The sequence below is a fragment of the Callospermophilus lateralis genome, chromosome 5 (genome assembly GCF_048772815.1).
Source record: "Callospermophilus lateralis isolate mCalLat2 chromosome 5, mCalLat2.hap1, whole genome shotgun sequence".
Taxonomy (NCBI): Eukaryota; Metazoa; Chordata; class Mammalia; order Rodentia; family Sciuridae; genus Callospermophilus; species Callospermophilus lateralis.
This window is the reverse complement of record NC_135309.1, coordinates 59,068,856-59,126,241: the sequence shown is the minus strand read 5'-3', so window position 1 is coordinate 59,126,241 and position 57,386 is coordinate 59,068,856. Positions and strand designations below refer to the sequence as shown.

The following is a 57,386-nucleotide window of genomic DNA, read 5'->3' as shown; positions in this document are numbered from 1 at the left end:
CTCCCTTCCTCCCTTCCTCCCTTCCTCCCTTCCTCCCTTCCTCCCTTCCTCCCTTCCTCCCTTCCTCCCTTCCTCCCTTCCTCCCTTCCTCCCTTCCTCCCTTCCTTTTCTAAGAATCTGATTTATATGAGTTTACCTAGAACAACCGTGTCACTTAGTAATGCATGGACAAATCAGATTCTGAGTTTTTGAAATCCATAAGGTATCCCGAGTGGTGGTAATTCACCAATTTAATGCCATCAGGGAGCCAGCAGATCTTTTCAGGTCATAATCTGCCTCCTGCCCAGCTATCTTTGAAAAACAAAGACAGCTAGCACTCACTGAGGATATCCTAAGTAGAAGTCATTTGTACCTATGCTTAATTACAACCCTATGACATATTTGATAAGTTGTTTAGAAAAGTAGAATTGGCCATGTGCAAACTTTGTTATTTTCAATAGAGGTGGTTAAAGTGTGTCCAGTTCAGTCAGTACATTTAGAAGGCAGAAGATACATAGGGCTGGTGGAAATGTAGCTCAGTGATAGTCGCTTTCCTAACATGCCAACAAAGCCATGGGTTGAACCCCCAATATTGCAAAAGAAAAAGAAAAAAAGAAGACACAATATAAAGGTAGTTGATCAAAACTCATCTGTGTTTCTCAAACGTAAGAGTATACCGAGGTAGGATATTTAGAAGGAAATGCAATAATTTGATATTTTTCATTTATTATGACACTTAATTTGTAATTTACCCTCCCCCCACCAATTTCCCAGGCTACTTCAGGGACCAGGGACATCACCATGACTTGAGAAGTGGTTAGAAATACCAATCTTCAGACCCCAGCCCAGACCTAGATTCAGAATGGGTACTGAACACCATGGTCAGAGTGACGAAATGCATAATGCAGTTGTCAAAGCTCTGCTCTAACCTAGTATATATACTTCAGAGGCAGCATTTTGCTGAACAGAATTCCTAGCACCTGTCCGGTCCCTGAAGTCTTTCACCGGGTGGCAACCCGCCAACCCCCCACCCCCCGCCCTTCCCTCAGCTGCAGAGTGTCGTTCCAAGCTGGGGTTAAACTCCGAGCTCCGCAGGAATAAGGTCCTGAGCTTGCAGGCCGCTGTGGGGGCCGTGCTGGGAGGCAGGGCCCAGGCCTGCCCAATGGACTCTCCCGGAGGCTGGGCGGGACTCTTATTTCAGCCGCCTTCCAGACTGCAGGCGCGTCACGCGTCCGGGACTCAGGATGTGGTATTTTGCTCGCGCGCTTTGTGTGAACGCTGCAAAGAACAGAAAGCTTCTAGGACTTTGGAACAGGCCTGCTGCCTTCATGTCCACTCTGCTGATCAATCAGCCCCAGTATACTTGGCTGAAGGAGCTGGGGCTCCGCGAGGAAAACGAGGGCGTGTATAATGGAAGCTGGGGCGGCCAGGGAGAGGTATGCGTCCCCTGGAGAAATCTCAGCCGCTGGGGTTTGCTGGGGAGGCTGGGCAGGCTCTGCCTTACCCGACTCCCGCTGGCCCTGGCGGCGGTTGCACTGGATGGGACGTTTTGAAGCTACACAGAGTGCCTTTACAAGTAAAACCAAGCCAAAAATAGAACAATCCTTAGATTTTTAGGTCTTTGTGTGCCATGAAGATTCGAAGCCATTTTGGAGCTGGTAGGGGGCTAGATCCTCTCATACTTAAAACCGTATGGCAGCGTCCTGCTTGGGATTTGTAGTGAGAGACGCCACACACTTTGCTGAGCAGTTGATCTTAATTATGAGCACGACTGTAGCTCTTAAAAAGTAACGGTGTAGTTTTATGTTGTCCTTTTTATTGGTCTTTTCTTTTTGGTACTGGACTTGAACCCGGGGTACTTCCCCCATGAGCTTTCTCTCCAGTTCCTTTTTATTTTAGAGACATGGTCTCACTAAGTTGCTGAGGCTGACAGGGAATTTGGGGTCCTCCTGCCTCAGCCTCCCAAGTGACTGGAATTAACAGGCGTACATTACCGCGCCAGGTTTATATCCTCTTTCTGAACTCCGGTGGACAAGGTTTTACTTGCTAAAAATCGTGTGAACTTCTTTAAAAATGGGATTTCCAGCATTTCTCTATTACGCAGAGTTTGACACCGTGCCTGGCACCCTTAGTCTTCAAAAATATGTTTTATAGAATGCAATGAAAAGGTAAGGTTATTATGCTGACACCACCCCCCCCCCCCTTTTTGGAAAAAATGTGGCCTATCAAAGGAAGCTTTTATAGGAAAATGTTATGTGACCTTCAGTTCAGGTGACTATTTAATAAATAAACTACTTGGATAGAGGAAATATATTTTTCATTTATCTGTGGCAGTAGGAGATGCAGGTGATTTTAATTGTTCTCCAGATTTCATTCAATGGTAGTTTCCAACTTTTTTTTTTCCTAATCATTAGGCTCTTCCATTAAATACTCTCTCCTGATGGCCTTTTAATTGTACGTTGGGTTTTTTTTTTTTTTTCCTTTCCTGATCGACCTGAAACCTCTCCAGTTTGTGTGGACATAGGCTTTTGTCATAGTCTCTAGAGTTTACTGTTTCATCTTCAGACCAGAGGGTGGGCAGAATAAGGGAGAGAAGGAATGAGTAAAACTTTGGTCTGCTAATTGAAAAATAGTTGAAATAACTTGTAACATTGAGGCCTTTGTTTGTATACCTAATATTTAGATGGCAAGGGTGGGTTTTAGGGAAAGGTGGTTCCTAATGAAAGGTCTATCTCTGTAGAGTCTGTGTCGTCCCCCCCGCCCCCCACCTTTGTACTGGGACAAGTCCAGGGTCTCACATGAAGCAATTGCTCTGCCACTGAACTACATCCTCAGCCCTTTAAATTGTTGAGAGAGGATCTTGTTCAGTTACCCAGGCTGACCTCTAACTTGTGATTAGTACCTGGGATTACAGGTGTGTGCCACCATGCTGTAGAGTGGTTTTGTCACAGGGCAACATGTCTCCGGATAGGGGTGTTAGGAAGGGAAATTTAACTCGGAACCAGCAGGGTTCTTGGCATATGTGACAGTAAAGACCTTTGGCATGAGCCAGACAAAGGCATAGACAGAGGTTTATTTAGAAAGTGGATACACATTCAAGGGACCATGCAGGCTATCTTGAGAGTGAGAAGCCCGGCCTTGGACTGGGGGTCCAATATTTATAGAAGGGCTGTATCAGTGGTTGATCTGGAGGTGGAGTCAGGGTAGAGCTGCATAATTTTGTGTTATTTTTCCTTGTACTTGCATAGTTCCCTCATTTACAAGGACACGTGCCAAAGGCCTGTTGGTTAAAATTTACAGCTGTGCTTTCTGCATCTCAGTAGCTCATGGTTGTTTCTTTTAAGACTTAATTTCTCTCTCTCTTTATACTGAATCTGACTCATTTTAATTGTAACAATGTAAAGTATTCTATCTTGGACATTGTATCTGCTCCCTCTCCCCATGTTTCTTCTTCAGTCTGTTCCCTCAATATGGAAAGAATTGTGATTTCTGTAAATAATGGTCATTTTTTTTTGGGTTTGTTTTTAGGTTATTACAACCTATTGTCCTGCTAACAATGAACCAATAGCAAGAGTCCGGCAGGTAAGCTTTTAAAATTCAAACTGTTCACAGGGAGTTTTTGCAAATTTTCTTTAGAGATAGAATCCTATTAGGCAGGTCAAGAGCAATACAAATATACAAATGCAAAGAATAAGGTGTTTCTGTTTCATTTGACGTTAAAGAATGTCTGGGAGAGACTGTCTACTTTTAGGGTGGGTATGACATGTCCTAGAGAAGGTGAACTCTAGAGAGGACTAAGGAGTTTCATTTAACACCACGCTTCTCAATCTCCTGAGGGTTTTTGTTAGAATATAGTTTCTGATTCCTTAAGTCTGGGTTGGAGCCCGAGGTCTTCGCTTCTAACACAGGTCAGGTGATGTGCTCAGATAAGACCAGTGGACCTTGCTTTGAAAATCAAGGTTTTACAGCAGAGCTGGAGTCCATCCTATCTTCCTGGGTTCTGGCCAGATTTTGAAAGCTCAGACTGTAAAAATCATCCTCAATCATATATCTCAGGGATATCCGGAGACTTTCCAGTTTGTATCCAAAAATGTCTCTGTGTTCTTGAAGAAGGTCATCACCTTCCTTTACTGTTTCCTTTTTTTTCTCCTCCTAATTCTTTTTTTTCCCCCCTCCTAATTCTTAATGTAGGCCAGTGTGGCAGACTATGAAGAAACTATAAAGAAAGCAAGAGAAGCTTGGAAAGTCTGGGCAGATGTAAGTATGTTATTTGTGGTCTAAAGCACAGAAGAGGTCCTTTCTTAATTGTGAGGAGATAAACAAACATCTGATCAGCAAGTCACTGCCTCTCAATGAAACATGGGCTCCTTGAGGCTGTGATGCTGAATTGGGGCAGCAATTTGTCTCCACTCAATTTCTGGGAATTTTCTGTGTTTGGCATTCATTGAATGCATAATTTTATTTGAAAAAAATATCTTTTTATTTTAAAAAAAATTTTAGTTGTAGATGGACACAATACCTTTATTTTATTTACATTACATTACATTATTTAATTTACATTATTTTATTCATTTACATTATAATACATTATTTACTTATTTTTTTAATGTAGAGCTGAGAATCGAACCCAGTGCCTCACATGTGCTGGACAAGTGCTCTACCACTGAGCTACAACCCCAGCCCCTGAATGAGTTATTTTAAATGGATTAAAATTTTGTACTTATGCAGTATGAACTTGAGCTACAAATATTATCCTCTGAAGTTATAAGTAAGCAAGTAGAAAAAGAATGGAAGATCTTTTTTAAAAAATACTTATTTGTTTCTCTTTGTCCCTCCTGCCAGATTGACCTGGGAAGGATGCAGTAGGTCAGTATGCCTGGCCTCAAGAGCAGCCACAACATCTCTTTCTCAGGACAAGGGGTTGTAGGCAGAGTCTACCTTCCCGGTCTAAATCTCTATCAGGGGTCAGATTAGCAAACATGAGAACCGTGTCTGGTCTGGGTGGGGCCACACTGACCTAGTGGGGGCTGGCTCCTGAGGAGGGGAAAGTAAAGGAGAGACGGGGCAGACTCCTGGGTTGAATACACAGTTGTCCTCAGCTAAGATCATCTTTCTGCAAAACATGGAAAACATCTTTCCTCTACTTTTATTCTGGATGTAAGTAGGCTGAGGGTTCCACTTTATGCAATAAAAAATAAGCAGGAAAATACCACTTACACAAGTTAACAGTTTCCTAAGTAAAGTTCACATATCTGAGTGATGTCCCAAACAGTATCATTTAAGATTACCTTTTCTAATTGTAGAAATAATACATCTTATTAAAAAAAAAAAAAAAAAAAAAGATCTCCGCATGGTGGTACACACCTATAATTCCAGCTGCAAATAGGGAGGTGAGGGAGAAAGATTTCAAGTTTGAGGCCAGCATGGGCAATTTAGCAGGACCCTATCTTAAAATTTAAAAAAAGGCTGAGGTTATAGTTTAGCAGCAGAGCACTTGCTTATCATGCAAGAGTCTCTGGGTTTAATCCCTGGCATGTCACCCCTCACCAAAAAAGAAGTTTGTTGTTAGTATTCTTTTGCTGTGACAAAATACTAGAGAAAATCAACTTAAAAGAAGAAAAATTTTGGGCTGGGGTTGTGGCTCAGTGGTAGAGCGCTACCCTCACATGTGCAAGACCCTGGGTTTGATCCTCAGCACCACATAAAAATAAATAAGTGAAATAAAGGTATTGTGTCCAACTATAAGTAAAACAAGTACAATAAATATATTAAAAAACAAAAGAAGATTTGTTTTGGCTTATGGTTTCAGAGGTTTCATTCCATGGCCTGCTGGCACCATTTTTTTTATGTAAGTCAGAGCATCGTGGTGGGGAACACATGATGGAGCAAAGCTATTCACCTTGCAGTCAAGAATTAGAGAAACAGGCAGGGCCCAGGTTTCTCTTTCAAGGGCATGACTCCAGCGATCTACCTCTAACTAGGCTCTAGTCCTAAAATTACTCCCACCTCCCAATAGCATCACTAACTGAGAATCAAGCCTTCAACATGTAAGCCTTTGGAGGACATTTCAGATTTAAAGTATAGTAAAATAATCATATTTAGCCAGGCATGGTGGCATACTCCCTGTTGCTCGGGAGGCTGAGGCAGGAGGATCAGCAGTTCAAAACCAGCATTAGCAAAAGTGAGACACTAAGTAACTCAGTGAGACCCTGTCACTAAATAAAAATGCAAAATAGGGCTGGGGATGTGGCTCAATGGTCAAGCGCCCCTGAGTTCAGTCCCTGGTACTTCCCCCAACCCCTGAATCCCAACCTCCTCAATACAGAGAAGCCATTTGAATTGTGTTTTGGTGCATTTTCTTCCAGGCTTGTATATTTACTCCATAGTTGTGATTATTATACATACATATACATATATGGCGGGTGGAAAATTTTGTGACCTGTGTTATCATTGCATACCAGTCTAAAGTACTATACAATTTTTAAGTTAATACATATACTTTAAAAAAATTAATACTTCATTTTTAGATTGGTTTTAGGTTTACAGAAACATGAACAGAAAGTGTATATTTCATGTTTACTCCTCTTCCCAGGTTTTTTGCAATATTAATATCTTGCATTATTGATGAACCAATATTTCTACATTATTATTAACTAAAGTATATAATTTAGGGCTCATTATATATACATTGTTTTGGATGCTACTGCAATGTCACTTTTTTTGTGTGTGGTGGTGGTTTTACTACGTTGCTCAGGCTTGCCTCAAGTCTGGGATTTTTTTGCCTTAGCTTCCTGAGTAGCTGGGTAGATGTAGGTATAACTTTACTTGTCTTCTGACTAGAAGCATCTAGTGTATTACCCAGGGTAAATACAAGCAGTTTGGGGTTGGGGGACAGGAAGTTTGTGTAATCTTTTCCCGAACTGGCTTTTAAGGCTCTGCTCTTTGTGGGGGTGGTTGGTATCTGACATATTGGAGATCTTTCTTGAATATTGTGCTGTACTTTTTTGGGTTGGACCTCATTAGTAGTCCACTCTGTGTCTAATGTGCCTTCTCATGCTGCTGATACATTTTAGATCTCCTAATAGAGTGGGGTTGCTAAGTGACAATAGGTCACTTTCCTAGGTGATAGTAAGAGAGCCAGTTGGCGATCCTGCTAGTTAGAGTTTGAGTTAAGCAACTGAGTTCAAAGTTTAGGGTAGAAACTGAGCTTTTCCAGACTGTCTCTGAGGCTCTTGCTGGTAGGGCAGTGACTTAGAGAGGTAATGGGTGCCTCAAACAAGAATAGACCAGAGTTTGCTGCCCTTCTATCTTCAAGCTTCCCTCTTGGATCCTCCCTCCTGGGGCTGCCTCCTTTCTGCTGACTTTGCATGTGTTAGGATAAACCACTGTTTCATTTAGTTTTTTTTTTTTTTTTTTTGGTACCAGAGATTGAACCCAGGGCTGCTTAGCCACAACCTCAACCATATATATAATCTTTTTTTTTTTTTTTTTTGGTGGTGCTGTGGATGAAACCCAGGGCCTTGTACATGTGAGACAAGCACTCTACCAACTGAGCTGTGTCCCCAGCCGCCTTTTTAATATTTTATATAGATACAGGGTCTCATCAAATTGCTTAGGGCCTTGCTAAATTGCTGAGGCTGGCTTGAAACTTGTGATTCTCCTGCCTCAGCTTCTGAGCTGCTGGGATTACAGGCATGCACCACTGTGCCTGGCTCATTTACTTTACTTGAGTTAAGCCTGGGATTTTTTTCAGAGGGAATATTCTTCTTAAAGGGAAATGAAATCAAAATATGAATATATGGTAAGGCAGTTTATAAAACCGATTTCCTCTTACCTAAAACCAACCACAGAGAACGTGGTCAGGAATATTGAGACTTGCTGCTTTGCTTCATGAGTGAGTTTTGGCCCAGCTTTTGCTCCTCTTCATCCCTGGTGTGTCCTTAGTTTTCTTTCATTTTGGTGAGAGTTGGAATCTCTCCCATCTCTTGAGGACAGGAACTGTTAATGAGCCATTTTCTCCTAAATGTAGAAATACCAGGTAACTGGTAGCCTTTTAACATGGGTATCTGTTTTTATTTTCCCCAAAGTCATATTTTCTGTTTTGTGGGGAGGAACTGGGGATTGAACTCAGGGGCACTCAGTCACTAAGTCACATCCCCAGTCCTGTTTTGTATTTTCTTTAGAGATAGGGTCCCACTGAATTTTTTAGCTTTTGCTGAGGCTGGCTTTGAAATCCTGATTCTCCTGCCTCATCCTCCTGAGCTGCTGGGATTACAGGCATGTGCCACTGTGCCCAGCTCCCCAGCCCATTTTTGTATTTTATTTAGAGACAGTATCTCACTGAGTTGCTTAGTGCCTTGCTAAGTTGCTGAGGCTGGTTTTGAACTTGCAATTCTCCTGCCTCCACCTCTTGAGCTGCTGGGATTATGGGTCTTTTTTTTTTTTTTTTTTTTAAACGAGTTCTCGCCATGTCATAGGCTGCTCTCAAACTGTGGGCTCAAGTGACTTTCCCACCTCAGCCTCCTGAGTGCTGGGATTATAGGTATGTACCACCACTCATGGCTTCTCAAATTCTTACCTAATCTTTTCCTCAATGCTTTCAGTTCCCCCCATATGACTATATTTGATGTTCATTCTACATGTGACTTCATTAGTGCAGGGATGAGGACAGTTGGTGCCTATCTGGGAGTCTTGCTAAGTTGATCTGACTGGCTTTGAACTTGTCATCCACCTGCCTTAGCCTCTATAATAGCTGGGATTACTTGGGAGTCGTGAGCCAGCATATCTGACTAGTTGAAACATTATTAAATGCAAGCCTTTGCTAGGAAATATATAGGAGCTGTGCTAATTTATTTAACATTACAAGTTCTTGTTTCCTGTTTATAAAAGAGTGCATGTATTATAAAAATGACAAACTTTTATTTTAGTAGGGTGACCTGAAAAACACTGGCTCCTCCTCCCAAATCATCCTTGTCCAATAGTTGCACTTGCATCTATCTGGATTTTCAAGTCAGAGACCTGAGAGTCATCCTTAGTTCTTCTATTTTCCCTATTTCTTGGACTTGTCTTAGATCTGTTCCATTAGTGTGTCCTGTCAGTTCTACTTCCAAAATTAGATCTGGAGTTCACTTTGTCTCCCTTGGTATCATTGTAGTGTTAAAACCAAGTCACTTTGATCTTTTGCCCTGGCTACTGTAATTTGTGTGTGTGTGTTGTGTGTGTGTGTGTGTGTTACTGAGGGTGGAACCCAGGTCTTCATGCTAGGCAGGTGCTGTACCCTTGAACTATGTGCCCAGGACTTTTTAAAATTTTGACACAGGGTGTTGCTAAACTGCCCAGGCTGTCCTCCAGCTTATGATCTTCCTGCTTCAGTTTCCTGAGTAGCTGTGATTACAGGTGTGAAACCCTGTTCCCAGCTATAATATGTTCTTAACTGGTATATCCCTGCTTCTGTTCTTTCCCCTTCAAATTATTTTCTATTTGTCAGATAGTGATATTGAAAGATAAAGGAAATCATCTTATTCTGTACCTTAAAAAAATTAAAGATTTTTGCATTGTACCAGGAGTAAGATTCCAACTCCTTAAAAGCCTCTGAGAGTTTTAGATATACTGGCTTTCCTGCCAGCCCTTTTTGTTTTCCATGATCCCTCTTACACATTTTTTTCCTTTCTCTGGAAGAATCTTCCTGTGGCTAAATGTCTCCCATTCTTCTGGTTTCAGCTTAAGTTTTACCTCCTTAGATATTTTCCCTGTGAACTTTTTAGGTAAAGCATCTTGTCCATTTACTCTCCAATCGTACTGTCTTCTGTGTTTCACTATCTTTTTCCCCCCTTTGTCTTTATAGCCCTGATGACAATTTGTAATCTCTCTCTCTCTCTCTCTCCCTCCCTCCCTCTCTCTCTCTCTCTCTCTCTCCCTCTCTCTCTCTCCCTCTTTCTCTCTCTTGCCCTCGTACTAGGGATGAATCCAGGGGCATTTAACCACTGAGCCACATCCCTGGCCCTTTTTTTATTATTATTATTTTTTAAATACATGACAACAGTGGAATGCATTACAATCCTTTTTTCACATATAGAGCACAATTTTTCGTATCTCTGTATATAAAGTATGTTCACATCAATTTATGCCATTATGCATTACTTTTTTTTTGCATTACAATTTTTTTTATATATTTTTTAAGTTTTTGACAGACCTTTATTTATTTATTTATTTATATTTGGTGCTGAGAATCGAACCCAGTGCCTCACACATGCCAGGCAAGTGCACTACCGCTGAGCCCCAGCCCCAGCCCAACATTACAATTCTTTTTTTTTTTAATATTTATTTTTTAGTTGGACACATTATCTTTATTTATTTATTTTTATGTGGTGCTGAGGATCGAACCCAGGGCCTCCCATGTGCTAGGTGAGCTCTCTATCGCTGAGCCACAACCTCGGCCCCCTAACATTATAATTCTTAATACACATATATACCACAATTTTTCATATCTCTGTTTGTATATAAGGTATGTTGATACCCAATTCAAGTCTTCATACATGTACTTTGTATAATGATGTCCATCACATTCCTCCATCCTTGCTAATCCCCTTCCCCTTCCCTTTCCCTCCACCCCTCTTCCCTATCTAGAATTAATCTAATCCCTGGCCCTTTTTTATCTTTCATTTTGAGACAGGGTCTCATTAAGCTGCTTAGGGCCTCATTAAGTTGCTAAGGCTGGCTTTGAACTCACTATTCTCCTGCCTCAGCCTCCTTAGCTGCTGGGATTATAGGCTTGCATGTGCCACCATGCCCTGCAACGATTTGTAATATTTTGTTGTCTTTTCACCCCTGCAACTTCCAGTAGATATGAGCCCCATGAGTGCCTTGCATTTATTTTAGCTGCTGTGTTTAGCCATAGCACAGTCTTGATGTAATCAAAAAGTCTTCTTTGGTGTGATTGTACTTTGTTCTACAGTGTACAAATAGCACTGTTATAGACATGAATTTACCCTTTGGGTCAGAACACTAAAATTCTATTGTTTTCTTAGATCCCTGCTCCGAAGAGAGGAGAAATAGTAAGGCAGATTGGTGATGCCTTGAGGGAGAAGATCCAAGTACTGGGGAACCTGGTAATGTTTTGCAGTATATATACAATCCTTGGAGTAGAGAATAAAGCTGTCATGCATATTTGATATAAGATTGTGATTTTTGAGTTTATACGTTTCAAATCTTTTTTTTAAGAGGAAAGATTAATGAGATGGACAGTAAAAATTAAAGAAAATTCTTCAGTTTTAAAATTCTACAGAAAAAAGGAACAGACTTTCTTCAGTTTGTTTCTGTCACAAAATAGACATGAAATAATGTTTTACTTTTGCCCACCTCAGTTTAATGTTTAAAGTGTTAATTCTGTTGGAAAAATCCTGCTTGGCTTTTTAATTTTTAGGTGTCTTTGGAGATGGGGAAAATCCTGGTGGAAGGTGTGGGAGAAGTTCAAGAGTACGTGGATATTTGTGATTATGCTGTTGGCTTGTCACGTATGGTTGGGGGACCCATCTTGCCTTCTGAAAGTAAGTCATATGTCAGTTAAGCTGAATGTACTCTGATAGAGAGAGCTCTAGAAAAGCTTTGGATGGGAATAATTTGCAAAAAAGGAATTACAAGTGGAATGTAAATATGTGAATAGGTCTTCAATCTTTCTAAGAAATGCAAATTAAGGCAAATAAAAACAAGAGATTCAGAACACCCCACCCTGACCTGCCTGCTGAGAATTGAACCTGGGCCCCACACAAGGTGGGTGCTAGGCAGGTGCTACCATTGAGCTGCATCCCCACTCCATTTTGTTTTGTTGCAAAGATAAAACCCAGTGTGTGAGTACATGAGGGGTAGACTTTTAACACATCTAGAAATCAATTGGGAAATACACCCAGAGTCTTAAATTTGAAGTCAATTTTAAGACTATCTAGAATGTGACAAAAATTTATGCATGAAGGTGTTTAGCTGGTTGTGGTGGTGCATGCTTGTAATCCTGGTGACTCCGGAGGCTGAGGCAAGAGGATTGCAAGTTCAAAGCCAGCCTCAACAACTTGGCAAGGCCCTAAGAAACTTAGTGAGATCCTGTCTCAATATAAAAAAATAAAAAGAGCTGGGGATGTGACTCAGTATGTGATCATGATGGTACAAAAAATAATAAATAAAAGGGAAAAGGGGCTGGGGATGTAGGTTAGCGGTAAATTGCCTCTAGGTTCAATCCCCAGTACCAAAAAAAAAAAAAAAAAAGTGTGCATTATAGATATCAATAGAATATATTTAAAAATGACTTAAATGCCTAATTCTAAGGAAAACATTAAACTAATTTGGGTGGAATATTAGCATGTCTTAAAGATGTTAATGAAGATTGTCTTCTCACCCCACACTTTTATTGAAAGATTGCATTTACTTATTTTTATTTATTCATTTAAAATTTTTTTAAAATTTGTTCTTTTTAGTTATACATGACAGTAGAATATATTTTGACATATTATATATACATGGAGTATAACTGCCTATTCTTGTGGTTGTACATGATGTGGAGTTACACTGGTTGTGTATTCACATATGAACATAGGAAAGTTATGTCCAGTTCATTCTACTGCCTTTCCTATTCCCATCTCCCTCTCTTCCCTTTATTCCCCTTTGTCTAATCCAAAGTACTTTTGTCTTTCCTTCCCCCTTCATTATTGTGTGTTAGCATCTGTGTATGGGAGAGAATATTTGGTCTTTAGTTTTTTGGGAATTTCTTATTTCACTTAGCATGATAGTCTCCAGTTCCATCCATTTACTGGCAAATGCCATAATTTCATTTCTCTTTGTGGCTGAGTATTCCATTGTGTATATATACCACACTTTCTTTGTCCATCCATTGAAGGGCACCTAGGCTGGTTTCATGGCTTAGCTATTGTGAACTGAGCTGCTATAAACATTGATGTGGCTGTATCACTATAGTGTGCTGATTTTAAGTCCTTTGGGTATAAACCAAGGAGTGGGATAACTGGGTCAAAATGATAGTTGCATTTACTTATTTGTAAATTTATTTATTTTTTTAAAATAATATGAATAGCAGAAAATCAGAAAAGGGTAAAAGATGAAAAGTTTCACTATCTATAACAACCCATGGAAAAAATGAACATTTTTGATTTCTTGTGTATCTTTTTAGAACTTTAGTTCACACACAGGTAAATAGGTGGTGTTGTTTTTGAAAATGGAAAATTATTCATGCTGTTCTGTACTTTTTTCCTACTTCATACATCTTGGAAATTGTTTCACATTTATATGGTAAGAAGCTTCCTTCATTTTTTTGGTTACTATTTTGCTTTAAGGTTGTTACAATTTAGCTGTGTTTCAATGGTGGATATTTAGGGTATATTTAACTTTTTCTATTACAAACTATGGGGCAAAGACCAGCCTTGTACTTTGATCATGTTTTACTGATGAGAATGAGAGCTTATACATTGATAATGTTTGCAGTGTTGATGGACCAAAACAGGTAACTGTGTATCTGCTTTGACAGTACAAGGGATTGAAGTATGCTCAAAAGTATACTAGTGGTGATTTCTATAAGTGGTGGAATTATTGGGGTGTTACTATTTTCTGCATTTTATAAAATTTTCATATGTATTATTACATTTATAATCAAGAAAATTTTTTTTACAATAAAGTTTAATTTTTTTGGATTGTTGGACAAATTCTTTGCTTGTAGAGAGTTCAAGCCTTTTTAATTTAATTTAATTTTTTTTTTTGTACTTGGGATTGAACCTAGGGGCACCCCATCACTGAGCTATATTCCTAGCCCATTTTACTTTTTGTCTTAAGATAGGGTCTTGCTAAGTTGCTGAGGCTGGCCTTGTACTTATGCGTCTCCTTGGTTGCTAGGATTATAGGTATGTGCCACCATGCCGGGCTAGAGAAGTCCTTTTATTAAGTGAATTGTTAATGACCTTAATTAAATGTATAAAAACAATTCTTACTATTCAAGATTAATTTTATGTCATTGAACACTTAAAAGAGGTTCCTCCAGTTTGAAAAGTTAGTACACTGTCAATTTGGGAAGTATACACATGCAAGCAAGAAACTTCGATCTGTGACTGCTCTTGGTGCCTGACTCACCAATTATAATCTTTTTCAATCAGATCTATCCATCCATACTTTTAAAATTTTGAAACAGAGTCTTGCTTAGTTACTTGCCCTCAAATTTCTTATCCTACTGCTGGTGGCTGGGTAGCTGGGATCAGAGGTGTGCACCACTGTGTCCCAGCCTAGATTGTATTTAATACATAAATACTTCTATTTGTAATTTTTAATTTTCCTGTAGTGAATGTCTTTGGTAACATATTCATTCAACATTAGCCTATAAATGATCTGCCTTGTCTCGAATGTGAAAAGGATTGAAGCCCACTTCAATTGGCAACATTAAAAAGCGTTAAGAGGCACAAATTCTGTATTCTGGTCATGTTTTGTCTTTTGTGATCACATTTCTTAGGGCACCTCTTAACACCTCTCTGAAATTTCCTTGTCTCCAGATAGGATCAATAACTGCCCTAATGTATGTACTTCCTGTGAGTTTCAGAGATACAATGAGTAGCCTTATGGTTTATAAAGAATATTATAGTGATAAATACTTCTGTTTTACATTAAAAATGTACTCGTAGCTGGGCATGGTGGCACAAGCCTGTAATCCCAGTGGCTCTGGAGGTTGAGGTAGAGGATTGAGAGTTCAAAGCCAGCCTCAGTAAAAGCAAGGTGATAAGAACTTGTCTCTAAATAAAATTCAAAATAGGGCTGGGGATGTAACTCAATGGTTGCATGCCCCTGAATTCAATCCCCAATACCAAAAAAAAAAAAAAAAAAAAAGTACTCATATCCAATGCTGTGTAAAGTGATCCATTACAAGGCACCTGAAATTTCTCCTGGTCTGGAATATGTACTTTTGTTCTGAAAATGAAAGATTTTGTAAGGGTCCGGCGAAGCGTCGGAGGAAGAGACCACCAAGAGACTGACTTTATGCAATAAGCAAGAGGGAGTTTATTGAGGATCCGATTCAGCACGCTGAGGCTCCAGGCAGGCTTGCTCAAAAAGGGAGAGCAGCCCAGAGCCCAGAGCAGAGGTCAGGCAGAGCTTAAGTACACTTTTTTGGAGGGGGTGGGGGCTTTGCATACATCAGAACAAATCATTATGAGGCGCAGGAAAATTGAACAACAACTCTGGGACATGATTAGTACATTCATTGGCGGGAACAGATTGGGCAGGGGTGATTGGTCTCTCCTAAGCAGGGTACACATTCAAACTGATTGGTTTTAGGGCCTAAATGCCTACGTGACATACTACACAGAGTCCCAAGTTATTAGGCAACCCGGGAGTCAGTGGAAATATTTACTGGGCAGTTCGGGTATTGTCCTAACAGCTACAGGGATTACAGGTTTTGGGGGTAGCAGGGGAACTTAACAATACTTGGTCTTTTACTCTTTAACCCAGGCCTCGAAGCTTTACAATGCCCGGTCTTTTACACTTTAACTCAGGCTTTGCAGTTTAGAATCAGCTTAGAAATTTTACCCTTACAATTTCAGATATTATTCTTATTAATTCATATGCATTAAATCAATGTGCTTGAGCATGTTCTGTATCTTCCCCCATCTCAGGACCTGGCCATGCACTCATTGAACAGTGGAATCCTGTAGGTCTGGTTGGAATCATCACTGCATTCAATTTCCCTGTGGCAGTGTATGGCTGGAATAATGCCATTGCAATGATCACTGGGAATGTCTGTCTTTGGTAAGATCTGCTCACTTCCCTGCCCAGCAGTAAGAAGGTGATAAAAGTGGTCATTTTCATAAACTATTAAAAACGTTTTAAATATATTGAAATGTTTTCAATACTTACTCTTTCAGTTAACATTGTCATGTGTGCTAGTCAGGAAGCACTGATTTTTAATTATTCCATATTTTGCCACTGGTTATGTGACTTAGTTTTTTGGTACAGCGCTGTCCCCCTTTCTCTCCCACCTTCATTTCTACCTCAAATACGTGTACTGTAATTCAATTCTCATGCTAACTACTCAGAGTTAGTGTTAGGCTCTCCGGCTTAAGGATTCAGTCCTTAGCAAAACTGCCAGTGCTTCAGATGTGATATCAAATGCTATCTTCAATTGAATATACTCAGATCTATCTATAAAACAAAGCATAGTTTCAAGGATTAATGATTTAGACCACGTTGCCAAAGAAACCCATACTTTAAGTCCAAATAGCTAGTTGTGTAGGTGATGGATTTCTGCTTCATTTGGTTCCTATAATTGGCAGAGGTTAGTGCAACAGATATTAAGCAGGTAGGTTCAAAGTCAAGTGGTGCCATTGTTATGTTCATGAAGGTTTTGTGGACCCTTAGACCCCAGAGATACCACCTAAAGTATTGATTTCTATTTCAGTTACTAGATTTATTTTTGTAGAATTAGAGCGTTATCAAAGACTTTTGCTTCTGCTTGGTAATAAAAAGTATTGTGGTTTCCCTAAAATCAAATTTCTTCTCTCCTTTTTTTTTTTTTACTATGTCTAGGAAAGGGGCTCCAACAACTTCCCTCGTTAGTGTTGCTGTCACAAAGTAAGTGAGTGTGGCCTTCTTTTTCCTGGGTATGGCATAATCTTGAAAGGGTGATTGAAAGGTCCTGAGTTTTTAAATGATGTGAAAATGTCATATTTATTTAAGCATGGAATTTGGATAACCTTTTTCAACTTTGGTTGTAATAACATTTTTGTATCATTTTGCAGTTGACACAGCTCATTCAGAATCATGTCATTTATTTCTTTGGAAACATGCCAGATATTGACTTAAGTGTTGAACTCTTCTAGACATTTTTTTTTAATCACCTAGAAAAATAAAAACATCTTTAGTGGAGAAGAAATAGCCTGGCAATTTCAGAGCTATTTTTAATAATTGTTGAACAAAATTAATAGTTCTGTGTATAGATTTTAGTCAGATAATATTTTTATTTCTTTTGCTTAATAGACTGCTAACAAAAAGAACTGATTGTATTAATCCACTGATTTACCCAGTACTGTTTAAAGGGAATCTCATGTTTTGGTTAAAAAATTATTAGCATTTTATTCCTTTTTGAGAGCTTGTCAGCTCTGATGAGGTCATAAAATCAGCATTACAAATCTACAATCTGGAATACATTGGGTGCTTTTCTATGTAGGGCTGCCATGTGCCCTTTGGCAGAAAATACTTCATGATCATTTGAACTGCCTGAGCAATGCTTTATGTCTTCTCTTTATGTTCAAAATGCTTTTTTTTTTCCTTCTTAAGATTATTTTATAAAGAAAGAAGGAGTTCTGCCTATAAGTATTTGGAAACCTTATTTATAATATGTGAAGAGAAATTTAGTCTGAATGTTAAAAGGGTGGGAGAGAAACTTGGAAAAGGAGAGTGAAATGGTTGGAATTCATCCCTAATTTTAAAAATGTGTCTTATACTAAATTATTTTCTGTCTTAGTAATGGCTCTTTCTTTCTAGGATAATAGCCAAAGTTCTAGAGGACAATAAGCTGCCTGGTGCAATTTGTTCCTTGACTTGTGGTGGAGCAGACATCGGGTGAGTGAATTAGATGGAGACCATCCTTCTGTTGAGGGACCCCAGGTTGATCAATGAAAATCGTCTTTACTAGAATAACAAAATCCAGTGCTGCACTGGGGTTTGGGAAGAGTCCTTCTATAAAGCCAAACTTGGAATTACTCAGGAAATGACCAGGTAATATGGAGATTGTTGATATTTCCTGGGGCAAAGGAGTGAGAGTTATTCTCTTCCCCAACCCACTCCTAGCGGCACCTATCACCAGCCTGGTACAAAGTCAGGCCTTTCTCTTCCATGAGCATCTCATCACTCTCCAACAGCAGGTGGAAGAAAAGGGGACAAAAACTGAACATATGTCGCCTCTCCCCTATTTTTTCCAAGTTTTGCTGTGTCAAATGTTTAAAACTTTGCAAACATAATTCTATTGAAATTTCATTAGTCAAGAACTTATTCATGTAAATAGATTGCTTTCGAAGCTATAGAAAACAGTAGATCTCTCTCAAGAGCATCCAGCCTTGCTGATCTCACCTTTTTTTTCTGAAGAATAGGTAGGGGTGAAATATAAACATTCACCAAGTCCCTCCACTGTAATTATCAAGCTGTGCTACATTAAACCCAGCTCACTAATACAGGGAATTGTTAAACCCTAGTGACCCATGGGTCAAGAAACTTTCAGAAGCATTAAAAAAAATAGTTGAAGTTTATCCCTTGTCATTTATTTATTCCATATTTATGTTATGGTTTTTGTTTTGTAGACAGTAATGGAACATACATATTTATGTGTTTTGAAAGAAACTTTGAGTCTTTCAAGAACTGTTCCATTTTTTGTTTCTTCTTGGGGTAAGGGAGAAATTACCAGTTAATTTGTTTTAAAATATTTAGGCATTTTTGAGTTATAAAATTGCGATGCAGGAATTTGTGGATGAGACATTCACATATGAAAGATGACTTCACTAGTTATCCGCTTAAGCAGAATAAAGTGTGTGAATATTTTAGAATATTCAGTGTTATGGACCATCATCATTATCTTATTCCAAAACAGTGATCAGCCCAGAAACTCAAACTCCACACTCTAAACCCACATTACTCATCATCCCCTCATTTCTCATCCCCTGACAACACTACTGGGCTTTCTATCTCTGGATTTGCCTGTTTGGGATATTTCGTACAAATGGAAGCATATAATATATGGGCTGGCATATATATTTTGTGTCTGGCTTCATTTATATAGTATAATATCACAGCTTGTTTAAGCTAGAATTGGCCATAATTACTCTGACCCATGATGAAAGGCTGTTATTTCCAGCGTAGACTTTGATGAGGTGAGGACTCTTGGGAATTAAGCCTTATAACTCATACTGTTGGGGCTAAAAGGTTAATTTCTCTCTGACACTTTTACCATACTTCTACTTACTAGGTAATTTTTAAAAGGAGCAATAAGTTAGTCCTTTGTTCAAATAGTTGAGAATGTATTAGCAAAATAGCTCCCACATATACAATAAATAATGAAATATTATCTAAATTTCACTTAAAACATGAGTATTGTATTCTTTGATTTACTCTTGTTTTTGTAGTCTGAGTATCCAGTTCTTCGTGTTGGCCTTGGAATGGGTCAGTAGTGTGTATAGGAATATGTTAAGTAGAACCACTTTGAGTATCAGTGCTCATATTTGTGGGCTGAACCTGAGGAAACCTGTCTGAGTAGATGAATCAAGCTGTCTAGCCCTGCACTAGACTGATGCTCTTAACTTCCCTGCTTAGCTCAATTGAACTCTTTGAAGCACTGATCTATGAACAGAGATTCAAATCAATAGTACTGATCGCCATTCCTTAAAAGCAACTGGAAATCCTAGCACAGCCTTTCTAAATCAGCTTCTTTGAGGGATCCTGTTGGATGCTTCTATATAGCCATCTGAGATTTTAATCCCTTTTTTTTTTTTGATACTGATGATTGAATCCAGAGGTACTTTACTATTGAGCAACATCTCAGGCCTTTTTAAAATTTGAGACAGGGTCTTGCTAAGTTGTTGATTGGCCTTGAACTTGTGATCCTCCTGCCTCAGCCTTTCAAGTAACTGAAATATAGGTGTGTGCTACTGTGTATGGCACTATTTTTTAATTCTTAAGGAATTATGTAGTAGATTGTGAATTTGAAAAACAACTTGCATGCTCATGAAGGAAATACTAGAAGGATATTGTCCAGTCACCCACTAGATGCAGGAAGGTTTTTCTTGTTTATCTAACAACTTCCTGTAGACGATTTCTATTTACAGAGAGCTCTCAGATCAGGTTATCCTATTTTGTGAAAAATGTATTTCATTTTCCTGAAGGCCTTCCTTGTAGCCTTGATGGACTGCCTTGCCAGGGGCCCATGTCAGTGTTTTCTTGTGGCATCGGTAGGTGCTCCCATCACTGGGTTTCTCTGCTTGGGTAACCGTGTCTGTTTCCCTGCAGCACAGCAATGGCCAAAGATGAGCGGGTGAACTTGCTGTCCTTCACTGGAAGTACTCAGGTGGGAAAACAGGTGGCGCTTATGGTACAGGAGAGGTTTGGTAAGTGTTGATTTCTGATGAGAATTTTAATTCTCTGAGAAGTATGGATGTGGAATATAAAAGTTGGCTTTTGTTTTGTCCATTCAGAGGGTCATGGAAAAGCTGGTTATGTTTGTTTGAATGTCCAATAAAAGAAAAGGGTACAATTTTTAGTTGAATATTAGGGGAATCTCAAATTTATATAGAAGAAATATATCTTTTTTTCTACAGTAGAAAATAGTAGAATCATATAAAAAGGATCTTTCAAATTCTTCTGGACATGTTTAGCAACTTAAAAAAGAAATCACAATTTAAACAAAACCAGTGAATGTGGGCTTAGGTCGTGGAGTGCTCATCTCCTTTGCATTCACATACATAAGACTGAAAGGGATTGAAAGGGTCTTGCAGACATAGCATCATGTGTTCTACTTTATTGCTGGTTTAAGAATTTTTCAGGGGTATATTGACCAATTTTCATCTATTATGCTAAATTTGGATTCCACCCTCAGCATAAAAGGAGACTTGAGTTAGTTAATGAGCTATTATTTTCTTATTTAGGCATTGCTTTTAAAAAACAAGTTTACGAAAGGGTATTTAAGGATCATCAAGATTGGGCTGGGGATGTGGCTCAAGTGGTAGCACTCTTGCCTAGCATGCATGAGGCACTGGATTCAATTCTCAGTACCACGTAAAGATAAAATAAAGATATTGTGTCCACCTAAAACTAAAAATAAATATTTTTTTTTTAAAAAAAAGATCATCAAGATTTCAGGATACAAAGTCAATATAAAAATCATATTTCTATACAATAAAGAATGATCTGAAAGTGAAACTTAGAAAGTAATTACATATATGATAGCATTGAGAATAATAAAACACTTAAAAGTAAATTTAACTGAAGTTTAAGTCTTTCATGCAGAGTACCTCAAAGCATCATTGAAAGAAATGGGAAAATAGCTAAATAAATGGAAAGGTATCCTGTTCTCATTTTATAGAACATTTAGTATTGTTAAGATCTGACTTTTTTTCTGAGTGATACATAGGTGCATTGTAATTGCTGTTAAAATCCCAGCTTCCTGTTCTGTAACAATTGACAAATTGATCTTAAAAATCCTACAGAAATTCAGAGGACCCCAAATAGCCAAAATGATCTTGCAAATAAAGAACAAAATTGAAGAACTCATACTTCTTGATTTCAAAATTGAGCACAAATCAGGGGCTGGGGTTGTAGCTCAGTGGTAGAGTGCTCACTTAGCACATGCGAGACCCTGGGTTCGATCCTCTGCAGCACATAAAAATAAATAAAATAAAGGTATTCAAAAATTGAGTATAGGGCTGAGGATGTGGCTCAAGCGGTAGCACGCTCACCTGGCATGCGTGCGGCCCAGGTTCGATCCTCAGCACCACAAACAAAGATGTTGTGTCTGCTGATAACTAAAAAATAAATATTAAAATTCTCTCTCAAAAAAAAATTGAGTATAAATCAATAGTAATCTATATTAGTAGCAGCATAAGGATGCACATAAAGATCAATCGAATAAAACTGAGAGTCCAGAAATAAGCCTTTGCAATGATTGCTGATTGGCTTTTTTTTCTTTTTAAATAAGAATGCCAAGACATTTTCAATGGGGAAAGAATCTCTTTCAACAAATGATGCTGGGACAACTAAATATCTACGTACACTAGTATGAAGTTGGGTTTTTATCTCACCTCACCTTATATATAGAAACAAACTAAAAATATATAAAGACCTACACATAAGATTCAAGACTTTAAACTCTTAGTAGAAAACAGGAATAAGTCTTTGTGACTGTGGGCTAGGCAGTGGTTACTTAGATAAGACACCTAAAGTGCAAGCAGCAAAAATAAAAATAGAAAAATTAGATTTTATCAAAATAAAAACTTGTGTGCTTCAAGAGGCTACCAAGAAAAAGGTGAAAAGAGCAACCTATGGCAGGAAATATTTGTAAATCATATATTTGATGAGCAACTTGTGTCTATAATATATTGAGTACTCTTAAAATTCAACAATATCAAAGACAAGTAATACAGTTTAAGACTGGGCGGTGTATTTGAATAGACAAATGGCCAGTAAACACATGAAAAGATGCTGCCTGTTATTAGTGTCATTGCTCCCACTATAGGCTTTCATCTTCTGTTTCTCCCTGCCCTCTAAAGCATGTGTGTGTTGTCCATGTGTGTAGTACCATCAGTAGGTAGGATTATAACTTGTTAAGTATGTCTGTCTATCTTAAGGTACAGATGCTTTTTAGGGAAAGGCTTGGTGGTTAGGAATGTAGTTAAAGAGCATTTCACAGAAGACTGGATGGATGTAGAAAACACAGTTTTCCCTTTTCTGCCAAATATCACTTGTAGCCAGGTAGGAGAAGCTACTATCTTATAATGGAATATTTGGTTTTCTTACGTCTTTTCTTAGCATCTAGCACAATGCTATGCTGTAGCCAGTAAGCTGTCATTAAATCAACGACTAAAGTAGAGGCTAGGAACTGTGGTAGCGCCCAGAGGCTTTTGGCGGTAACAGCCCCATCCCTTCATGATTAATATCCACTGGATGCTTAACTATTTGAGAGTGATGAAAGTGGCAACAGACTCTCCTGCTATCATACAGTTCTGAGAGCACAAATAAATAAACATTATTTTAAAGTGCATTTGAGGAACTTGTGTTCTAAAGAACAATAGGGTACATATAGCTTTAAAATTGAGGCAAATCAATCTCACATCTGTGTGCTGGGGAGAGTAAAGTGACAGTGGCATTCACAGACTGCTATATTTCTTCTCTGGAATGTGAATTGGCATGGTGTGTCAGGATTCCTAATGTACATGCTCTTTGGCCCTGACCTAAGTAGATAATCGAATAAATAACCAATAATAAATTTACTCAACACTGGAAAAGTAATATGTGTAGTCTATCTCAATAATTTTTAATTTTCTGATGTATAATTATGATAACTATTAACGTCAAATTTCCTCATTGTGATAATTGTACCTTGCTGTGGCAAATAAATTTGGTATATCATCAGAATAGAATACCGTAAAGTGATCCCCCCCCACCCCCCCATGCTGGGAATCAAGCTCAGAGTTTTGTGTATGTGATGCAGGCACTCTGCTACTGAACTACACCCCCAACTCTGAGCTTTTTCATCTTGCAAAATTAAAAATTTATTCTCATTAAACAGTAATTTCCCCTACCCCTGGCAAATTTTTATATTTGTGATTTTGATTACTTTACAACATTATTTGAGTGAAATTATATTTGTCCTTTTGTGACTGGCCCATTTCACTTGGTGTAGTGTCATTGAGGTTCATCCATGTTGTAGTGTGGGATAGGATTCTTTAAGTCTGTGTAATATTCTTCTCTGTATGTGCACCACGTTTTCTTCACTTGGCAGTTGACGGATCCTTGGGTTGCTTCTATCTTTTGGCTCTGTGAATAAAACTGTTAAGCACGTGGGAGTATAGGTAATTGTTTGAGTCCCTGCTTTCTCTTCTTTTGGTATATACTCTAAAGTAGAATTTCTAGTATCATATAACAATTCTGTTTAGTTTTTTGGGAAACTGCCATACTGTTTTCCTCAGTGACTGGCCCATTTTTTTTTTTTTATTGGTTATTCAAAACATTACAAAGATTGCAGAATCACATCGGTTACACATCCACATTTTTACATAATGCCCTATTAGTAACTGTTGTATTCTGCTACCTTTCCTATCCTCTACTATCCCCCCTCCCCTCCCCTCCCATCTTCTCTCTCTACCCCATCTACTGTAATTCATTTCTCTCCTTATTTTTTTCCCATTCCCCTCACAACCTCTTATATATAATTTTGTATAACAATGAGGGTCTCCTTCCATTTCCATGCAATTTCCCTTTTCTCTCCCTTTCCCTCCCACCTCATGACTCTGATTAATGTTAATCTTTTCCTCCTGCTCTTCCTCCCTTCTCTGTTCTTAGTTGCTCTCATTATATCAAAGAAGACATTTGGCATTTGTTTTTTAGGGATTGGCTAGCTTCACTTAGCATAATTTCCCTGCAAATTCCATGATTTTGTCATTTTTTAGTGCTGCGTAGTACTCCATTGTGTATAAATGCCACATTTTTTTTTATCCATTCATCTATTGAGGGGCATTGGGGTTGGTTCCACAGTCTAGCTATTGTGAATTGTGCTGCTATGAACATCTATGGCAGTATCCCTGTAGTACGCTCTTTTAAGGTCTTCAGGGAATAGTCCGAGAAGGGCAATATCTGGGTCAAATGGTGGTTCCATTCCCAGCTTTCCCAGGAATCTCCATACTGCTTTCCATATTGGCCGCACCAATTTGCAGTCCCACCAGCAATGTACAAGAGTACCCTTTCCCCCACATCCTCGCCAGCACTTGTTGCTGTTTGACTTCATAATGGCTTCCAATCTTACTGGAGTGAGATGGTATCTTAGGGTGGTTTTGATTTGCATTTCTCTGACTGCTAGAGATGGTGAGCATTTTTTCATGTACTTGTTGATTGATTGTATGTCCTCCTCTGAGAAGTGTCTGTTTAGGTCTTTGGGTGACTGGCCCATTTTACATTATTTTTCTCCTAATTCCAAACTTAAAGGTTACAAGACTAGTATAAGGAATTCTTTATACCCTTTAACCAGATTCACTAATTGCTTATATTTTGCCCCAGTTTGCTTTATCACTTTCTTTCTCCAGCAACATATATGCACACATGTGTGTTCACACACATAGTATGTACATGTTATTGTTACTGTTAGTGGAATAAGTCAAAGACATTGTGTCCTTTTATCATTAAATATTTCAGGGTTTTAGAATACAGGCATTCTCTCATGTAAGCATGGTATAATTATCAAAATGAGGAAATTTGTTGGTAATATTTATCATAATTATACATCAGAAATTTTTAAAAATTATTGAGATAGACTATAATTTGAAGATATACAGCAGTGTGCAGTAAATACTGAAATAGTAATTAATTTGTGTTTGTGTCTTTAAAGGGAGAAGTTTGTTAGAACTTGGAGGAAACAATGCCATTATTGGTAAGGCTGCCCTTTTTTAGTTGTTTTGTTTTCTGTTTAACATAGACACAGTAGCCATTTGAATATACAGAACTTGTTTAGGAAATAATCCTTCCTATGTTATGTGAGCTGGGTCTTATTTCCATGTAGGAATTTTACTTATAAGATACAACACAAGCTGGGGTTAGAGACAAAGATAACTAAGTAGGAGAAGTATTCATTTTTGGAGAATATAACACAGGATATGGAGCCTGTGCACGAGATTTCCGTTGTCTGTGCTGTGGCATTATTACTTCATGTGTTTTCTTGTTTTCTGAAAACTAGCTGCATGTTGCTCCAGAATAACTCAGTCTTGCATGATGTGCTGATTCCTTTTAATTTCTGTAGCTAATCTTCTGTGGAGTGTGAGAAGTTTCCTGTTGGGAGGGCATGCTTCCTCAGGTGTTTTTTGCTAATCACTTACCTGCAGACCAAGAGGTGATTTACATCTCTTTTCATTATTTGAGTTTGGGACAAAAGGGAATTAGAAAATCACCCTAACTTCTGGACAATGTAATGAAAGTCAGTATGTTGAGTCTTAATAGAAACAGCTTTTGTGATAAAAAGAAAAACTTGGTAATTTCTATATTGCTACTATCTTCATGTTTCTGTGTCTATATATTTGTGGTGTTCATCACAGATTTAAAAACAGATGGCAAAGGGTTTGTTTTAGATGAACTTCTAATCTAGTTGAGATTACACTTAGTGAGCACTAGATATAGTTAGCACTTGTGAGCACTAGATACCTGCCAGGGAGTGTGCTCAGCTTTGGGGGCCAGAGGACAAGTTGTAGGTCAGCTAGGTAACTTAGACTGTCTCAAAATGAAAAGTAAAATGGAAGAGGTAGTACCTCCGGATTCAATCTCTAGTACTGGGGGAAAAAAATGTTGAAATAACACAACTAAAAAAACAATGATGAATGAGAACTCTGGTCTGTTTGCACAAACCACTTTCTTAACCATCATGCTAGTCTGACAATGCTGTTTGATTGGAGGGTCAGGATTGAAGATGGAAGGAGGAACTGGCTGAAAGTTTCTAGACGATATAAGAAAGGAGGAATTAAAAAAATATAAATGGAAGGGTTATTCTTATAAAGATTATACTATTTTTTCTCTTCTGAGAGTAGACAAAGAATAGATAAAAATAGAGAAGAATTTGAAAGTGACTTTGTATTAATCTCTTCAGAGGAATAGAGGAAGCTCAAAAGGGGCTTTTTCCATGTGAATTTTTCTATCCAGTGGAAGATAAGATCATTCCATGTAGTAGAGCAGAAAACAGACATTTTTCAATGATTTGAAAATGATTCGGAAATGCATCTGCAGATGTTTTTTCTTGTTTTCTGAAAACTAGCTGCATGTTGCTCCAGAATAACTCAGTCTTGCCAAGCACTCACCCAAGCACTCACTTGGGTGTTTCCAGAGCATGTTTTTTTTTTTTTTTTTTTTTTTTTTTTTTATGAAGGTCTTTAATTGTCTATGAACCCAGGGACACTGGCATCAAAAGAGCCTGTGGAATTTAGATTGGAGGCAAATAAAGCTGATGAAGAACATGGTCGCATTACAGAAGAGTGCCCAATGACCATATAGAGGAGGTTCAGATAGTGTCAGAAATTGAGGAAGATGAAAGATGATGGGGTGAGAATGAGAGACTGAGTTTACCTGTGTATTTGGGTAAAGGTCATAGAGCTAATTGCTCTATTCTATAATCTTTCCTAGAAGAAAAGTGTCTTCACCCCTAATGAGCACATGTGTATACGTCTGCAACGTGATCTTGCTTGCTTTATGATGGTTTTGGCATTCTTACTTTTTAAAGTCATCCTTTTAGATCAGTTAGCAAATGTCTTCTCTGCCTGTTTCCTTGCACTGATGGGCATGTGTTTGTGCTTCTTTAAGCTTTTGAGGATGCAGACCTCAGCTTAGTTGTTCCATCAGCTCTCTTTGCTGCCGTGGGGACAGCTGGCCAGAGGTGTACCACTGCAAGGCGACTGGTGAGTGTGCTGTGTAGTGCATGAGATTTTCCTGATCTTATACACCACATTTTAATGAATTATGCTGAATAGGTATGGTAGACATATTGCCAGAAAAATATGTTCTGCTGACATGGATTGCAAATGTGTGGGCCTGCTGCTCTCTAGTGCTTGAGGCGATGTTGATTAACCAGGTACTCAGCCTTTTCCCCCACCCCAAGCTAGCAGTAGTGTCAAAACAAATTGATGGGTATTACACTGAAAGGTGAGACCTATTTTTATTCATACTTGTAGGACAAGATGTACAAAATACAGTGTCACTTAAAAAGCTAGATATTTGAAAAATTCTAAAACTCAATTAAAAAGTAGCCTCACTTTTTTTTTTCCACTTATTTATTTTTTTATCTTTTTGTGGTACTGGAGATTGACCATAGGGCCATGGGCAGCCAGGCAAGGCTCTACTATGGAGCTGCATCCCCAGCCCTAGACTCATTTTTTTTTATAAAAAACATTTTAAAAGATTTTGATTTTTGGCTTCAAGTCTTCAATTTGACTTGGTGTGACATGGTTTATTGAAAATAAATGACTATTTTTGTGTTGTCTTTAAATATATAATATATATATTATATATTATATAATATATATATATATATATATATATATATATATATACACACACACACACAAACTTATATGCATAGGACAGATAATAATAAATGTATATAAGATGTAGTTTACTTGTAGTGTGTGGGATTTCTAAAGTTTAAACTATATACTTAGATTGAGTTGAATTTCATTTTTAATGTGAAATACATACAACCTTGATGTTCATGATTCTTATGGTACTGAAATACTATAGTAAAACGGTGCAGTTTGTTTAGGTACAAAATTTGAACACATTTCCTTTTATTTTTTTCCATTGTTGAGTTTTTCCATTGTTCCATTTTAAAAAACTGTAATCAAATCCTGAAGGAATTGTTTTTGAATTTTGCTTTCATTCACAATGAGTATGAACAAATTCTATGGAAGATTAGCATAATCTAAATTAGAACAAGATAAAAGGTATATGAAAATTCAATCTTTATCTTTCTCACACTTTTCATACTTTTTCTTGCATTTTGCAAATGAAAATCACATTATTCAGTTGAATTCTTCAAACACATCTATGATATTCATAGCGTTTACAATTTATTAATTTGATTCACCATAAACATTACATTAAAACAAAGAAAGAAGCATCCTGCAGATAATTATATCCTTAAGTAAATGATGAAATATGGAATGACTTGAGCCACTCATTTCTCTCTTCAGCCCACTTTTATTTTTCCTTTGGGGCTGGAGCAAATATACATAGCCATGCTTTATATTTAGTGTTAAATATTAAAGAATGCTATTAATAATTGATCAAACTGATTTCCATAGCAACAGTTGGTGAGGTGTAAGAGAAAAACCTTTACAGTATAATAGACCACTTTGTGAGTGGTTCTCAAAGTGACAATTCATTTGTCACAGGGACATTAGCCTAGAGCATGAATGGCAGGTTCACCTCTGCTGCTAGGAATGTAGCAAGAGTTCACATCCCACACAGAGTGAGTGCATGCCTGATTTAAGACCTTGTGCTGGAGATTTATGTTGTCTGAGACTGAGTGCCTGTGGTGACCCAGCACAGATCAGCCTGACCCAGCCATTGTGCTGAGACTTGTGGTTGCACTATATTCAAGGTGGACTTGATTCTGATTAAGAAGTTACGGGTTGGGGATACAGCTCAGTGGCAGAGGCCTAACTTCACATGTGCAGGCCCTGAGTTCAATTCTCAGCACTGCAAAAAAAAAAAAAAAAAAGTTCTAAATGCTTTCAAACAAATATAGGAATAATGGATTTGTGAAACTTTGCTGGATAGGTCCTTAGACAATTGATAAAGCTTGTGATTTTTATTCTAGCATCTACCTGGAGGAAATTATTAACTTCATATAGTTAATATTAAAATCAGAAATGATGTAATTTAAACACATGTTTTTGCTTGCTTATGTTTTCAGAGATAACTGTATTTTAATAGTATTAAAAAGCTATTAATACTATTAAGAAAAGTATTCATTGCTTAAAAACTTGTACATTTTGCTATTCCCATGAATATTTCTTTCTTCTCTTAGTTTTTACATGAAAACATCCATGATGATGTTGTAAATAGACTTAAAAAGGCCTACGCACAGATCCGAGTTGGGAATCCATGGGACCGTGAGTATCTGGTTCTGTTTTCAAAGATTTTAACAGCTGGTGTTAAAAGTGTTTCTGATCTTCTGAGTTTTTTTTTTTTTTTTTGTCTTCTCTTAGAGACCTGGGGGCATATGAAGGAGATTATTGGGCATTTGGGGAGACTCATGTGCTGCTAGGTTAGGATCTAGGCGTTTGATACATGCTGGAGAGTGAGAGTTGGAGGTGCTGTTCAGCTGGGTTGATGTTTGATGAGCTTTTCTCCATTTACTGTTACCCTTGTCCGGGTCGACTGCTGTGTTCTCTCATGGAAGGCTGTCAGAGTTCCCTACCTGACTTTATCACTTTCATTGCTGCCCCCCAGGGAAACCTGAATGATCATTTAAAATGTGTTCACTTTTCTGCTTAAAGTATTCCAGGGCCTTCTTATTGTGCTTAGACTAAAACTAGATTCCTTTTGATTCCCTCCTTCATGGGCTCCCAGTCTTGGTGATCTCATAGCTACCCACCTTCCCTCCAGAACTATGTCCACATTCCCCCTTGTTCCCTAATCTCCAGTTCTCCAACCTTCCTTGAGTTCTTCAAGCATTCCTGGCTCTTTCTGGCCTTCATCCAGCTCTTTCTGTAACTGGCTCTGCATAAAGTGCTACCTTCTCACAGGGGCCTACCTAAATCTTCTCTCCTCTGACCTGTGGTTATCTTTGATGCTCTTGTTTCCAGCAGCCATAACATAGGGCAGCATCAGGCTCTCCCCTTTGAATTTCATGAAAGCTATGGAGATTGTGATGTTCTTAGGCAGTGCTCACACTGTAATGAATAAAGCAATCCTATATTATTTAATTTCACTTCACTTCACTGTTTGCGGATCAACCCTGGGTCCTCGTGTAGGCTAATCAAACACTCTACCGCCAAGCTACACTTCTAGGCCTCTGATCCTGAATTTTTAATGCAGTATTCTGATTGATAGCCATTTTTCTAAAGCCAGGGTTGGCAAGCAGATTTGGCTCACCACCTCTTTGTATCTGCTGCACAGCCACCATGCTTTATTCTATGTCATTTACAGTAATTTTCACAGTACAAAGGCGAGATCAAATAGTTGTAGAGTCACATATGGTATGCAAAGTGGAGTACATTTGCTCTGTGGTCCAGAAAAAAGTTGCCAACTCCTGCTCTTAGCTGAGAGGCTACAGGAAGGGATTATTATTAGCCTATTCATTTTGAAAAGCTGGTATAATAATAAAGTGATGCTGTTTAGGGCAAAATGAAGATCATTCCTTTTCTCTCCCCAGCTAATGTCCTATATGGGCCACTCCACACCAAACAGTCAGTGAGCATGTTTCTTGGAGCGGTGGAAGAAGCAAAGAAAGGAGGAGGCACAGTGGTCTACGGGGGCAAGGTAATGAGAGCCCTGGGGTCAGGAGTGATGGCTTTTTTATTCTCTTTCCCTTAGGCACAAGCAGGTCTCTGAGACAAATGGTGAAGGGTCACATTGAACATCCTTCTCCATGTCCCTATTACAGGGGGAAATAGGCTTTAAAAAATGATAACAGAAACTGTGTGGAATGTTTCAGGGAATGATGCACAAGAAGCTCAGAGTCGGGGCTGGGGTCGTGGCTCAGTGGTAGAGCACTTGCCTCGCATGTGTGAGGCACTGGGTTGGATTCTCAGCACCACATCCAAATAAATAACATAAAGCTTCATCAACAACTAAAAAATATATTAAAAAAAAAAAAAAAAGAAGAAGAAGAAGAAGCTCAGAGTCCTGGTGGCCTTTGAGTAGGGACCCAAGGAGCTTGTATGGAAAGGAAACCTTTCTTTTATGTTACAGTAGAAGACTTTGTGTTCAGCACAATTAGAATCCATATTTAGTGGTAGTTTGAGATGTTCAGTTAAGACAGGAAATAAAAAATACAACCATAAGTATTTTATTTTAACTTAACCACTCAGAACTACATTTATTTGTGATTCTTTCGATGTAGAGCCGAGGTATTTCAATTTATTGAAAACAATAAATTCCTATAATCCATGAAGAAAAAAATTTTATTGTTTTCATCTCTGCAAAAGCTGCACCTCTAATCTGTTGTCTATATAATTGAGTCTCACTTATTTAAAATTCATGGAAACTTGAGTCTTGCAAAGCAGTCTGACAGCAGAATCCTTCTCTCTAGTTTTATCATCAACACACCCACATCGTATTGGGCAGGGATGTGTATATATATTCATTATTTATTATTTTGAGTTTTCTCGAAAGCATTTAACCCATTCTGTACAGGAATAGCTTTTATTCTTTAGTAAAATTTACTTAAGTTACATATATAATATAGCATTGTAATAACAAATATAGCTGCCATGCACCTGATCAAGAGTTGACTCTTGGTATTCATATATGAATACACCACAGTGATACTCACCATCGTGTACATCCATAAGACTAGAGTCCTAATTAGAATAAGATATATTTCATGCTTGTATAATTATATCAAAATGGACTCTTGTCACATATAACTAAAAAGAACCAATTGTTAAAAAAAAAAAAAAAAGAAAAAGAAAGTGACTCTTGATAAACATATAGCTTGAAGGTTTAGAGAAGAATTTTAGAAACCCTCTGAAGGATTGACACCCCCACCCCCCAGCCACAGCAGCTTGCTGTGGGCCTCAGAACATTTCACAGAAGGAAAGACAGTCACTAGTTAAGTGGAGGTGGACTAGGGATTTGGTTTTACAGAGGTTGGTTATGACATTATATTCTTTTGATGACTTCAGTTTTGTACAGTATTAATCTACTAGGGCTGCCATAACAAAATACTGCACACTGGGTAGCTCCAACAACAGCAGTGTATTGTCTCACAGAAGGAGGCTTGAAGTTCAAGATCAACATGCTGGTGGGGTTGGCAGGTTGGTTCCTGGTCAAGTTTCTTTCTGGCTTGCAAATGGCCCTTTCTTGCTGTCACATGATTTTTTCCAATGGAGGGCACAGAGATTTCCAGTGTCTCCTCCTGATCTATGAGATGAACACTTTAAAACTATAAAGCAATAGGACACTCATCCTATTGGATTAGGACCTGACCCTGCTGACCTCACTTATTTTCAGTAACTTTAACAACTTCCTTAAAGGTCCTGTCTCTAAATGCAGTCACACTGAGTGTTAAGACTTCAACATTTGAGTCCTAATTCAGTCTATAAAACAGTGGTCATACATCACTCATTTTATAATTAATTATAAAATAACTATTTGCAGCAGAGTTTTGTTAACATAACTTGTTTGTGACATGACATAGCTTTCCTCCTTAAACTCCTCCCTTTTTCTTTCCTTTTTTTTTTTTTCCTGACCATCTAAGTTAGGATAGAACTTAGATGGTCAAGAAGAAGGTTGTTTTGGAGAAATAATTTACCTATAAGTGCTGTTTATTTTTTTCCTCATAAATGTAAGCATCCTCTAACTCCCAAGTACTAGAAAATGAAATGTTTCATTCCTTTTATTTCATCTTTCTCCTCGAGGTTATGGATCGCCCTGGAAATTATGTGGAACCCACAATCGTGACAGGTCTTGCCCATGATGCCTCCATTGCACACACAGAGACTTTTGCTCCCATTCTCTATGTCTTTAAATTCAAGGTACAAACAGATTCTGTGTGTCTAGTCTAATGTTGAAATACATGACAAAACTAAGGGAAAATGAAGGTATATTAAATTTCAATCAGCTTTTTTAAAAGAAAGTTTTAGAAAGTCTCTTGAAATAGTAGAAATTTAAATGTTCAGGATAAACTATGAGATGAACACTTCACAACTATAAAGCATTCCAAGCTAGGTACAGGGAAGCTGAGATGAATAATGGACCTGTGTTGGAGTTTGTGGGATGTGTGACCCTCAATTCCTCTTCACCTTACTCAGCTGTGTGGGCCTCAGAGGCAGCTGCTCCTGATGGGGGGACTAGAGCATTCCGTAGCCTGAGCACTCTGTACTCGTCAGCAGACAAGATGAGAAGATGTGGGGGCAATCTGAAGACATGCAGTTATCAACCCCATCAGGGGTCAGATGATGGCAGTCTTAACATGTAAAGATAATTCCCTGGCCTGAGACAGGCTTTGGCTTTGCCAACAAATATTTAGAATTAGTTTTTTTCAGAGAGTGAATCAAGGTTTGAATGTGCTACTGTGTTATCAAAATATAGTGAGAATTGCACCTTGTTGCAGTTATAAGATTGCATTTATTTTATCTTTAAATTATCTATTATTGTTTCAGATATGGTGCTTAAAATAATTTCATGTTTTGTAATGAGAGTGTTTGTGAGCTTTTGTGCAAATTATTTACATTTAGTTTTACTGGGCTTCAGTTGGTGAATCTGTAAATTGGTGATAATATAAAACTTGTGTTAATATAAAACTTGTTAATATAAAACTTGTTTAATCCCCATAGGGTGGAGATTAAATAAATAAATGCATGTTAAGTGCATAGATCAGTGTATTATATATGATAGGAGTTCAATATATATTAACTCTTAGTAGCTTGAATGGAAGAATACAATAATCTTTGTTTCTTAAAGTATCATGGAGGAAAATATCCTTCAAGGTATTACTATTAAAAATTATCTAAATTATAAGAGACACTGGGCATAGCAGCACATGCCTGTAGTTCCAGAAGTTTGGGAGACTGAGGCAGGAGGATCGAGAGTTCAAAGCCAGCCTCAGCAAAAGCGAGGTACTAAGTAACTCAGCGAGATCCTATCTCTAAATAAAAATACAAAATAGGGCTAGGGATGTGGCTCAGTGGTTGAATGTCCCTGAGTTCAATCCTTGGTAACCGCCCTCACCCCAAAGGGAAAAAAAAAAAAAAATAAGAAATAAATTATAAGAAAAATAGAATTAGTAACATGTTGACTGGTTTCTATATGCACACTAAAATGACATTGGTATATCTCATGAAATGAGTTTAACATCAGTGAACTTGGACCTGAACATTATAGTGTCTAACAGCTTCCAACACTTCTCCTTTTAGACTGAAGAAGAGGTCTTTGCATGGAACAATGAAGTGAAACAGGGACTTTCAAGTAGCATTTTTACTAAAGATTTGGGCAGAATCTTCCGTTGGCTTGGGTATAACTTTGTTTATTTTTAACATTTATATGTCTGATTTCTGTGGTGAATGGGCCTTAAAAGAATGAATCCATTATTTAGCATTGAGAGTCTGAGTATTCGGGCTTTTGTTTGTGTTGTTTTTAATTTCCCATACATTGCTCTCACCATACCTCTCCTTTTATGCACAGACCTAAAGGTTCAGACTGTGGCATTGTAAATGTCAATATTCCAACCAGTGGGGCAGAGATCGGAGGTGCATTTGGTATGTAGAGAATCATTTCTCCTTTTCCAGGTTGGGTGGCAAAGGAAAAGCAGTAGTAGCTTTTAGAAAAGTTTGGTCCAGAAACTGAAGTATAATTTACATTCTGATGTAATATGTGATCTCACATGCTTGAAAGAGCTTATTACCATTTTTGAAGTTATTACCCAGAGTTCTGCATCTTCTGCCCAGATGCAGCATTGGGTTAGAGCAGTGTCCCTTAACCCAAGTTACATGAAGCCCTGAAACGCAGCATCTGTATTCTAGGGAGAATACCCAAGACCCCAGAACTATTAAGAACCTCTGCTTCAACATTAGAAAATTTGACATAAAATATTCTTTTTTTTTTTTTCAAAGTTGGCATAATAAATGTTAACTATATTTTCTTTAACTAGATGAAATACTAGGTTGTTTCTCTTTACTGGGCCTTGATCCTCTTGTCTGTTAATAAGCCCTGGCTTATTGATACTTAAATTTTGTAATGGTTAAAAAAAATCCTTCCCAACAATGGTATATTAAGTTTTACTTATTAAAAATGATCCAAGGTATAGTACAATCAACCTGCCTTGTTTTTCAGAATAGAAGGAAAAAAAAGTGCATTAATATCTGTAAAGAGTTTATGTACAATGGCATTCTTTTTATATTTTTAGACCTAACACAAAAGACTGTTCAGAGTACAGACTTTGACAGAAGCTTCAGTTTTCAATTTGGCCCCTCATCTCTGCCCTCTGCTCTGTAGTTGCTGGATGAAGAGGTGTCTGTCCACTCTTCTGTGGGCATTTGATCTCTTTTGTTTCCAGCTCATGCCTTGCTCTCTTCAATTGATTCTTTAAGCTTTCAGTTAATTTCTTTAATTGGTTCACTATTAATTATACGGAATGGTGGTTTTCATGTGGCATATTCATATATATATATATATATATATATATATATATATATATATATATATAAATGCAATTTGAAAAACTTCACTCCTCAATACCTCCCCCATCATTCCTGCCTCCCTCCCCTTGATTCCCTTCCTGTACCCATGGTCTCCCTTCTACTTTTATGGCTTTTTTTTTTTCTCGTGCTTTCCCCCTCTAGTTTCTACACGTAAGAGAAAACATGTGACACTTATCCCTGAGTCTGGCTTATTTTTCTCAAATGATGGTTTCTTTTTCTGTCCTTTTTCCTGCAAATTAACCATTATTCTGTATAATTAATGTGTAAGTTTGAATATTTAGATAAATACATACAATAAAATAAAATTAGATTTTCTATATCTAGACCTTTTTACTCTAATACCTTAGTTTAATGGTATATATATTTGTAAGAGTTCTTTAGCCTCTTGATATATTTCCATTTCTTTTTAATTCCTTATGCTTTATTTTCTCTTTTACTTCCTTTCTCTGTTTATTTTAGTCTCTGTTTGTAGAGGAAATCCTCTGGGCTAAATGTTAAATAATTGGTCAGGTAGCTCTAGTCTCCTTTTACCTTTATCTCGGTGATATCAAACTGGCCCAACGATGTGTGTTTATTTTGTATTTCTGTAGGAGGAGAAAAGCACACTGGTGGTGGCAGGGAGTCTGGCAGTGATGCCTGGAAACAGTACATGAGACGGTCTACTTGGTAAGAGAGGACTTTGGGGCCATGTTGGGCATGTGCTATTAAATTCTACTTTCTGTTTTGTCTTTCTGCAATTTCACTTGGTTTGATTTTCTATCATTCTACAGCTGTCTTCTCCTAACAAGTTGATCATCTAATCCAAAATACTCTAAAATCTGAAATAATTTGAGTGATGACAGTATGCCAAATGTGGAAAATTCCACTCTTGACCTTATGATGGGTTAAAGTCAAAATGCAGGTGCACTAAAAATGTGTAAAATTGCCTTCATGCTGTGTGTGTGGTATATATGAAACCTAAGTGAACTTCATGTTGAGCCTTGAGTCCCATCCCCAAGATGTCTCATGTACATGGCATGTGGTGCTATGTTGTAGAAAGAGCCCTGGGTGAAGAACCCAGAGGCAACCTTCCTAGTCCCTCTCTGCTTCTCACCAGCTCAGTAGGCTGGGCTGGGTTCCTCCCTGTTGACTCCTTATAGCCTCAGTAACTGCTTTCCTATTTGGGACTTCTGAGGAGCTTTAGATGTGGCTTGTTGAACCCCAAACATGCACCCTCTTTGCTGGCTTTTCATTCTTTGAAGTCAGTCTTATCCTATTTGCTTTTCTTGTGTACCCAAAGAGCTAGACAGGCAAATACTTAGCTATGGCTTTTCTGAATCCATTTAGTGGGGATACTTTTCCTCTTAGGAAAGAAACCCAGTGACTCTCAGGTGAGTAGTTAATAAGGAAGCTTCTAATTTCTAAATTATTTTATTTTCTTATTATCAAAATAGGAATATTTGTGTTTTTTTAAATAAATAATTCAATAAAAGTTATTTAAATTATTTTTATTTTTGTGGTCCTGGGGATTGAACATAGGAGCATTTCACCACTGAGCTACATTCCCAATCCTGTTTGTTTATTTTTTGAGACAGGGTCTCACTAAGTAACTTAGGGCCTCACTAAATTGCTGAGGCTAGCCTTGAACTTGTGATTCTCTTACCTCAGCCTCCCAGGTTGCTAGGATTATAGGCATACGCCATCATGTCCGACTCAATACAAGTTATTAAGAGATACAGAAAGATACAATCTCCATATGCTAGAGTCCTGCTCAAAAGAAATGCTATGAGTAATATGTGTAATATGTCTTTCAGACTTTTGTGTTTCTTTTTCTTTTATAAAACTGGATCCATACTAACATTGTTTTGTGTCCTAAATTTTTTTCTTCACTAATTTATAGTGTGTGTGTGTGTGTGTGTGTGTGTGTGTGTAGTTGTTTGTTTGTTTTTGTATTATTGGGAATTGAACCCAGAGGTCTCAACCACTGAGCTACATACCTAGTCTTTGTTTTGTTTTTAAATTAAAAAATTTTGGGCTGGGGATGTGGCTCAAGAGGTAGCGCGCTCGCCTGGCATGCGTGCGGCCCGGGTTCGATCCTCAGCACCACATACAAACAAAGATGTTGTGTCTGCCGAAAACTAAAAAATAAATATCAAAAAAAAAAATTATTTTTTTCTTGAGATAGGATTTTGCTAAGTTGCTGAGGCTGGCCTCAAATCTGTGGTCATTCTGCCTCCTGAAAACTGAGTTTATAGGCATACACCTCTGTGCCTGGCTAAATAGATCTGTATTTTTTAATGGCATAAAAGTATTCTATATTATATTTATATACTACCAGTTATCAATTTTGTTCATTTTTCTCCCTCTAGTACCATCAACTACAGTAAAGACCTTCCGCTGGCTCAAGGAATCAAGTTTCAGTAAAGGTGCTTTCAATTGGCCTTATTTTGGTAAGGTCTTTTAGGCATTCCTGTAGCTACTCTGAAGAAGACCAAGAAAATTAAGATTTACTCTGAATAAATGCATCATCCTGAATATGACATTGGCTAATATCCTATGACTCCCCACTCCAAGCCCTGACTAAATCAAGAGATTCATTTTTTTTAACTCAAAATATTTACAACATAACCATATTTAGTAAAAAATAGGTTGGGGTTGAGAGCCACAGCTGAGTAGGAATGACGCATGGCATTTTTGGTTGAAAGGTGACGCCAGCAAGCCATTGAGATGATAATGGTTATGTAAAGATGTGTATTCAATTGGATATTAGACCCCTGCTGTCCGCATCCGCCTGCTACTTTGGAGCTCTCGGGTTTCCCGGAGAGTTCCCATTGGTTGGGGAAGTGCGGTAGGAGGGATTTCCGGAGGAGGGATTTCTGGTTGGTGTGGTGTGTCCTGGGAGAAGGCCACATGCGTGGCATTCGCGGGAGTTTTGGAAATAAAGTTTGTTCCTGCTTGAGTGGCTCGTGATTTTGTGCCCAGCCAGACTGCGGCAGGTTGGATGGATTTTTTTTGTTGTTGTTGTTACTAGTTGTAAGTGATCATTTTATAATTAGAGAAAGCATACACCTTGGTAGTAATCTGGGTACATATGGAATAAAATAGAAACAAAATAGAAGACTTTATAGTAAATGTAGGATGTCTTCTAGGTAAAAAAGGAATTCTTATGTGGAGCAAACCCTCCTCTGGCATGTTTTGGAAAAGGTGTGATTGAAAGGGAATGTGTCCTTACTTATATGCTGAGGACCCTAGCACAGTGTTCTTGGGGGATGACTTGCTATGTTTAAAATGACAGACGGTATTCATCACCAGTCATGGCTCTTGCTATATTTATGTCAACTTGGGATAGATCTGTAGGGGGAATATAAATTGTGCTAAGGGCTCTGAGGCCAAAGATCCCTGCGTAGAATGCTATTGAAACCATGTCTGGATGTCTCATACTACCTTAGGCTGTTTTCTTTAGCTGTTAGAAGCCATCAAATACAAAACTAAGGGGTTGTGACTCAATGGTAGAGCGCTTGCCTGGCATGTGTGAGGCACTGCTTTCAATATCAGCACCACATATAAATAAGTAAGTAAAATAATGGTCTATTGATAACTTAAAAAATTATATATATAACAAAACAAAAAAGGGCTGGGTATAGATCTATTTATCCTTAAAAAATACACACACACACACACACACACACACACACACACAAACAAAACAACTATAAATATACCAGGAATGGAAAGGTATTCACGATGTGTTCCATGCTCAGCTGAGAATAATATTTACCTAGCTATACTGTTGTCACCATTGAAATATGGATCAAGCCAAGTACAGATGATAAACCTAGAGAAAGGATGTTGGCAGGAAGAAATCAGATGAGGGTAGATGGAAAGCAGTTCTTCATTTTCTGTAATAGGAAATCAACACTTCCTAAAATAACTAAAGCAATCAGTAGCAACATGGGCTTGCTTATTAAGAGAAGAAGGTAAGTTCTGAAAGATCCATTGCTAGGAGCTTAGAGCATGAGACATAAGAGTTTCAGAACTGTTTGATTCTTTAAATCAATCAAGAGAATGTTTAACTGATAATAATTAACATGAATTCATAATGTTGCAGTCCTACCTGGAATCCTGCATTTCTAGATCCTTCTTCCTCCCTGCCTCTCCCCATTTTTTTCTCCCCATTATTGAACTAAAGACTACTTTTAAATATCTCATGAAATGGTCCTACTGAAAGTCAAATTTCCCTCCATATTTTCAGATTCAAAATAGACTTGAATCCTATATTGAGAGAGAGAGAGATGCTTCTAAGAGTAAGCACTAGTTTAAGAAAATCATGCAATTTGGTCATTAACTATAAATATCTTGCTATGGTTTTTATTTTTTGTGATATGTTTAAGTATTCTAGTCTTGTTTCATTTATGTCTGAAGAAAGTTAAGCATTCTTTTTTTTTTATTAATTTTTATTGTTGGTTGTTCAAAACATTACATAGTTCTTGATATATCATATTTCACACTTTGATTCAAGTGGGTTATGAACTCCCATTTTTACCCCGTATACAGATTGCAGAATCGCATCAGTTACACATCCATTGATTTACATATTGCCATACTAGTGTCTGTTGTATTCTGCTGCCTTTCCTATTCTCTACTATCCCCCCTTCCCCCCTCCCCTCCCCTCTTCTCTCTCTACCCCCTCTACTGTAATTCATTTCTCCCCCTTATATTTTTTTTCCCTTTCCTCTCACTTCCTCTTGTATGTAATTTTGTATACCCCTGAGGGTCTCCTTTCATTTCCATGCAATTTCCCTTCTCTCTCCCTTTCCCTCCCACCTCTCATCCCTGTTTAATGTTAATCTTCTTCTCATGCTCTTCGTCCCTACTCTGTTCTTAGTTACTCTCCTTATATCAAAGAAGACATTTGGCATTTGTTTTTAAGGGATTGGCTAGCTTCACTTAGCATAATCTGCTCTAATGCCATCCATTTCCCTCCAAATTCTATGATTTTGTCATTTTTTAATGCAGAGTAATACTCCATTGTGTATAAATGCCACATTTTTTTTATCCATTCGTCTATTGAAGGGCATCTAGGTTGGTTCCACAGTCTTGCTATTGTGAATTGTGCTGCTATGAACATGGATGTAGCAGTGTCCCTGTAGTATGCTCTTTTTAGGTCTTTAGGGAATAGACCGAGAAGGGGAATAGGTGAGTCAAATGGTGGTTCCATTCCCAGCTTTCCAAGAAATCTCCATACTGCTTTCCAAATTGGCCGCACCAATTTGCAGTCCCACCAGCAATGTACAAGTGAACCCTTTTCCCCACATCCTCGCCAGCACTTGTTGTTGTTTGACTTCCTAATGGCTGCCAATCTGACTGGAGTGAGATGGTATCTTAGGGTGGTTTTGATTTGCATTTCTCTGACTTTAAGCATTCTTTAAAATACTTTTAGGCTGGAGTTGTGGCTCAGTGGTAGAGCACTTGCCTCTCAAGTATGAGGCATTGGGTTTGATCTTAGCACCACATAAAAACAAATAAAGGCATTGAATCCATATACAACTAAAAACAAATAAATAAAAAACTTTTAATGATCACATCACAATAGGCCATTTTCATTTTGTGAAATTATGCAGATTTATTTTTGATTGATGTCTTCATATCCTGTCTTTATATCCTTTATATCCTGTTTTCCCAGCATCATATTTTAAAACAAGTGTTCCAGAATAAAAGCTGTATCAGTGTTCACTTTGATTTCAAATGTTTTATGTTTAATAATTTTCCTCCAGTTAGGAGGGAAGCTCTCCATCCTCCTGTGTGCCTGCTGGGGTTGTTACGGTGGCCACTTTTTAATGACATCTCTTGGATGTTGGTTAGAGGAGGTGACTGGGGTCTGTAATCTTGGGTGTCGAATTCCTGAAAGCTCTCTTTGAAGCTACTACATAATTTTTCTACTCATGTTTCTGAGCACAATAAGGAGTCTTTTTTTTTTTTTGACATAATGTTCATTAAAACTTTTGCCTTTGGATTGTTCCTCTTTGTTCTTTTTTACTGACTTAAATAGAAGTTGCTTAGTAATATTTTTAGCCACAGAAATTAAAATGTACATCTGCATGTGTCACTGCTTGCTATGGTATTTGAAGGTGCTAGGAGCCTTGAATTGCTAATTACTGGTTATATTGAACATTTTGTGACTGCTGCTCCTCCCTGCTAAATCCTGGGTCTGGCCACTACTACTGCAGGCAGTGCCCAGCCCCGTTGTGCAGTTGTGGACTGTGGTTAGCATGCTTGGATCTGCCACTGTGGTAAACCCTTACAATCTTAGGATCTTGCTGTACTGCAGTCCCTCGAGAGACTGCAGGCTTTGTGGCCTCATAGGAAGTGGCTCTGTGGTTCCCTAGGAAGTACACGGAAGACCTGGCTTCTGACACGCATGATGAAGACTTCTCATAGGGAAATCGCAATGCCATTACGTTCTACGCTCCCCTTTCCTTTAATCTTTTCTCTCTTACTCTGCAGCCACAGAACATTGTGATGTTGTCTCCTGGGAATGCTGAAGAGACTGAGACATACTCTTCATCTCATGTGGTTCCCAACACACACATTGTCTTATACCTATTGATTCACTTGTTCTCATATTTTCCTGGTCCAGGAGATGTTTGCAATGGTGATCATTTTTGCAGTTTGTAACTTCTGCAAGCTTACCACCCCTTCCACGTAACTACTCATGTTTGGTTTAATTTGTGGTATTTGTTGGTCTTAAGGTTAAAGAAGACCATGAAGGAAGTAGGGTATGTGGGGCTACCATTCTTCAGTTCTAGAAACTGGCTATATTTTGATGTACTATATTTTCATATAGTCAAATCTTGAATTTTTGTAGTTTTCCAATTTTGGTTTAGAAACTTAAGTCACAAATGTTTTCCTCTGCATTTATTTTTTAATTTTTGTTCTCTGAAATGGGGTCTTGCTATGTTGCCCAGGTTGGCTTTAATTCCTGGGCTTAAACAATCCTGTCTCAGCCTCCTGAGTTGCTGGTATTAGAGGTTCATATCACTGGAGGTGTACTATATTCTTTGTCTTTTTAAAAGTCAAAGTAATACTTGTATGCAGTTAGATATTCAAATGGGCTAGGATCTTTGTAATAAAAAGCAGCTTATGTTCTCTGGACCAATCAACCCATCATTTCTGTTTTACTTCCACATTTTTGAATTTGTATTTTTAAACTCCTAACAAAAACTACATATTAATGGGTGCTATGTGTTTTGATTCATGTCTACATTGATTTACATTAGGTTAAATGTATCTAATCAAATATATAAAAAACATTCCAAATCCTTTCCTATAGCTTTTTGAAATATATGTCATGCATGCACCCTACTGTGCAACAGCATACCAGAACTTCTTGCTCCTGTCTCACTATAACCCAATGATCACCCTCTCCCTACTGTTTCCCTGCCCATTCTCCCAATCTCTGAACGAACATTTTACTCTCAACTTTGATGAAATCATTTTCTTTTTAGATTCTATATATGAACGAGACCATGTGGTTCTTGTCTTTCTGAGCCTGCTTATTTTACTTAACATAATGACCTACCATTCTATCCATGTCACAACTGGCAGAATGTCATTTATTTATGGCTGAATAGTATTTCATGGTCCCTATATTTCTTTTCTTCATCAGCTGATGCACATTTAGATTGTTACCATTTCTTAGCTGTTGCTTTTGTTGCAATGAACATGAGCACAGATATTTCTGTGGATCATCTTTTCCTCTATATTGCTTTATACTCTTCTTTTGCTGGAGCACACCCTGCAGAAGTTTCCTAACAATGATTGTTTTGGGAGTAATTGGAAGGAAAAAAATCTCTCTCATCTAAAGGAAAAGACTTAATCTTCACATTGATTAGGGTTCTGGATTTAAGATGTTGAGAAAGTTTATTTTTCTATTATAAATGTCCATGAATATTTTGTGGTATTGACAATTTAATCCTGAATCAATTTGGGATTTAGAATTATGTTGTAATTTATCTAAATTGTTTCCCACTCAAATATCTAAGTAATTCTCTTACCTCTAGTTTAACAAATGAGCTTTTTCTTCCCCAGTGATACTCATATAACACACTGCATTCCTTTTAGGCTGTGTATTCTGGGTCAGTGTTTTGTGCATATACACACATGTACTGGATGTATTTTAAGTCTTGCAGGCTTTTACATTTATTAAATTTGTTTTAGAATTCTACACATATATCTATGTGACCTTCAGGAAGTAACCTTACCTCTTTGAGCTTCTTATCTTTTTTTTTAAATACATATTTTTAATCGTCAATGGATCTTTTATTTATATGCAAACTGAGGATTGAACCCAGGGCTTCACATGTGCTAGGCAATTCTTTGAGCTTCTTATCTATAATATGGGGCATATCAGTTTGGCTCCTTTGTTACAAGATAAAAAAATCTGTCTTTAGTACAAATAGAATGTTTTGGAAAGCATGCTGGCCAGACTCAGTTTGCCCCTTCAATATTCTCTCTCCTGCAGGGTGCCTTTGGGGGTTGACTTTAAGTATTGCTTCATTTGGGCTGTTTTTGCCCTCTCATCTCTCTCTCTCTCTCACTCTCTCTCTCTCTGCTGGGGATGGAACACAGAATTTCACACATGCTAGATGAGGACCCTACCACTGAGCCCACCCCAGCCCTTGTCCTGTGGATTTTGATCCTGTTTGGCCAGTGGTAGAAAATCAGAGCAGTGAGGGAGGTCAGGGTGTTCATCTCTTCACTTGCTCCCTGCCAGCCCTTGGTAACAAACCACATCTTAACAGTGTCCCTTCTGCTGTGGCTGCAAAAGCCTCTGCTAACACCACTCCTTTCTCTCAGGCTTCTGTTTGTAAGCAGAAATGGCTCTCTACTGATGCTTCCTGGTTTTGTCTCCTTACCCTAAGGCTAGCTAGCAGGTAATAATCAACCTTCCTGCCACAGCTAGCAAGACTGAATTTCAACCTTTGTCTGTCTGTTTCTCTACTCATTTCCTAGGCAGGAGCAAGCCATAGCATGAATCATTTACTTTGAAGTAATTTACCTGCCTCTTGGCTAAAGGAGAGCAAAAAACACCTAGATTAATAGCCCTAATGCTGAAATCAAGGTCAGATCATTTCCCTAAAGGAAATTGGAGTGATGTTTTCATAGGTTAAGACACAGTGATGCTGTTCAGCTTAGCTAATACATTTCCGCTGAATAGGAAAGATAATATCTGTTCCACACAACCCTAAGGATAAAAAAGAAAAATTATGAAAATAACACATCTAGGGCATTGTGCCTGACACAAGGTAAGGGCTTCATTAATACATTCTACTGTCATTAGGGTGTTTTTGACATTAGTTTTACAGTTTTATGTATTTTGTTTATTTTCATAAAGTTTAGAAACATTTTTCAGGTGATAACTTAAAATGCTCAGGTTTTTAAAAAATCCATGCACATGATATATACTTTGTTTATATATTTTTAAAAATATTTATTTTTTAGTCATAGGTGGACACAGTGTCTTTATTTTATGCGATGCTGAAGATTGAACCCACTGCCTCACACATGCTAGGTGAACACTCTACCTTTGAGCCACAGCCACAGCCCGACTTTGTTTATATTTTTAAGATTTCTTTCAAAATTTTATTTCATGCAGTGTCTTAAAAACTTTTAAGTTTATTCCTGGCTGGGAGTGGTGGCACATGCCTGTAATTCCAGAGTCTTGGGAGGCTGAAGCAGGAGGATTGAAATTTCTAAGCCAGCCTCAGCAACTGAGCGAGGCTGTGAAAAACCTAGCAAGACCCTGTCTCAAAAATAAAATATAAAAAGAGGGCTGGTACCGAAAAAAAAAATATTCCTATATATCCTATGATTTCAGTTATTGTAAGTGGGATTCCCCATGCCTTATGCATAGGCTGTTTACTTTCCAAGATAAACTGCATTTCAAAATAGAAGCATGGGCCTAACCATTGCTCACCATTTGCTCTTTGCTTGTTACTGGGCCTGGATTTTAGAAATCCTGGCTGAATTGGATATTAGTAAATTTCCTTACGGTTCTGGCCTGTAGATGTCGCTGTTGGTCGGAGCAAACGCTTCCTTTGGGCAGAAAAGTGAGTTGATACTCTGGTATCCAGGAGGTCGCCAGGGAAAAGTTTTTACGGTCAGAAGACAGATACATTGAGCTGAGGGCCCCACTTTATCAGCTTCTTTGCTCTTGGGCACCGTGACTAACCTCTGCCCTGCCACTCTTCTGTCAGCTACACATACCACCCTAGCTTCTGTTAGTAAAATGTAAGCCCCTAACGTCAGAGAAGGAGCAATGTTTGCCCATAATTACAGGTTTCTATCTTTTCTTTTCAATTAAGAAATGTAGTTAAGTGGTTTTCTTTTCCTTCCACTCCCTCCTCCCCAGAGTGAGCATGCATGAGGTTATTCCATTATAGACAACTCCAGAGACATTTTTCCTGTCTTTTTACATTTATCTGTCACTAAGTTCCAGGCACTTTTCAAAGTGTTTAACAAATATGAACTCATGCATTTTTCATAACAATCTTGAGAAGTAGATTCTATAATGATATTTGTTATTTGACTTTGTGTGTGTGTGTGTGTGTGTGTGTGTGTGTGTATGTGGGTGGTTTTTTTTTTTTTTTTTTTTGGTACTGGAGATTCAACCTAGGGGCCCTCTGCCACGAAGCCATACCTCCAGCCCATTATATTTTATTTTGAGACAGGGCCTCACTAACTTGCTGAGGCTGGCCTCCAACTTGTGATCCTCCTGCCTCAGCTTCCTGAGAAGCTGGGATTATAGGTGTGTGCCACTGCACCCAGCCTAATGATCATTATTTAAATAGGAAGCTCAGGTTTGGAGAGGTTAAGTGATATTCCCCAAATACACAGCTGTTGAGATTTGAATCCAGGCAGCCTCGCCTCAGAGTTAGAGCCCTTATGAATGTGAATAGTGTACATGAAACTGTGAAGCTCTTGGCCACTCTTTTTTTCCTGCCTCTCTTTAATTGACAACCTTTCCTTTTTACTTTTGTCATGGTTATATTTTATTTTGACCTCACAGATTTAAAATTACTAGTCCATAAACTTTATTTCCTAAACGACTTGAGAATCCTTGTTAATCCAATAGCTCCTGACTCCTAAATACTTTAGCACGAATTTCCCACCAACAACGGTATTCTCCTGTGTAACTATAAAGCAATCATGAAGTCGGGAACACACAGGGAACCTTCTCAATCATGTAATGATTGAAGGCCTGAAAGTTTTCAGGAAAAGAAGGTGTAGAGAAGGAGGGAATGATGCTGCCTTAAGTGCAGACTTTTGAGTCAGAATCAAAGTAGTAGTTGATTTTTCCTATTTGCCTGCCTGTGTGCCTGGCAGCAGAGAACAAGATGCCTGTGGCTTTAGCTGCAGAGTGGCATGGATAGAGCAGCCATAGCTTCTAAAGGGGGACCTGTGTTCTAAGCTCTGCAGTCTCCTCCTGTTTCCTGAATGATTTTAGAGAAATAACCTGACTTCTCTGTGCCCCAGCTTTCTCATCTGTAAAAGGAATGAATTGCACCAAATATGAAGTCAATGACTGGTGCCCTGTAGACCAAAATTAGCCTAAGTGCTTTGTTTGAGAGTCAGCTTTCAAAAAAAACAAACAAAAAAAATTTTTTTTTTTCAGTACTGGGATTGAATTCAGGCCCTCATACATGCTAAGTAAGTACTCTACCACTGAACTCTTTAATTTATTTGTTTTGGTACTGGGGATTCAACTCAGGGGCACTTAACCACTGAACCACACCCCAACCTTTTTTTTTTTCGGGGGGGGGTGGGAGGGTGGTACCAGGGATTGAATTCAGGGGCACTCAGCCACTGAGCCACATTCCTAGCCCTACTTTGTATTTAGAGACAAGGTCTCACTGAGTTTCTTAGCACCTTGCCATTGCTGAGGCTGGTTTGAACTTGCCATCCTGCTGTCTCAGCCTCCTGAGCTCCTGGGATTATAGGCTGCACAACCATGGTGCCTGGTCCAGCCATTTTTTTTTTTTTTTTTTTTTTTTGAGAAAAGTTCTCACTAACTTGCTTAGGGTCTCACTAAATTGCTGAGGCTGGCTTTGAACTCCTGCTCCTTCTGCCTCAACCTACCTAACCCCTGGAATCACAGGCCTGTGCATCAGGCTGACAAGCCCTTTATTTTATTTCGAAATGGGGTCTTGCTAAGTGTCGTGATGGGCAAAAGATGCGACTTATGCAGTCGAAGGGGAGGAAAAAAAAGAATGTCCTTGTGCTTCTGCCCTTTTTAATGCTTTATTCACTCAAACCACTCAATACAATTTCACTCTATAGGTTCTTAATCGAGAAAATGACAATCCTTAATGCTAGGCACTGCAATAGACATAATCAATGCACAGCAAATATTTCTAGCTTAATTCTAAGCACTTCAAACACACTTACTCATGACAGGCTCATGACAGACATTCCCTCTGCATGCTAAGCTCAAGTATCAGATCACAAGTCTCAAGCCTTGGGCTTTAATTCCAGCAGATGCATACTCACTCAGACCATGGTGATCACATCAGGCTTAGGATCAGGCAGGCTTCTCTTGGGGTGGAGCTGATGGCTGGCTGAGGAGGTGGTCACTGGGAGAAGTCCTTTTCTCACCAGAGTCAAGAGACTGCTGTAGAGTTTGAGAGCGGTGAGAGCAAGGCAGAGGGTCAGGCAGATGAGAAGAGTTGGGATGTCAGTCCAGGTCCTCATCAGGCTCTCAGGTTTGTGTGCATCAGTGTCGGCTGGCTGAAGGTCTGTTCATTTGTTCCATCATTTATAATAAACTTTGGGGCTTCTGACAACCCTTTCAATCCCTGTCAGCTGCTACCAGATTTCTCAGTGATGGTCATTTGTCCTAAGGTTAAAGCATCTGGTCTGGTTGTCCCCACCCTGATCTTCTTGCTTCTTGCTCTAATCAGGGTGAGGACAACATGCCAGAGACTTCACTCTGAGCTTGTCAGGATGGGGAGAAGTGATTTGTTTGTGCCTGAAGGCCACACTGGAGGGCTTCTTAAGTGTGCCTGGTGAGACTGCAGGTTTCAACCGGAAGTTTTAAAATGGAGTTGTTTAGGCTAAAGCCTAAGGCCATCCTTACACTAAGTTGCCCAGGTTGGCCTGGAACTTTCCATCTCTTCCCTCAGCCTCCTGAATCACTGAGATTACAGGAGTGCCCCACTGTATCAAGTCAAAATTCAAGTTTCTTTCAGTGGAGGCTGTAACTTCATTTAAGCCACCGCTGAGACTCAGCTCATGTGGTCTTTCCCAGCTTCATATTTCTTTCATCCAGGCTTTCATTCACATTTCAAGTCTACCCAGCCCAAGGATTCAAAAGCTTTACTCTTTAGGCTCTTCTAGGCAGAAAGACTGTCCTTAGCTAGGAAGGGTAGAAGAGTGAAATAAGCTTTCAACTTCCAGGCAGGGGTCTTGTAGTAGATAACATGATACATAATTATTAAGTAATACACCTTTAATAATACGTATGCATTAAATAATACAATGTACAATAAAATAGATTCTAGGTGGAATATATTTAAGCTGTTCTAATAATAAATAATAGACAAGACAGCTTCCTACTGAAGAGCAAGGTGAAAACCATCCAGGGTGGCTGAGGTGTGTGTCACCGCATCCAGCGTTGCCCACGATGTTGTGCACAGTCCAGGAAGGCCCTGCAGCTTCTGCCCGTATTTGGGCTGGTGGTTAGGGAGGGCATGCCTCTCCCCTGCAGGGCGTGGCCAGAAGAGGGACTTGATAAGGCAAACCCTATCGGTAACCACACAGCTCACTCAGCCAAATGAAAGGTGGAGAAACAAGCCTTTATTGTAGAAGCCACGCACTTAGTCAGGAGTTGGTGTTCTACTATTGAGAGGGCCCAGTGGCTATTTGTGGGAAGAAAACTAGCAGCCTCCACCACAGGATTTATTAAAAATACTTTCCACCTGCTAGCTGGAATATCCTCCTCATGCTATCTGATTGTCTGCTAAAAAAGACTTTTATTCACTCACCTGTCATTCCCCAAATCTATCCCTCATTCATCCCTTAATAAACAAACAAACAAACAAAAAAATACCCCCCAAAACCAAAAAACAAACCAAAAAACCCAACCAGTTTCTAAAAGCAGCCAATCTAGGAGAATTTCTGGGTTGGTTGGGAAAGAGTAGGAGGAGGAAGAAATGCCTTTGGACAAAGGGGACAGCTGGAGATAGGGCTGGCAGAGACAGGAAACCCATGATGGTCAATGGGCAGAATGGAAGGGGGGCCACATGGGCAAGGTGGTGCTGGTGAAAAAGAAGTGGGAAACCAGGAGGAGAGATGCATGAGCAGTATGTGGACGCCTTTTGTGGGGTCTTGTGCTCTGTTTTCTATTCCCTGGCTCAGTGGATTCTACTCTATGGGATCAGAGATATCAGAAGACCTGGATTCGAATTGTGGGAAACGACTGGAGGAAAAAGGCCCTTTTAGTGGGCCATTGGAATACAGTGTTATGTGGCTTCCTCTGGTGCCATCTCCTGGCTGGTAAAGATCTAAAGCTGTCCCCAGTGATTAGTTTTTGTCCTTTCTGGTGAAGAGAAGATGAAATCTTTGCAAATTTCTGTTACGCTTTTAGTAAAGATGGGGAGGGCAGAGAGCTTTTCTTACATTTATTTCTTTTCAGTTGCTTACAGTTCAAAGTAACCCTCATGACAAAGTGGCATATTTTGGGTAGCAGATTCTGTTTCCCTACACACCCAAGAATCTGAGCTGGAAATGATCTCATATTGTAGTGAATGAACAGCTGCACAGTAGAACCTCCTCTGAATGTCTTTAAACCCCATTCTGCCTGGAACTCAAAGGTGTATTGAAGATTCAGATTGTTTGGTTTTCATTGTGAAGACCCTGAGTGGAATAAAGAGATATTTGCTCCCATTTAGTGGGCCACTGGAGCTTGCTGCAACGTGAGGACATTCCCCTGTGAGCTAGGAAGGTGGGCTCTGCCACACTCTCAACAGGGCCTAAGAGAAGCTCACATACTCGGAGCTCTGAGCCCTTTCTTGGGGCCAGATGACACATAGCCTTGTCTTTTCTGGGGATAGCACGAGGGGGCAATGTCTCAGGGACACACTGGTATTTTGTACTGTAAACTTGGAAAAACAAATGTGAGTTTTATGCTGTCTCTCTCAGGATGAGCAGCTTTATGCCAATCAGCTTTTAGTTGTGTTATGCCAGCTTCGTGGGATCCCAGTAGACCTCCAGGAGCCGAATCCAATGCAATCACACAAGAGTCTTTATTGCAAGCTCGAGCCTGGACTCACAACCGTTTCTGATGCAGTTGTTCCGAGGAGTGAGTCCCAGTCCTTTGTTCAGTGAGGATTTATGTCTTTTTGGGGGGATATTCTATGTGTCACAACATCACACAGCAAATCATTCCATACCGCGGGAAAATCAAACACCAACTCTTAACATTGATTAGCACATTCACTGGTGGGAACAAGTTGGGTAGGGGTGATTGGTTAGTACAAGAGGGGGATTCGTTTGAACTGATTGGTTTAAGCCGTGAGGGGTTTACGTGCTAAACTACATAGTTTCCCAACATGTTATCAACCACCGTAAACTCCTGGGAGGATCATCTGACATCCCAGGTATTTTCCCTGTCTCATGCTGATTGGTGGTTGCGAGGAGGTTGCTATGGGTTCTCACCTGGCCTAACTGAGTCAGGGACACCTGTCACAGCCGCAGATCTCTCCTGTTATTTTCAGACAAACAACTCACCAGGGTGGCTATCTGCCTAGGAGTGCTCTGTGGGTTTTTCCAAGGACAAGGGTCATGCTCTGTTCCTTGGACAGGCTTTCTCTGAGGTAGAGGCTGGTTTCTCAAAAATGGAGTCACATCAGTTTCTCAGTTGTTGTAACAAGACACCCGAGATAAATAAACTTAGGGAGGAAAGATTTATTTTGGCTCATAGTTTCAGAGGTTTCAGTCCATGGTCACTTAGTTTCACTGTTTCTGGGTGTAAGAAGAGGCAGAAAATCATGGCAGGGAGCATGTGGTGGAGCAGAGCTGCTTGCTTCATGGTGGTCAGGAAACCATGAAGGAGCCAGGAAAGAGCCAGAAAGAAGGTATATACTTTCAGGATATACTGCCAATGACCTACTTTCTCCAGCCAGCCCCTCTTCTTGCAGTTCCACTGACTCCCAATATTTCAATTGTGAACTCATCAATGGTTTCATCCACTCATGAGATAAAGCCCCATGATCCAATCACTTCCCAAAAGTTTCACCTCTGAACATTGCCATACTGGGGACCAAGCCTTCAAGATGTGAGCTTTTGGGGGACATTCCAGATCCAAACAATAGCAAGATTCAGTTTAAAAACTATTAACAAATTGCTCTAAGAGGAATGGACGTGATTCATTGAAGCTTTTCTTTCCTTCCTTGAATGAATGATCTGTTTCTACTTAAGCAATCATGCATTATCACTATAATTAAATCCAAAATCCAGATGCTCAAAATAATATTCAATTGATTTTTAACCTCTTGAGATGGAAATAAACTTTTAAAGAAATTTTCTACAGCTTCTGGGCATAGAAGGCACAACAATGACTCGATGATTTTTTAATCTATTTATTTATTTTTTTAATTTATTATTTTTTTTTTTGTATCAGGGACTGAACCTCGGGGCACTTAACCACAGAGCCATATCCCCAACCCTTTTTTATATATTTTATTTAGAGACAGGGTCTCATTGAGTTGTTGAGTCTGGCTTTGAATTTGCCATCCTCCTGCCTTAGCCTCTCAAGCTGCTGGGATCACAGGCGAGAATGATGGTGCCGGTGATTTTTTTTGGTTGGCTTTGTGCAAAGAGTCAGACCAGGACAAGGTCTTTGCCTACCTCTGCCTTCCTCTGCCGTCCACCTCCTCAAGTAGACTGGCGATTATTCTAGCAGTTTCTGTCCATGTGGGTTAGTTTAGCGCTCCCTGGACCGATTCTGTGGTTATCTCAAATACACTTTCATTTTTAATCCCATTCTCTCCCTGGTCTTCAAAATTAGGTCTGGCTGCATTTTATTTGTTATTTTTTTGACACCTCCAACATTTAATGGTGACTTCTTCGTGAATACTTTGCCTCCTTTCCTCCTTGAGGAATTTCATTTTACTCTTGCTCATAGAAAACACAGAGCCACTCTGGCTGCAGGTTTAGCCAGGATTCTGCTTTGTGGCTTCCCCAAACCCCTGAAGCATGCTGGGAGCTGGGAGTGTGCCCTACTATGGAGGGTTTTTTTTTGTTGTTGTTGTTGTTGGTGGTGGTTTTTGTTTGTTTGTTTCGGTGGTGGTACTGGGGATTGATGCCAGAGACCCTCTACCACTGAGCCACAGTCCCACAGTTTTTATTTTATTTTGAGACTAATTGGCAAATTTGTCCTGGCTGGCCTTGAACTTGTGATCCTCCTGCCTCAGCGTCCCCAGTGTCTGGGATTACAGGCTTTCACCACACCACTGAGATTTTACAACCTAGGTGTCTCTCCCACCAAATGGCTGGAGTTACCATATTCACTCAGTCCTGCATCTTTATAATAACTTAGGCATGTGTTGTTCAACAGGATTTTTCTCTGTAAAATGCTTTCTTCAAAGTCTGTGAAAGCATCATTGTTCCCTCAGAGTTGCTTAAATGACTTCAAGGGCTTGGATTTTTTTCTTTTCTTTCTTTCTTTTTTTTTTTTAAGAAGCTTCTGGTAACAAAAGGAGCTTTTCTAACTGAATGAGCTGTCTCCTCCAGCGAAGGGCCCCTGGCTAACCTTTGCTTACCATTTTAAGCAGCCTCCTGCTAGCTGCACTGAGGAGTATAGTTAAATAATTACTCAGGAAATTCGCTTCAGAGTTGCTATTGCAGATACAAGGTCTACTTCTGGTTTGTTATTATTTCTTTTTTTCTCATGCATATTGCTTAACAACAGCAAGGAAAATTACAGAATGTTTTTTTTATGACCATCTCCACCTGAACTGCACATCTGCCTGAACTTCAAACTTCTTGTTCTTGTATATACATACACCTTATTTATTTATTTATTTATTTATTGTTGTTTCACTCACTAAATGAAAGCTCTGTACGTTGTCTATCGGGTTCAAATTTGTTCTCTCCTGTTTCTAGCTTTTGCCTGATATAGTTGCATTTATGAAGAGTTGATTAACATTTGATGAATAAGGAAGGAGATGGAAACTTTTTGGAACTTGAGGTTTGTTTTTGTATGTTTGGTAGAATTTGGTCGTGGTAAGAGTCTACTCATCTCTACAGCCATGGTCTCCCTCTTAAGATGGGTATGAAGCTGGAAAGTCAGCGTCTTTCTGGCTCCTTACTGGAGGCGTGGCCATGTGAGAAAGTGGGCTGGGTCCCTGGAGACTCCCAGAGACAGGCTGGTGACCACACACTGCCCACCCGCCCTTCTGGCATTGTGTTCATGCTGTTGTAATTTTGGTGCTTTGTTTATTACTTGCAGCCAAACCTAATTTTAACAGGTGTGTTGATTTAACATTTGTGTTTATGAAGACCAGGGAGAGACTGGGAATAAAATTTAAATGTAGAAGGTGCAGTGGCAGCTGCCTGTCTGTAATCACAATGGCTCAAGAGCCCTAGGCAGGAGGATTGTAGGTTCAAAGCCAATCTCAGCAATTTAGCAAAGCCCTAAGCAACTTAGGAAGACCCTGTCTCAAAATGAAAAGGGCTGGCTGGGGATGTGGCTTAGTGGTTAAGCACCTCTGGGTTCAATCCCTGGTACTAAAAAAAAAAAAAAAAAAAGTAGCTGAGATGACCACAGAAAACCATGTGAGTTAGAGGTGTTCAGAATCTTTTCCTGGTTTCCTTTAAGGGATTTCAAGTTCTCAATTACTTACCTTAATTTAGATCATATAAATAAGGATGATCCATGTTCATAGCAGCACAATTCACAATAGCAAGACTGTGGAACCAACCTAGATGCCCTTCAATAGACGAATGGATAAAAAAAATGTGGCATTTATACACAATGGAGTATTACTCTGCATTAAAAAATGACAAAATCATAGAATTTGGAGGGAAATGGATGGCATTAGAGCAGATTATGCTAAGTGAAGCTAGCCAATCCCTTAAAAACAAATGCCAAATGTCTTCTTTGATATAAGGAGAGTAACTAAGAACAGAGTAGGGAAGAAGAGCATGAGAAGAAGATTAACATTAAACAGGGATGAGAGGTGGGAGGGAAAGGGAGAGAGAAGGGAAATTGCATGTAAATGGAAGGAGACCCTCAGGGGTATACAAAATTACATACAAGAGGAAGTGAGGGGAAAGGGGGAAAAATATAAGGGGGAGAAATGAATTACAGTAGAGGGGTTAGAGAGAGAAGACGGGAGGGGAGGGGGGGGAGGAGGGATAGTAGAGGATAGGAAAGGCAGCAGAATACAGCAGACACCAGTATGGCAATATGTAAATCAATGGATGTGCAACTGATGTGATTCTGCAATCTGTATACGGGGTAAAAATGGGAGTTCATATCCCACTTGAATCAAAGTGTGAAATATGATATATCAAGAACTATGTAATGTTTTGAACAACCAACAATAAAAATTAATTTAAAAAAAAGCCATTATAAATTGTTGAAGATACAAAACCATTACATAAACAATAAAATAGCAGTATCTGAAAAAAAAAAAAGAGGATGTGAGGGGAAAGGGAAAAAAATCAAGGGAGAGAAATGAATTACAGTAGATGGGGTAGAGAGAGAAGATGGGAGGGGAGAGGAGGGGGGATAGTATAAGATAAGAAAGATAGCAGAATACAACAGTCACTAGTATGGCAATATGTAAAAACGTGGATGTGTAATCGATGTGATTCTGCAATCTGTATATGGGGTAAAAATGGGAGTTCATAACCCACTTGAATCAAATGTATGAAATATGATATGTCAAGAGCTTTGTAATGTTTTGAACAACCAATAAAAAATGTATTCAAAACTAATAAATAAATAAATAAATAAGGATGATCTTGACAGTGGAGCGTGCTTTTATTTCTTAAACTGGAGCTTTCCTATAAATGCTGATTGCCTAAACTATGTTTTCCTCACCTTCTTTACCACCAAAGAACAAAGAAATTCTTTTTGAATGGAGTGGTGGCTTGGGTGATGCAAACAGTGGGGAGGGGACGATCTATGAACTGTTCCTTAAGATGAAGCCACTTTTCATGGGAAAATTCTTTTTTCCTCATTTTCGAGTGAATGATACCTTTTTTCCCCCTATAAAATCTTCCTTTTAGCAGAGACAACAATGAAACTGAGAGCTTTAACAATCTCTTTGGAGCAATGGGACATTAAAATTAGAATACTTTCTCCTGAATGCCTCTGGACCCTGAATAGGTGGACACCATGATATCAAGATTCCCATCAGGTTGGGCCATTTGGGGCACTTCACTGGTTTGGACAGTACCTCCGCTGTCAGCAGAGTGTCACTGCTGTGCTCTCCTCCGAACCCCCCAGCTCAAACAAAACAAACAACAACCCACCAATTATGCTGTGCCCTATCAAATTGCCACTTTGTCTTTACATTTAAAAATGGTCAAATATTGGCAGTTTTATTCAGTTCAATCTACCAAAGAGGTTTCAGTTTTCTTGCTTTTTTGAAGCATTAACTTCTTAAAATGGCAAGTATGAATATCGCCAGTGTGGAGGGACACAATGACAATAACTTAGTTCAGTGGTTTTAATTGGCTTTATTTTCAGCTCTAGAAGCTGGCACTACTTTGTTCTATAAAACAGAGAAAGTGTTCTAATGGGCAGAGCAAAGCAGGATTGTCTTATAAGACAGAAAGGCTGAAGAAAGCAGAACCAAAGAACAAAAAGTAATGAGTCATTTCCAAGTTATTTCCTTGTAAGGTGGAGACAGAAAAATAGAAAAATAACTGATTGGTTGACATCAGTTTACTTCAGGTTACTTCTTGTAAGAATTAAAGGCAGAGACGCTTCATAATCATGCCAATCAAGTTTGATGCTTTTCTTGGAAGGCTAAACAGCTTAATTTTCAGCATGGTGATATAGAAATTTAGCATGAGTAACTCCATTTTGATTTTTAGTCTAGTCTGTGCAAGAGCTTAGTCTAAAACAATGGCATCCTGTGATTTTTAATTAATACAAGTAACAAAATATTATACATAAAACAACTGTCGAAATTTGACATTTTAAAAATAATAATTTATAGATAAAAAGAAAACAAAGCTCAGAGAGTTTGGGTTATTTGCCTTCATGAACATGCTGGGAAATGCAGCTTGTGAACCTGCTTCTGGCTGAACCTGAAACCCATGTTCAAGGCCCCCACTTCCCTTTGACTGGTGTGCAATGTAGTGAACTCCTTGGTCAAGTTTAGAAGGGAGTGATCATGGCAGAAATGAACCTTCTTTTGTTTGGGACCTATCAGAAAGTCTTGAATTTCCTCACAGTCATGTGACTGCTTGAAATTAAAGAAGCATTTCATCAGGTTGTTAATTAATATTAATAAACATCTTTTTAAAAATGTACAAATACCTTATTTTCTTATTATGAAACAGAGGGAAAAAACAAGGAGAGGGCTGGGGTTGTGGCTCAGTGGTAGAGCGTTAGCCTAGTATGGGTTCGATCCTCAGCACCACATAAAAATAGATAAATAAAATAAAGGTCTTATGCACAACTATAACTAAAACAAACAAACAAACAAAAAACCAAACCAAAAAAAAAAAAAAAGGGGAAAGTACAGCTAGGCAAAAGAAAAGAAATTTGTCAGAGGTGGT

General features: G+C 38.7%; 1 protein-coding gene across 1 annotated transcript; it reads left to right on the top strand.

Moving 5' to 3' along the window:
• The first annotated feature begins 1,201 nt into the window (after nt 1-1,201).
• Aldh7a1 (aldehyde dehydrogenase 7 family member A1) lies at nt 1,202-38,547 on the top strand. Its single transcript, XM_076855901.1, has 18 exons — nt 1,202-1,415; nt 3,508-3,561; nt 4,171-4,236; nt 11,007-11,087; nt 11,402-11,525; nt 15,630-15,762; nt 16,540-16,584; nt 17,497-17,574; nt 20,008-20,105; nt 25,094-25,135; nt 27,046-27,140; nt 29,270-29,354; nt 30,620-30,726; nt 32,829-32,945; nt 34,326-34,423; nt 34,594-34,667; nt 36,200-36,275; nt 37,958-38,547. The coding sequence occupies exons 1-18, from the start codon at nt 1,224-1,226 to the stop codon at nt 38,010-38,012; spliced, it is 1,620 nt and encodes a 539-aa protein (XP_076712016.1). The 5' UTR covers nt 1,202-1,223; the 3' UTR covers nt 38,013-38,547.
• Nucleotides 38,548-57,386: the final 18,839 nt, after the last annotated feature.

What these genes read in the sequence shown, in the direction of transcription:
- Aldh7a1 (XM_076855901.1), top strand. Translation starts at nt 1,224, where the DNA reads ATGTGGTATTTTGCTCGCGCGCTTTGTGTGAACGCTGCAAAGAACAGA. An exon ending in ACTGGGAATGTCTGTCTTTG is followed by an intron (nt 15,763 to 16,539) that starts GTAAGATCTGCT and finishes TACTATGTCTAG; the next exon opens with GAAAGGGGCTCCAACAACTT. An exon ending in AGGAAACAATGCCATTATTG is followed by an intron (nt 25,136 to 27,045) that starts GTAAGGCTGCCC and finishes TGCTTCTTTAAG; the next exon opens with CTTTTGAGGATGCAGACCTC.